The sequence below is a fragment of the Aegilops tauschii genome, chromosome 5, assembly GCF_002575655.3.
Source record: "Aegilops tauschii subsp. strangulata cultivar AL8/78 chromosome 5, Aet v6.0, whole genome shotgun sequence".
Taxonomy (NCBI): domain Eukaryota; kingdom Viridiplantae; phylum Streptophyta; class Magnoliopsida; order Poales; family Poaceae; genus Aegilops; species Aegilops tauschii.
The window spans coordinates 337,819,928-337,892,016 of record NC_053039.3 but is presented as its reverse complement, the minus strand read 5'-3'; the positions used below and the strand labels follow the sequence as shown (position 1 = coordinate 337,892,016).

Genomic DNA, 72,089 nt, shown 5'->3' with positions numbered 1-72,089 from the left:
CATATATGCTTAATGCCTGCTGCAGCTCCACCTCATTACACCATCCTTTCGTATAAGCTTAAATAGGCTTGATCTCGCGGGTGTGAGATTGCTGGGTCCTCGTGACTCACAGATTCTACCAAAACAGTTGCAGGTGCCGACGATGCCAGTGCAGATGACGCAACCGAGCTCAAGTGGGAGTTCGACGAGGAACGTGGTCGTTACTATGTGTCTTTTCCTGATGATCAGTAGTGGAGCCCAGTTGGGACGATCGGGGATCTAGCATTTGGGGTTATCTTATTTTCATTTGGATTAGACCGTAGTCGGTCTATGTGTGGATTTTGTATGATGTATGAATTAATTTATGTATTGTGTGAAGTGGCGATTGTAAGCCAACTCTCGTTATCCCATTCTTGTTCATTACATGAGATTGTGTGAAGATGACCCTTCTTGCGACAATTCCTACAATGCGGTTATGCCTCTAAGTCGTGCCTCGACACGTGGGAGATATAGCCGCATCGTGGGCGTTACAGCAAGGGACGAAGGTGAGGCCTCCTGACGTAGAAGTTTTGACTCTTCTCTCCTCAAATTTCACTAATTTTTTTTAGGATCACGCGGGTATCTTGGAATCGTTCCGATGGTTTTGTGACGAGAACATTGTTCTTGGTGCCTCCTGACATTTAGGGGTTGTGGCAGTGTCCCGGGGAGTTGAGCTCTGAGGTGTTGTCGTCACAATTTTATCGTTGCAGTTCTGGAATACCTGAGTTTCGCCGACATCAAAAATCTCTTTTATGCAGTTGTTGGTGAGATCACCTCGATGCCACCCAGTACTGGGGCGGGAGTTCGGGAGTATTGCCATAACTCGTATAACGGATGCTTTTCGAAGGTTGAGGTACACGATTTCCGAAGGTTTCTTGGTTATGTGTTGACGGATGGATACAGCTGGATCTAGGGATTGCTAGTTTGGGTGATATATTTTGTGTCCCCTGTATCCCCAACACCAGATTGCATAACCAGAAAGTTTCAGGAGTTTATAGGTGGAATTCAAGTAGCTCTTAGCATTTCTTCCCGCAGATATTTGGTTTGTGATTGGGTAATCCTTACCATTTATTTGTTCCAGTCGTACCCTTTTTATTTTATTCATCAATCTCTTATCAAGTGGCTTCTCACCTTATGGAAGTGTGATGATTTACTATGGAGTTCATTCGTTCATCCTCGTTCGAATGTTTATTGTGAAGACTATATGTTGCAATTTCTATCCATTGATTCAACTTGTCTATTTGTCTATCAAGATGCTAACGGATGTCACCCTCTTCAGGATGGCTCTGCCAACGCGTCAGAATCCGGAACACAATGAAGGGAGTCAGGCGAACCCTCCGCCACCACCTCCGCCTCCGGAGGCATGGCAAGCTATCATGGCAGCCACCAACGCCAATGCTCAGATGATTTTGCAACTCTTGCAAGAACGCACCCAAGGGCAAGGAAATCAAGGAAATCAAGGCCAAGGCAACAATCAGCCTCACTTCGCTACCCTCAACCAGTTCCTCGCTAATCAGCCGAAGTCTTTCAGCTGCTGTGCCGAGGCCACAGATGCCGATGATTGGCTCGTGGACATCAACAAGCATTTTGAATGTAGCAATGTCAGGCCTGAGGACTTTGTCAAGTTCGCTTCTTTTCAACTCAAGGATCAAGCTGCCAAGTGGTATCAACAATACAAAGATTCCAGAGGAGGTCGTGTGATTACCTGGGATGATTTCCGCTGAGACTTTAAAGCTCACCACATTCCACAAAGTGTTGTTGAGAGTAAGCGTGAGGAGTTCCGCAATCTCAAGCAAGGCAGCATGTCCGTGTATCAATACAATACTCAGTTTCAGAAACTCGCTCGCTTCGCTAAGCAAGACGTTCCTGATGAAAAGAGCATGATCTATCAATTCAGAGGTGGCCTCAGTGAAGATCTGCAATTACCTCTCGTGCTTTTTGAGCCGACCGAGTATGATGATTTCTACAATATGGCACTGAAGCAAGAGGCTGCTCAGCTCAAGTGTGAGGCTTCTAAGAAGAGAGTCAGGGACGCAGTTCAGTCTTCTTCTTCCTCACTAGTGGCTGCTAAGCAACAGAAGTTCTGGTTGCCTCCTCCTCCTCCGTTTCGTCAGCCTTTCCAGCAGAAGAACAAAGGTGGCCATGGATCTTCCCACCCACCCAACCCTGGCTATCAGAACAAGTCTCAGAATCAAGCTCCAAAGTCGAATGCTCCTTACCATCGTCCACTCTCAGAGGTGACTTGCAACTAGTGTCAGCAGAAAGGTCATTATGCTAACAAGTGCTTCAACCAAAGGCGTCTTCCGCCTCCTCCTCCTATGAGATCTTCCAGCAATGCGGTGGTCAAGCATAATCCCAAGTCTGCAAAGGTGAACATGATGAATGCAGCTCAAGCGGAGGAATCTACTGATGTGATAATGGGTAATCTCTCAGTTAATGATATTCCTGCAAAAGTCTTATTTGATACTGGTGCATCTCTTTCTTTCATTTCAAGACCTTTTGTTGCCAAGCATGAGTTTGTGACGGAAAAGATTCCTATCCCGTTGAAGATTGTGTCCCCGGGTAAGCAAATGACATCTAATAATTGTGTCCTGGATGTTTCCATCAAGATGGGAAACTATAAATTTCTGTCTAAACCAATTGTCCTTGGTGACTCGGATATTGATCTAATTCTCGGGATGGGCTGGCTCTCTAAGCACAAGGCTCAACTTGATTGTGCTGCCAGGGAAATTCAATTGACACACTCTTCTGAGGATGTTATCATCTATGTCGCTCGTGATGAAACCATTCGGTTGTTTTCTCTCAATGAGAAGGGCGAGTTGGATGCTATTTCTCAAATTCCAGTCGTTTGTGAGTACCAAGATGTCTTTCCAGAAGAGCTTCCGGGTATGCCTCCTCACCGGCCAGTTGAGTTCGTTATCGATCTTGAGCCTGGCACTGAACCCGTTTGCAAGTGTCCATACAAGCTTGGACCCAAGGAGCTAAAAGAATTGAAGAATCAGCTTGATGAACAAGAGCATCTGGGTTTGATCAGACCGAGTTCATCTCCATGGGGTTGTGGTGTTCTTTTTGTCCAGAAGAAGGATGGCACGGACCGACTATGTGTCAATTACCGTCCATTGAACAAGAAGACAATCAAGAACAGGTATCCACTTCCCAACATCAATGAGCTATTCGAGCAACTTAAAGGTGCTAAAGTATTCTCCAAGCTTGACCTTCGTATGGGTTATCATCAGATTCGCATTCGTGAAGAAGATATTCCCAAGACAACATTCAGAACAAGTTTTGGTTCTTATGAATATACTGTCATGTCTTTCGGCCTTGTCAATGCTCCTCCAACATTCTCTCGGATGATGAATTTCATCTTCAACCCCTATACCAATGAATTCGTCCTGGTGTATCTCGATGATATCTTGGTCTTCTCCAAGAATAAGAAGGATCATGCCAAACATTTGCGATTGGTGCTCGACAAGCTCAGAGAGTATCAATTCTATGCGAAGTTTTCCAAATGTGAGTTTTGGCTTGATGAAGTTCTTTACCTTGGTCATATCATCTCTGCCAAGGGCATCGCTGTTAATCCCGAGAAGGTGTCCGCAATTGTGAATTGGGAACCTCCTCAGAATGTCAAGCAGCTCCGCAGTTTTCTTGGTCTTGCAAGCTATTGCCGAAGATTCGTTGAGAATTTCTCTAAGATTGCAAAGCCTCTTTCCAACCTCCTCCAGAAGCATGTGAAGTATGTCTGGACTCCTGAGTGTGACGTTGCTTTCAACACTCTCAAAGAGAAACTCGTCATAGCTCCTGTCTTAACTCCTCCTGACGAATCCAAGCCATTTGAAGTTTTCTGTGATGCTTCTCTTCAAGGTCTCGGTGCTGTGTTAATGCAAGAGAAGAAAGTTGTGGCCTATACCTCTGGTCAGTTGAAGCCCAACGAAAAGAACTACCCCACTCACGATCTTGAGTTGGCGGCAGTTGTCCATGCATTAATAACATGGAGACATCTCTTGTTGGGAAGAAAAGTGGACATATTCACCGATCACAAGAGTCTCAAGTACATCTTCACTCAGCCCAACCTCAACCTCAGGCAAACTCGATGGGTTGAAATGATTCAAGAGTACAATCTGAGTATTGAGTATACTCCAGGCAAAGCCAATGTCATTGCAGATGCTTTGAGCAGGAAGGCTTATTGCAACAGCTTAATCCTCAAGCCATTCCAACCGGACCTTTGTGAAGCTTTCCGCAAACTGAATCTCCAAGTTGTTCCTCAAGGCTTTCTTGCCAACCTCATAGTCTCTCCTACTTTGGAAGATCAAATTCGTGAGGCACAACTTCTTGATGCCATGGTGAAGAAGGTGAAACGTGGTATCGACAAGGGTCTTTCCAAATACAAGTGCTATCGCATTGATGATCGAGACATTTTATTCTTCGAGGACCGGATTGTGGTTCCTAAAGGTGATCTAAGGAAAGTCATTATGAATGAGGCACACAATTCTCCTCTTTCCATTCATCCTGGAAGTACGAAGATGTACCATGACCTCAAGCAGTCGTATTGGTGGACTCGAATGAAGCGAGAAATCGCTCAATTCGTGAATGAATGTGATGTCTGTCGAAGGGTGAAAGCAGAACACCAACGACCAGCTGGTCTCCTCCAACCTCTTGCTATCCCAGAATGGAAGTTTGATCATATAGAAATGGACTTCGTGACTGGATTTCCTAAGTCCAAGCGCGGAAATGATGCTATTTCGTTGCCATCGACAAGCTTACAAAAGTGGCTCATTTCCTTCCAATCAAAGAATCTATCACAGCAGTTTAGTTGGCAGAGCTATACACCTCCAGGATTGTCTCCTTGCATGGCATTCCACAATTGATATCTTCAGATCGTGGAAGCATCTTCACTTCTAAGTTCTGGGACTCCTTCCAGAAGGCCATGGGTACCAACATTCGCTTCAGCACAGCTTTCCATCCTCAAACTAGTGGCCAAGTCGAGCGAGTCAATCAAATCCTTGAAGATATGCTCAGGGCTTGCGTCATTTCCTTTGGCATGAAGTGGGAAGATTGTCTTCCATATGCCGAATTCTCCTACAACAACAGCTTCCAAGCGAGTTCGGGCAAGGCCCCATTCGAAATTCTCTATGGCAGAAAGTGTCGTACTCCTCTCAATTGGTCAGAGACTGGTGAACGCCAACTTCTTGGCAATGACTTAATCACAGAGGCTGAAGAAATGTGTAAAGTCATCCGTGAAAATCTCAAAGCCGCGCAATCGCGCCAGAAGAGTTACTATGATAGCAAGCACCGTGACTTGGCTTTCGAGATCAGAGACCATGTCTACCTCTGCGTCTCTCCAATGAAAAGCACTGATCGCTTTGGTATCAAAGGGAAGCTTGCCCCTAGATACGCGGGTCCTTTCAAGATCACTGGCAAAAGAGGCGACCTCGCCTATCAACTTGAGCTTCCCTCCAACTTCGCGAACGTGCACGATGTGTTCCACGTGTCACAGCTTCGCAAGTGCTTCAAGACTCCTGAGCGCACCATCAATTTCGAAGAGATTGACCTCCAAGAAGATCTGTCTTATCACGAGCTCCCCGTTGCTATTCTTGAAGAAACCGAGCGCAAGACTCGCAACAAGTCAATCAAATTCCTGAAAGTGAAGTGGTCACACCATTCCGACCGAGAAGCCACCTGGGAACGCGAGGACCACCTCCGTTCTGAATATCCGGAGTTCTTTCAGTCCTAGATCTCGGGACGAGATCCTCTCGTAGTGGTGGAGTGTTGTAACACCCCGGATGTAACTTTCCATATTTGTAACTCCAACTCTTGCCATTTTTGGCTATGTGTTATGATATTTCCCTTCGTGGTCGGGTTTGTCTTTCGTTTTGCATTTTGTTCATGTCATGCATTTCATATCATGTGCATCTCATTTGCATACGTGTTCGTCTCATGCATCCGAGCATTTTCCCCGTTGTCCGTTTTGCAATCCGACACTCCCACATGCACCGGCGCACCCCTTTTGTTTCTTTTCATGAGCGGGTGTTAAACGTTCTCGGAATGGACCGAGGTTTGTCAAGTGGCCTTGGTATACCACCGGTAGACCACCTGTCAAGTTTCGTTCCATTTGGAGGTCGTTTGATACTCCAATGGTTAACCGGGTAACCGCAAAGTCCTTTTGTGTGTTGCAGCAAACCCCCCTCCAAACAGTCCAATAACCCCTCTAAGTCCCCTCCATGCTCTTGGTCATTCGATCACGATCGTGTGGGCGAAAACAGGACTCCATTTGGAGTCTCCTAGCTCCCTCTACCTATAAATATGTGATCCCTCTTGGATTTCTCGCGCAGATCAAAACCCTAACCCTTCCTCTCTCCGCAGCCGGATGTGTCCGGTCCGGCCGGACGAATCCCGCCGCTGCGCCCGACCAATCGGGGCGTGACACGTGTCCTGCCGCCGCCATCCACCGCTCGCGGCCCGGAGAGCCCGAGTCGGGCCCTCCCGGCCCATCTCCTCGCGCCGCCGCCCGAGCCCGTGTGCGCCTCCGACCGCGACCGCGCCCCGCCGCCTCGCCGTCTTCGCCGCCTCGTCGACCCGCGCCGCCGCCTCCTCTTCTCCCGCCGGCGCCGCCGTTCCCGCGGGCCCGCTCGCCGCCATCCGCCCCGCGCCCGTTCCCCGTCGCCCGGGTCGCCGCCCGCCGCCGCGGATCCCGACCGCCGTCGCCCTCTCCTCCGGCCTCCTCCTCTCCAACTCCGGCCGAACCCCCGGCGAATCTCGGCTTCCGTGCCAGATCCAGATCCAGAGAGGTTGACTTCCCCCCCTCGTTTTCTGCCATCCCGAGGATATTGCATTATTTGCTCATGTTCATCGCATCATATCTCTTTGCATACTGCTCCGTTTCATGCGCATGATATATCGAAATGTTCGTCTCGAGATGCTCTTCATTTTGTTTCATTGTTCCATGCTCGTTTGAGTCCGTATTGATGCCCAAATCTCTGGTGCAAGAGTGCTATATGATGTTTACTGCTGTTACTTATCAGAACTTGGTGTTTTGTTATTTTTGTTGCATTTGATGTGCGTATCTTATGGGCATGAGCTCTACAGGTGTTTTGATCTATGCCATGCCATCTTTACAGAGATGTATGTCATGTATTTTTGTGATCTATGTGGTGACTAGCACAAGCATGCAAACTAGGCTTCGTGATGTTTCTGTTTCCAGGGACTTAGAATTTTGCTGTCTGTTACTGCTGTTATTTTGTTGCCATGTATCCATGTGTCTACATTGAGATCCATGCTTATTTTGAGTATGTTCAGTAAGGATGTTTTGTAGATTTAGTTGTGCTCTATCCATCGATGCCCCTGTTTACAGTTATGGAGTCCCCTAGCATGTCTCAATCTTGCTCTACTTTTGCTATAAAATATTCCTGGCAGATTGTTAACATGATATTCAATTTTGCCAAGGTTGTTGTAGTTGTTTCATACATGCTATGAACTTGCTCTTGCCATGGTTAGCTTCATAAACATGTCATCTTGCTGTAGGTATGCTTTTTTTTGTCATTCATTGCTTTGTGATGAGTGAATCAAGCTCACTAAGATGCCTTCATAAATCTGTTAATGCCATGTTCTGTTTTCTGCCAAGTCTAAAACCTGTTAACGAAACTTGCTATGTTTACATGGGTGCCATCATATATTCTGATCCTTTTTGGTTCATGGTCAGTAAGGGACTTTTGTTCTATGGATTTATTAGATTCATGACATGCGTTGTTTTACTATGTTAATTTCCTGTAGCATATTGATTGCTTGCTTTGAACAATGCTACCTGATGCTGTTTCTGACATGTCCAGTATTTTCTCCAAGTCTGTTAAGCTAATATCTTTTGCACTTTTGCCATGCTTGTTTGAACCTGTTATGATGTGATCTAGCCGTAGCTCAGTGTTCATCTTTTGTCAAGCATCTCCTTTAGATTACTGGCATATGCTTTGTTGCTATGTTGGGGTGCTGTAGCATAGTTACTTGTTGTATTCTAAGTGCTATCATGCTGTTAATCGCAGATTCGTGTCATTCTTGTTTTGCTTGCCATTTGCAAACCGTGCATCCGTTTCCGGTGATCTTTATATCGATTTCGACCGAAATCATCTCATCTTTCCAGTGGCATACTTGGTTTGCCAAGTTACTACCTTGTTCATCCTTTTTCTTCCGGAGCACGCATACGCATTGCATATCATGTCTCGCATATCATGTATGTAGTGCATCATGTTGCTTGTGCATTTCCCGTGATTGATTGTGGTTCCATTGCTTGTATTCCTGTTGTGGGTAGAGCCGGGAGACGAGTTCGTGAATGAGGAACCTGTTGAGTACGCTTACGAGGATCAAGCTTTCGACAACTCTGAGAACCTTGCAGGCAAGATGACCATACCCTCGAAATCACTTCTATTTTTGCTTTGCTAGTTGTTCGTTCTATTGCCATGCTGCTTACCCACCACTTGCTATATCATGCCTCCCATATTGCCATGTCAAGCCTCTAACCATCCTTTCCTAGCAAACCATTGTTTGGCTAAGTTACCGCTTTTGCTCAGCCCTTCTTATAGCGTTGCTAGTTGCAGGTGAAGTTGAAGTTGGTTCCATGTTGGAACATGGATATGTTTTGGAATATCACAATATCTCTTATTTAATTAATGCATATATATATATATATATTTGGTAAAGAGTGGAAGGCTCGGCCTTATGCCTGGTGTTTTGTTCTACTCTTGCCGCCCTAGTTTCCGTCATACCGGGATTATGTTCCTTGAGTTTGCGTTCCTTACGCGGTTGGGTGATTTATGGGACCCCCTTGACAGTTCGCCTTGAATAAAACTCCTCCAGCAAGGCCCAACCTTGGTTTTACCATTTGCCACCTAAGCCTTTTTTTCCCTTGGGTTTTCGCGAGCCCGAGGGTTATCTTTATTTAAACCCCCAGGCCAGTGTTCCTCTGAGTGCTGGTCCAAACTAGAGCCACTTGCAGCGCCACCTCGGGGAAACTTGAGGGCTGGTTTTAGTTGTACGTAGTGTTCATCCGGTGTGCCCTGAGAACGAGATATGTGCAACTCCTATCGGGATTTGTCGGCACATCGGGCGGCTTTGCTGGACTTGTTTTACCATTGTCGAAATGTCTTGTAAACCGGCATTCCGAGACTGACCGGGTCTTCCTGGGAGAAGGTTTATCCTTCGTTGACCGTGAGAGCTTATAATGGGCTAAGTTGGGACACCCCTGCAGGGTATTATCTTTCGAAAGCCGTGCCCGCGTTTATGAGGCAGATGGGAATTTGTTAATGTCCGGTTGTAGAGAACTTGACACTTGACTTAATTAAAATACATCAACCGTGTGTGTAGCCGTGATGGTCTCTTTTCGACGGAGTCCGGGAAGTGAACACGGTTTGAGTTATGCATGAACGTAAGTAGTTTCAGGATCACTTCTTGATCATTTCTAGCTTCGCGACCGTTGCGTTGCTTCTCTTCTCGCTCTCATTTGCGTATGTTAGCCACCATATATGCTTAGTGCCTGCTGCAGCTCCACCTCATTACACCATCCTTTCCTATAAGCTTAAATAGCCTTGATCTCGCGGGTGTGAGATTGCTGAGTCCTCGTGACTCACAGATTCTACCAAAACAGTTGCAGGTGCCGACGATGCCAGTGCAGATGACGCAACCGAGCTCAAGTGGGAGTTCGACGAGGAACGTGGTCGTTACTATGTTTCTTTTCCTGATGATCAGTAGTGGAGCCCAGTTGGGACGATCGGGGATCTAGCATTTGGGGTTATCTTATTTTCATTTGGATTTGACCGTAGTCGGTCTATGTGTGGATTTTGGATGATGTATGAATTAATTTATGTATTGTGTGAAGTGGCGATTGTAAGCCAACTCTCGTTATCCCATTCTTTTTCATTACATGGGGTTGTGTGAAGATGACCCTTCTTGCGACAATTCCTACAATGCGGTTATGCCTCTAAGTCGTGCCTCGACACGTGGGAGATATAGCCGCATCATGGGCGTTACAGCAAGGGACGAAGGCAACCTCACCGGCTTTGTGAGAGAGAACGGCGGGGACCCCTGATCGGGACGTGCCGACAAAGGGGTTTCACTGTCGCTGACGGCGACCGCATCTACACTAAGCATCCACCCCTTCGCCCGGCGGACGTGATCCGTCGGGATGTTAGAGATGTGGCCACAGTCGTTTTGTGCGGGAGAGTGTGAAGAGAGCATCCCCAGCAAGCAACCGTGTAGGCTCGTCCTGCCTATGTATATAGTGGAGCGGTTTCCTTTTCTCTCCATATGAACCTATTTATATTGCGTACGTGCGACTGAAGAAAAAAACTTTATTTATAAATGACGCGGCACCTACTACTCGTTCTCCTATAAACCTTGTGCTTGGCATCTCCAAAATATTAACCTTGCGATTGGCTCTTCGCCTCTTCGGGAAGTCGAGCAATAATAGTACTGCAGTATATATCGTTCTGGCTATATGATACCGTATGAATTGCTGCACGTCCACCACGTGGGCGAGGGTTGAGGGGAGAGGGAGAGTGCGTACTATTACGTCCATTTCAATATGGACTACATACGGAGCAAAATGAGTGAATTTACACTCTAAAATACGTCTATATACATTAGTGTTTGGAGTATGTACTAGTAGTTCATATTGAAATCTACTAAAGGACATATATTAGAAACAATATGATAATCTCTAACCAAGGTAGGGACGACGAGTAAACGGAGGGAGTAGTAAAATTTTCTCCACGTCCTACGAGCCACCGCGCGCGTGGGTGAGGGAGCGGGCGTAAGGCGTAGTACTACTACCTCCGCCCTGGTTTATAGGTCACCTTTGTAGTTTGTGCCAAATTTTACCAAATATTTAGCTAACAAAATGTTAATGCATGTCAACAAAAATTATATCGTTGGATTCGTATTTCAACTTAGTTTTTAATGATATAATTTTTGGTAACATGCACAAACGTTTTGTTAGTTCAAAATATAGTCAAAATTTGACACAATATACAATGGGGACCAATAAACCAATATACAATGAGTACGAGTAGTAAGCAAGCTTCACCTCCTCCTGCGAGCCACCGCGCCCATGGGCGGGGGAAACGGCGTAGTAAGCAAGCTTCTCCTCGTTCTACGAGTTGACTGGACACATCAAAAGTAATACGTACAGAGCATCTTGAGTGTATAGAACCTTGCCTCTAAGGTAGGCCCCCACATGGTTTGCCTCTTTTTTAACATAACGCGTCAAGTCGCCATTTGTTTGTCCACCCATGGTAGACGATCCTCCATCAAGTGGACAACCAGTACACGTGTCAAATTACCACGTGGGCTGCCTTTTCGTACAGAAATGAGCTCCACCGTGTGCCCGCGCGGGTGTGGTTGGGAAAGAGACGGGAGTACGTGCGCCATGCGTGCACCTCTTCTCTTCATGCACGCCCCCACCTACGTGGGTGTGTGTGAGAGAGATACAAACCTAGACAAATGGCGTGTGCGTTCGTGAGCGTTTTTGTTTGGGGGTGTGATTTCGTGAATGTATCTGTGGGAATATGTGTCGATGACATCTCAAACAAAATTTTGCATGCAATGTGTGTGAAATGGAGGCCTATCCATATCATATATAGAGGGGGAGATCCACGAGAAGAGAGGGAGGGGTCATAGAAATTGATAGAGTCGAAGAGAGGATCAAGTGTGTGGGTGCGAGATCGATGAAGAGAGCCATCGAAATTGTGTGTGTGCAAGTCAAAGATATAGGGCGACTGACCTACTGGAACGTCAGAGGGTACATGGCAAGTTTTTGTGTGGCAGGGAGACATGACTAGAGCACTCGATGTATCGGCGTGTGTGTGTGGGGGGGTGAGGGGAGGGGGAGGCAGAGGCCTAACTAGAGAGGTAGAACGACTCGTATATGTGTTGAGAAGGAGAGACCCAGCTATGTCTTGAGGGAGAGAGGTCGACATCCATACATAACTGAAGGACGGGAAATAGGTTGGGACAGAGAGAGAGAGAGAGAGAGAGAGAGAGAGAGAGAGGAGAGAGAGGGAAAGAGAGGGGTAGAGTGCTGGATGGGTGATGGAGTTGCTTCTCGAAGATGGTGGGAGAGGCCTACTAGACAAACTGAGGGTAGAACTGCAATATTATCAATAAGAGTGGCGATGTGTTTCTGTGTGTGCATGTGCGTGATAGATCTGTCGGGACGCATGCATGGATGATGAAGGGGAACCATGTGTTTGCTAAGCAAACCTAACTAGATCGGTAGATCGATTGTTGTTTGTCGGGGGAAGGGAGAGACATAACTAATGAGGTAGATCGATCGACGCGTGGGGAAAATGAGTTATAAGGACCTAGCTAGCTATATGTATAGAGGGAGATCGGTTTGTATACATCCATTTGTTAGAGGCAAATAAGGCCCAGCGAGATGGATAGACAGAGAGAATGGAGCTAGGAGGTGGTGCAAGAGGTCGAGCTACTAGCTAGATAGGGGGAGGAGTGTGCGGTTGTGAGATCGATGAAAAGAGGGGCGAGAGTTTACACGTGTGTGGGGCCGTATGAGAGACACGAGGCATGGACACAGAAAGGAGGAGATGGAAGGTGCGTGTGTATTTTGTAGGCAGACATTGCTGAAGAGGTTTATCGATCAATGTGTGTCGGAAAGGAGTTGTGGAGACTGTGGGAGAACGACCTAAAGAAAAAAAAATGAATGTGCGCGATGGATAGAATGCTGAGGGAGGGGGAGGGTGAGGAGGGCATGTGCGTGCATGAGAGAAAGTTAGTGCTAGCTACAAAGGTTAGAGGATTGTGTGGGTGTAAGAGACTAACAAAGATCATAACTTGATATGAAAGTGGATTCATATATTTGAATAGGAGATTATAGTGTTATAAACATATGCATGCATGAATATAGCGGTGATACGCGTGCTGTGGTTTTGCACATGTTATACCATAATGTGATAATGCATGGCGTTTGCAACTCACAGCTAAATGTCGAACAATCTAAACCATACTATACATCGAACAATCTCGCATTTTATTTGAATTTGTGATAATGTATGGCGTTTGCATCTTACAACTAAATATCGAACAATCTAAACAATACTATATATCGAACAATCTCACAATTTATTTGAATTTGTGGTAATGTGTGGTGTTTGCAACTCACATCTAAAAACTTGTAGGCGTAGGGGGCGGGGCACCAAACATTATGTGATAAACACATTATACATATGAGATATGGTTTAGATTATGACGACCTAGCTAGAGCTTGAAATGTACTGTGATTTGAAAACAACATAAAGTGGATTCAAAAAATCGAGTTCGAGTTCATATAGTACACATAGTTCATATCTAACTCGAGAGTAATCATGTGGTGTGCTGTGAAGATAATACACAAACGATGGTTTAACTTGACAATAATGATGTTTGTAGATCTTATTAAAATAGAGAAACGAATTCAAATGGTTTGACTTCACAACAATCATTATTGTAGATCTTATTCAAATAGAGAAACAAATTCAAATTTAGTTCATATTGAAGCGGTAGTATATACGTTTGGAATGCACTAAAACGTTCATTTGAGTAGCAGGTTGCATGCATTATATACGTAGCGAAATATTTTAATTGAACATAACATGAATTCAAAGTTTTGAATGACATTTGTAGTGCGAATTGATTTGGTACAGTACATGGGTGAAAGGATCGATATAGTTGACTAGAGGGGGGGGGTGAATAGGCAACTCACAATTTTTAGCTTTTCTTTACCAATTTAAACTTTGCATCAAAGTAGGTTGTCTAGATATGCAACTAGGTAAGCAAACTATATGATGCAACAACAACAAGCACACAAGAAAGCAAGGGATATAACACAAATAAGCTTGCATAAGTAAACACTACAAAAAGAAGACACATCCGTGACATTTATGGCCGAACGAATTTTTTCCTGTCATACTTATGACACTTCTATGACGATAATTGTGACAAAACCCGGTATCATCATAGATATGGTGGGCTCCTACTTCTATGACAAAAAATCATGACAGAAAATGGGCTTTTCGTCCTGGGCGGGCCGGAGACGCAGCTGCATGATATTCTTTGGGCCGTTCATGACAGAGAAAACCGTGGTAGAAGCGAGGGCGAGGAAAATATCGAGGGAGTTCCCGGTTATGGTGGGTGGTCGGGGGCCGAGTGATGCGTGTTTCTCTCGTACGTATGCGCGTGTGTGCAAGGCATTGGGCTCTAACTGAACCCGGGCGAGGCGTTGGGCTCTAACTGAACCCGAGCGATTGCACTGCAGGCTACGCGTTACTGAACCCGAGCGATCGATCGATCCCTTGCTGTTAACTGAACCCGATCGAGCGATTCCTTCGCTACTGCTGCTAACTGAAACCGATCGATGCTGCCTCTGGATGAAAAGTGAGCGTTGTTGGGGGGTTTGGATGAACAGTTCCCGGTGGGGGTTGGATGAACAGGAACCCGTGGTAGTAGAGGCCGTCGCCGCTGGATGAACAGTAAGACGATCGATGGAGCCGGTGGATGAACAGGACCCCGTGGAGGGCTGGTTGAACAGTAGCTGGTGGAGGGCTGGTTGAATAGTAGCCGATGGAGGGCTGGATGAACAGTAGCCCGTGGAGGGGTAGTTGAACAGGAGCCGATGGAGGAGCGCGCGGTGGAGGCTAGATGAACAGGAGCCCTTGGATGAACAGTCGCAGGTGGAGGCTGGAGGAGGTCGAGGGTGGATGAACAGTACCCGCGGAGGCTGGAGGAGGTCGACGATGGAGATGAACAGTATCCCGTGGAGTCCCGTATTGCGGTACGCCACACCCCTCCCGATGAACAAGACCCCCATTTCGACTGTAGCGCTCCAACACAAGTCCGTTTCCTCTGTTTTGCGGTACGCCACACCCCTCCCGATCAACAGGACCCCGTTTCGACCGTAGGAGGTCTGTTTCCTCCGTTTTGCGGTACGCCAGACCCCTCCCGATGAACAGGATCCCGTTTCCACCGTGGTCGGTCGAACACAAGGCAGTTTCCTCCATTCTGCGGTACGCCAGGCCTCGTTTCCATCGCCTGTTCCGTCCAAGCCGGTTGGCTCCCGATGAACAGCACGCATTCCGTTGCCTCCCGATGAACACGACACATTCCGTTGACCCAGCCACAGCCATGTACACGAGCCCTGGCCGTACGTATGCGCGAGTAGGTGTTCGAGACCCCGCCCGCATGTACGTACGTGGCCGTATTTACTTTCTTGCACCATGGCCGCTGTACGTACATGTGCGCGCCTCTGCTACCACACGTGCACGCCTCTACATCGACAGTATGTACGTACACGTTCGTGACCAGAATGACAACACTACGTATGCTTCGACCGGGTGGGTCCCGACTGTCAGGCACTTCCTTGCGTGCGAAGATGTAGCTGGTGGGTCCCAGCAGTCAGGGGGGCGAATCATTTTCTTTGCCCGTAATATGGACGCACTTCCTTGCGTGCGAAGATGTAGCTGGTGGGTCCTAGCAGTTAGGGGGAAACGTTTTTTTTTTGCGAAATACGGTGGCCCATCCGGTGGGTCCCTGATGTCAGGTGGAGGAATCATTATTTTCCGCATAGTAAGGAGGCAGTTCCTTGCTGCGGCAGTGGACCCAGCTGTCAGCCTGTCCACGTACAGTACTCTTCCGATGGAAGTCGTTCCTTGACCACGTTGACCATGTTGCGCCGAGAGCACCAGGGCGGTGGACGACGGCAAGGCCTAGGAAGGGGACGACACGGAGCCAGGAAAGACGCGGCAGTGGATGCCCATGCGGAGAGGAGTACGAGGGTTCACTGGTTCGGCAGCGGTGTGAGGCTGCCGTCGCCGCAGGGCCTGGCCAGCGGTGGGAGTAGTAGGGGGCGGTGAGGCTTCCGTGGAAGAACAGCCGGCCATGGGAGGCAGGAGCAGGCGGTCTCGCCGGCGCTAGTTTGGGCGGCTGGTGCAAGAAGAGCAGCGATTGAAGAAGCAGCAGGACCGTTCAATTCAAATCCAACGGTCACCGCTGCTAGAATCGTTTGTTGACTAAGTTGACAAGCCCTGCATACGCGCCAACTTAGTAGGCCCACAGGTCCGCCTCCCAATCGGTGCGCCCCAGATGTCAGTGGGAGGAATCATTTTTTCGCGTAATAAGGAGGCAGTTGATTGCGTGTGGCAAGGCCAGCGGAGGGAGTAGGGTGGGCCGGTGAAGCCTGTGCGGCATCACAGCGGGCCACAAGAGGTGGGAGCAGGCTGTCCCGCCGGCGCTAGTTTAGGCGGCTGGAGCAGGAAGATCAGAGATTGAAGAAGCACGTCGGCCGTTGGATGGACATCCAACAGTCACTGCTGCTAGAATCGTGTGTTGACTGACAAAGCCTTGCGTAAACAACTCAGCCTCAAAATTTGTGGCGTGTACAACCCATTTGCTATTATTTTTATAATTTTTACTCATTTTCTAATTCATATGGAATTTATTGTAGCACATTTTCCATTTTTAGAATTGCTGCCCATTTTCTGGTCAGTACCAGGGTTCCGCCCACTGGGCGAGCTCCTTCTCCTCCGCAGCTGCCGCGACCTCGTCCTCCACACCGCCAGCGCTGCCGGCTTGCCTGGCGAGCTCCGCTCCGCCGCCCTGGCGGCGATATAGTCCAGCTCCGCCTGAGTGGTGTCCCGGATGAGCAGTGGCTCGTTGCGGACGTACACCTCCGCCAAGCCGTCAAAGAACTCCTGCACCTGCTCCTCCGGCGGCGCGGCTCAGTTTTGGACGGGGCCGTGCGCGTTGCAGTCCGGCATCATGGCGATGATGTCGGTCTGGCGCGAGTTGTTGCTCAGCAGGACCACTCCTGCCAGCAACCCAAACAAGGTCCCTTAGACGACCTTGCCGGCCTTCGCAGCCTTGCCGGACCTCTCGGCCCAGCCTTCGCGGTTCACGTCGAGCTAAAAGATCCCCTGGCAGAAGTGAGCGTGCCCCATCACCGTGAAGTTGTGGTAGAGGCCAGGGCGAAGCCTCATGATGTCAACCGCGTTCTGGAAGAGCCAGGCCGGCCTCCCCTTGTTGTGCAGAGGGGCGATTCGGCGGCGGAGGAAATCCGCCCCAATCAACTCCAGGGTAAGCCCAGCAACGGTGAGGCGGTGGATCCTGGTGGTGGCGATCTCGAGCTTGTCGTCCTGGGCGTCGACGTCGCCCCAGTCGTTCCTGCGACCCGGCGGCGCCTGGCGGACCCGGCAGAACTCCTATGGGTCATCCTCCTCAATCCAGCACCACCGGCCCCGCCATTCTTCCCACCTCTCCTTCTAGGCGCCGTCCGGGTACGTCCCTTTGGACCTTGGGATCCAGGTGACGCAACCAGAGATAGCAACACCCTTCTGGATGCGAGGGTAAAAATAATGGTGGAAGAGTGCCGTGTTGGGAAGAACTCCGGCGAAGCCCTCACAGAGATGGGCGAACAGGGCCATGCACGCCACGGCGTTTGGAGTGAAATCCAGGAGGTGGAAGCCAAATGTGTGCATGATATCATTGAAGAAATCGAAAAGGGGGGGCAAAGGCCGCAAGAAAAGTAGTCGACGAAGAACGGGTACCGATTCGGGGCGGTCTCGGCGCAATTGGCGGGGATGACGCGCGTGGCTGGATACCCCGTCGTCTCCCCCCGTCTTACACCCCCATAGGGGCCTGAAGCAATCCCGGAGCTCGAACACGTCGACCGTCGAGGGGAAGTAGGCGAGCTGCGTCCGCCGCGCCGCCGACTCGCTCTCCGGCGGCTCCGACGCCCCGGCGTCCTTAGCCACTCCCTTGCCCTTGGTGGATTTGGGGGCCATGGAGGCTGCGAGAGGCAAGGGACGGAGGACAGCGAAGACGCAGCGGCGGCGAGCAAAGGCGAAAGCTTGGGAAGGAAGGAGAAAGGGGGTAAATGAGCAGCACGCACGCGGTGATTCCTTTTTACAGGGAAGGCGCGGGCCGCCTCTTTTCCTATTAACTATGATGTGACGCATGCGTGCGGAGACCGCCCCACGCATGCCCCCCACGTCACACACGATCCTCCACGCCGCGCGTTCAACGCGGGTCGTGGGGAAGCGCAGCGGACGAAACAGTTACTGCGGTGAAATCCGCCCCACCTGCCCGCGCACCGTTCTGGGCCTGGCCCAACAACGCATCGCGCTTATGTGTGGCCCAGACCCGGGGGCTCCTGTCGGTGTACAAAAGTAGGGGGTCTCCTTTTGACCCCTTTACTTGTGCACGGGCGATTAGAGCCACGCGCCGGGTCCACGCTTAGCAGGGCAGAGGAGGGAAGCCGGAGAGAAGCCGAAGCACAAGACAACCAAGGCAACGCCAAGACCAGGAACACAGGAGGGCAAGAGGGCGAGGTAGGCTCATTCGGCAAGATCCTTGCCGAGGCAGCCTCCGCAGCCCTGGCAAGAGCCTTGCCGGGGCAACCTGCCCGATGCCAGCATAGCAAGCCACCCTTGAGCCTATGGCTCCCAACACCACCAACTACATTGGGACCAAATCTCGGGAGGCGCCTCTGAGGTGGCATGCAGATCTTCATCAAGATCATAAACATGTGAGATCAGGTGAGGACCAGAAGACGGCGACCCTCGGCAGGATCCTGGCCGAGGGAATCCACGAGACCCCCGGCAAGCGCCTTGGCGGGGACGACTGCAACGCCATGGCAAGATCCTTGCCGGGCTCCTGGCAAGACCCTTGCCGAGGTCATCAGCGGGGCCACTGCCAGGCCCGCACCAGTCAAGGCTCCGTCGCCGTTCGCATGCAGCCGCGAGCCCAAACCAACTGAGCAGGCACCTGCGTGGCAACATGCGGCTTCCAGGCCAACTCAGCAAGCACCCGCATGGTGGCATGCAGATCTTCGTGAAGGCCCTGCTATCGCGCCACCTCAGCTGCCTGCCTGCCTACATGGCACCGCACGCATCGCTGGCCTAGGCACGTGTCAAAACGAGGTTGAGCGGCAACGGACGGGACGGGCCTCGTTCCCGTCCCCGATAAAGCTAATGGACACCTAAGTAGCGCATTGAATGTGCTTTGTCCCGTAATGCCGGGTGATAAGCTCGCGCACTGTACAGCTTTCCACTTCCTGTGTGCCACTGTGGCAACCCCTTTTGCCTACAAAAGGAGGCCCGAGGCGACCAGGAGAGGGATTCGGCTCTTTTGGGCAAGTTGCACCCCGTAGCTAGCTCAAGAACACAAGAACACTCAATACACCCACCAAAGCAGGACTAGGGATTTACGCATCTTCGTGGCCCGAACCTGGGTAAATGATCCATGTGCTTCCTGCCAGACCTGCTCTTTGCACAACCTCGCGCCCGCCGACCGTAGAAGGGATCCCAGTGACCCCATAGGTGTCGTTCCCACCGACATCCTTGGCGCGCCAGGTAGGGGAAATGGCGCAGTTGTGAAAATCTGCTCTGATCAAAGCAGCAGCTTCATGGCGGCCGTCGTTCCAAGGAAGAAGACGACCGAGCTTGATGGCACTATCTGCGCGTGCGGTGGACGCCCGTGCGACGACAGAAAAGCTAAGTCATGCGAAACTTTGAGCAACTTCCTTTTTATCTATGAGGTTATTATCCTCGAAGGTCCTGCCCTATGTATGAAAGCATGCATGCAAAGGGGCCCTTCCGCAATTGGCAACGCCCTTGTTTTGTTTCGAGTCCGCTCAACAGCTCAAGCGGCCGTGGCGAGAGTGGCAGGGTAGCCTTCCGCAATTGGCAACACTCTCGATTCTGACTCGAGTCAAGCTCGACAGGAAGCACACATGGCAGACCATTGGGGATCCGTCCTCAAGGTGCCGCCCTGGGTTTACACGCCGGCAAGCCTACCCGTTTAATGTAGGGTGAACATACAAAGGGAAGATCGAACAGGAAGATAACATGCATCATATCAAAAGTGCTGCAGAGTTACATTACATCAATTGTTGCTGCGGTTCTAACTAAAGATAAAAATTGTCTTGGTCATGAACCTGCAGCGGCAGGGGGAGACGGGGTGCCTAATCCCGGTGCTGGCCCTCTATCCTCTGGATTCCGCCGATACGGCTGATGACGGGCTTGATACCCTCCCTGAGCGCCGCGAGGTCCACACCCTCCGGCAAGCTGTCCAACGCGGCGTCGAAGTCGAGGTCGGGGTTCCAGTATGCCATCTTGGTGAGGACCTTGGTCATGGAACCCTGGGAAAGCCTCCGGGCCTCATCGGCCAGCGAGGCCGCCCGATTGGAGTGGAACTGCTCCAGGGCCCCGAGGTCGCCCTCGAAGAAGATGGTCAGCTTGGCGTTGGGGCTCACGTTGCGCTCCGGGGTATACCTCACTTTTGGCATCCCCATGATAGCCAGCTGCGTGGTGATCCTGCCGGCGACGCCTTCGAGGCGCCCGATCCAGCGATTCTCACCCTCCACAAAGTCTTTGTGGTTGGCGGACTCGTTCTTACGCAGCTGCTTCTCGGCCTCCAGGTCCATGGCCAGGGTCCCCTCTCGGGCATGGGCCTCCGACAGCATCCCCTCGAGACCCTCCAGCTTCAGATTGAGGTCTTTGATGGAGTTGTTGGCCTCGGAAAGCTGCCCGGCCCTGCTGACGGCCGCGCTCCGTGCCTCTGTCAGGGCGCCGTTAAGCGTGTCCTTCTCCTTGGACAGCTTCAGGGCCTGGTCCTTCAGCTCGTCCCGCTCCACCTCCAGCTCCTTCACCTTGCCGGCGTGAACTAGAGCCTGGGCATCGAGTGCCTCCTTGTGCCTCTGCTCCAGCTCCTGGGTCCGCTGCGCGACGAACTTCTCCACCTCCTCATCCTTGCCGCGGAGCGTTGCAGCAAGCTTCTCCTCACGCGCGGCAAGGTCCTCCTCCTAAGAGTTCAGCGCCGCCTGGTGCTGGGTTCGGGCGGCCTCGGCTGTGGTGGCCAGGTTCTCCGCCGTCTCCTGGGCCTTCTCGATGTCGGCCCGCTGCATGGTGAGCTCCACCTCACGCTTGGCCAGCTCACCTTGGGCGACCTTCAGCTCTTCACAAGCTTGGAGGAACCAAGTTTGCGCTTCGGCGACGCGTCCCTTGAGGTCCGCCTCCGCCTTGTCCACGGTTGCCATCCTGGACTTGGCCTTGTCCAGGCGGGCGCGATGGAGCGCCTGGAGCTTCCGAAAGTTGGCGCCCATGGCCTGGAGAAGCTCCTCCTCTTGAGAACCATCTCCACCGGTGCTCGGCTCGTCAACAACCTCGAGCCCGGTGGCGGCAAGCACCTCCTCGTCGAACACCTCTCCCTCGGTGGGCGCCCTGGAGCTTGACGCCCCTGGAAGGTGGACGAAAAGGTCGTCGCTCACCCTCAGATAGCTGCCGGAATCAGAGGCAGCGAAGGAGGAAGGCTGGTCATCAACCACCTCCTCCTCAGCAGCGGACCTACCGGCCTCCCCGACAGGCCCCTTGCCGGCCTCCTCGGCAGTAGCCTTGCCGGGCTCCCCGGCAGGCCCCTTGGCAGCATCCTCAGCAGCGCCCTTGGAGGCCTCCTCAGCGGCGATCTTCTCGGCCTCCGCCTCGGCGGCCTTGGCGACATCCTCGATGATGGTGTCTATATCCTCCTGGCTCGCCGACGGAGGATCTGGATATCGAGAAGGGGATAAAGCGAAGCCAAGACCAAGATTCAAAAAGAAGAAGAAAAGACAGGGATAGAAGGCGAACGACGAACCCGTGCTGGGCTGGGAAGAAGTAGCCCCTTTCTCGCCAACATCTGGCGTCGAGGTGGAGCCGCCGGCGCCCAAGTTCCCCTCCTCCTCCTCCGTGTGCATGGGCTCGGTGCTTGACGCCCTTGCCGGGGATGCCCCGAGGGGCGGCGTGGTCGATGGCGGCGGCGCGTCGGAGGTGGCCCTCAGTGGCTCCTCCTACTGCCGTCCTCCTCCTGCGATCTCGGCAAGGTCAGCGCCAATGACTCATACCCCCCAACACACACGTCGATGAGGGGCGAATGGCGAACTTACGTTGGGGGCTGCTCCGGGGGCTGCGGTTTGGGCTACTCACCACCACCAGCGGCACCCTCGAGGTGCCCGCCGAGGGCTGGCCGCCTGCCGAGGACCTGGCCCTCTTCACCCTCTGGGCTAGCATCTCCACATCGCTGCAAAAATGAAAGCAATCTAAGATAAGAGGCACAGTTTGAGGAGTTGGAGATGACAAAAAGGGGGGAGAGAACAAGAAGCTTACTCCTCCTCCTCCACCTCCTCCTCTGCTGCCTTCCTTTTCCTCCTTGGGCTGAGGGACCCGAAATCGAAGACAACCTCCGCGTTGACGTCTGCCGAAGGAGGGGAAGGAGGTGGGGTCTGAGCGCTCTTAGATGAAGAAGAGGCGGATGCTTTCTTCTTCGCAACTGCGACCTTCATCAATTTCTTTGCCGTCGCGACCCTTGTCTGGCGCGCGAACGTCTCCTGGGCTTGCCGCGGTTGCACGGCCCTGCCGGGCCAGACCGGCTCGCCAGAGGTGGCCCGCCGCAGAACTCACCCTCTCCCCGTGGCTGGAGGGTCGACGGCCTCGGCCTCCTCTGACGACGACGACGACTCATCGGGCGCATCTTCGATGAGAGGGGCCCCGGTGCCGGCGTTGCTGGCCTCTCCAGCGGATTCCGCCCACTAGGCGAGCTCCTTCTCCTCCGCAGCTGCCGCGACCTCGTCCTCCACGCCACCAGCACTGCCGGCTTGCCTGGCGAGCTCCGCCTCCGCCGCCCTGGCAGCGATATAGTCCAGCTCCGCCTGAGTGGTGTCCCGGATGAGCAGCGGCTCGTTGCGGACGTACACCTCCGCCAAGCCGTCAAAGAACTCCTGCACCTACTCCTCTGGCGGCACGACCCAGTTTTGGACGGGGCCGTGCGTGTTGTAGTCCGGCATCATGGCGATGATGTCGGTCTGGCGCGAATTGTTGCTAAGCGGGACCACTCCCGCCGGCAACCCAAACAAGGGCCCTTTGACGACCTTGCCGGCCTTCGCAGCCTTGCGGGACCTCTCGGCCCAGCCTTCGCGGTTCACGTCGAGCTGAAAGATCCGCTGGCAGAAGTGAGTGTGCCCCATCACCGTGAAGTTGTGGTAGAGGCCAGGGCGAAGCCTCATGATGTCAGCCGCGTTCTGGAAAGCCAGGCCGGCCTCCCCTTGTTGTGCAGAGGGGTGATTCGGCGGCGGAGGAAATCCGCCCCAATCATCTCCACGGTAAGCCCGGCAATGGTGAGGCGGTGGATCTTGGTGGTAGCGATCTCGAGCTTGTCATCCTGGGTGTCGACGTCGCCCCAGTCGTTCCTGCGAACCGGCGGCGCCTGGCGGACCCGACAGAACTCCTGTGGGTCGTTCTCCTCAATCCAGCACCACCGGCCCCGCCATTCTTCCCACCTCTCCTTCTGGGCGCCGTCCGGGTATGTCCCTTTGGACCTTGGGATCCAGGTGACGCAAGATAGCACCACCCTTCTGGATGCAAGGGTAAAAATAATGGCGGAAGAGCGTCGTGTTGGGAAGAACTCCGGCGAAGCCCTCATAGAGATGGGCAAACAGGGCCATGCACGCCACGGCATTTGGAGTGAAATCCAGGAGGTGGAAGCCAAATGTGTGCATGATATCATTGAAGAAATCGGAGAAAGGGGGCAAAGGCCGCAAGAAAAGTAGTCGACAAAGAACGGGTACCGATTCGGGGCGGTCTCGGCGCAATTGGTGGGGATGACGCGCGTGGCTGGATGCCCCGTCGTCACCCCCCCATCTTGCACCCCCATAGGGGCCTGAAGCAATCCCGGAGCTCGAACACGTCGACCGTCGAGGGGAAGTAGGCGAGCTGCGTCCATTGCGCCGCCGACTAGCTCTCCGGCGGCTCCGACGCCCCGGTGTCCTTAGCCACTCCCTTGCCCTTGGTGGATTTGGGGGCCATGGCGGCTACGAGAGGCAAGGGATGGAGGACAGCGAAGACGCAGCGGCGGCGAGCAAAGGCGAAAGCTTGGGAAGGGAGGAGAAAGGGACTGTGGTTCCGAGACTGGAGAAGGTGCAGGTGGTAAATGAGCAGCGCGCACGCGGTGATTCCTTTTTACGGGGAAGGCGCGGGCCGCCTCTTTTCCCATTAACTGCGATGTGACGCATGCGTGCGGAGACCGCCCCACGCATGCCCCCCACGTCACACACGACCCTCCACGCCGCACGTTCAACGCGGGTCGTGGGGAAGCGCAGCGGACGAAACAGTTACTGTGGTGAAATCCACCCCACCTGCCCACGCACCGTTCTGGGCCTGGCCCAAGAATGCGTCGCGCTTATGTGTGGCCCAGACCCGGAGGCTCCTGTCGATGTACAAAAGTAGGGGCTCTCCTTTTGACCCCTTTACTTGTGCACGGGCAGTTAGAGCCACGCGCCGCGGCCACGCTTAGCAGGGCAGAGGAGGGAAGCCGGAGAGAAGCCGAAGCACAAGAATACCAAGGCAACGCCAAAACCAGGAACACAGGAGGGAAAGAGGGCGAGGTAGGCTCCCTCGGCAAGATCCTTGCCGAGGCAGCCTCCACAGCCCCGGCAAGAGCCTTGCTGGGGCAACCTGCCCGATGCCAGCAGAGCAAGCCACCCTTGAGCCTATGGGTCCCAACACCACCAACTACATTGGGACCAAGGCTCGGGAGGCGCCTCTGAGGTGGCATGCAGATCTTCGTCAAGATCATAAACATGTGAGATCAGATGAGGACTAGAAGACGGCGACCCTCGACAGGATCCTGGCCGAGGGAATCCATGAGACCCCCGGAAGCGCCTTGCCGGGGACGACTGCAACGCCACGGCAAGACCCTTGCCGGGCCCCCGACAAGACCCTTGCCGAGGTCATCAGCGGGACCACTGCCAATCCCACACCAGTCAAGGCTCCGCCGCCGTTCGCATGCAGCTGCCAGCCTAAAGCAACTAAGCAGGCAACTGCGTGGCAACATGCGGCTTCCAGGCCAACTCAGCAAGCACCTGCGTGGTGGCATGCAGATCTTCATGAAGGCCCTGCCACCGCGCCACCTCGGCTGCCTGCCTGCCTACATGGCACCGCATGCATCGCTGGCCCAGGCACGTGTCGAAGCAAGGCAGAGCGGCGACGGACGGGACGGGCCTCGTTCCCGTCCTCGATAAAGGTAATGGACACCTAAGTAGTGCATTGAATGCGCTTTGTCCCGTAATGCCGGGCGATAAGCTCGCGCACTGTACACCTTTCCACCTCCCGTGTGCCACTGTGGCAACCCCTTTTGCCTACAAAAGGAGGCCCGAGGTGACCAGGAGAGGGATTCGGCTCTTTTGGGCAAGTTGCACCTCGTAGCTAGCTCAAGAACACAAGAACACTTAATACACCCACCAAAGCAGGACTAGGGTTTTACGCATCTTCGCAGCCCGAACCTGGGTAAATGATCCGTGTGCTTCCTGTCAGACCTGCTCTTTGCACAACCTCGCGCCCGCCGACCGTAGAAGGGATCCCAGTGACCCCATAGGTGTCATTCCCACCGACAACTGGGCTACCTATTTTCCCAAAGAAAAAACTGCTGGGCTAGTCATGTTGTTAGATGGGCCGCAGAGACCGCACAACCCAGTTTATAGCCTGCTCCTCCAAATTACTATTAAAAAAAGTTGTGCAATTCTGTCGTTAATTGACTATACGTTGAAAATGATTTGGGTCCCAGATATCGGCAGGGTGGATTAGAGTAAAAAACGAGGGGTGCATCTGAGTAGTAAAAGAGGCGCTTGCTTGTGTTCGGGAGTGGACCTGGTGGGTCCGCACTGTCATACTCACAACTACAGTCCTCTCCCGATTCACTATGTTGACTGGGCCGGACGGCGGCGCCGCGGCGTGCGCACCAAGGAAGAGGATAAAGTGTTGTCGCCAATGTGCTGGGCTGGGTTGGACATTCTTATTGAAAAATAAAAATGGACTGGAACTATTTACGACGTTGACTATGATTTTCATGGGTCCGCTGGTTGCAGGGAGAAAATGGTGGGAGAAAGAAGACTAGTCGCTATCTTTGCCTAAGAATAATATTGACTGAATGTAACGACACTATCATAGGAAATAATATCCTCCTGTTAAATCATGAATTTAAAGAACTGGTGCATGAGCATTTAGCTTTGTTTATTTATTTACTTATTTATGTTTAGGGGACCATGAGCATGTACCTGGGCCGGATTCATGTGAGAGCCTCCCTTCCAGATAATTATGGGCTCCTCTATTGGGCCTTCATCAATGGGCTGCATCTTATCAACAAGTGGAAATGTGTTCCGTACCAAAAATAGTATGCGCTACGTACGATACGGGGCACTGAAGGATCAAACCGTGCAACGACTTCCAAAACATTGTGTTTGTCATTCTAACAACACATTTATTCAACCAACAAACGAAATATACTATTGATTGTACATTGAAAACAGCAGCAACAACAACCAGGGTTGGGGGTGCAACAGAAGCAGTAAGTAGGCCAGAAGAGTAAAGACACAACTCTTTCTTCCAAACCAAACATCAGCCATCATTACAAAAGGGCTACCAAAAAAGAACAAGTGTATGCATCAAACTAAATAAAGATCCTACTACACCAAGTGTACGCATCTAACTAACTGGCTCAGTTAGACGTTACTATTTATTAAGCTGTGCAGATTGGCTGACGGCTTGAACCAGATGGGTGCCTGACGGGGGAAACTTGTAACACCCACGAAGCCGTCGGCGGGTGGTGGTGCTCGGGGCTGAGGCGCTCGTGTTGGGGAACGTAGCAGAAATTCAAAATTTTCTACGCATCACCAAGATCAATCTATGGAGTAATCTAGCAACGAGGGGAAGGGGAGTGCATCTACATACCCTTGTAGATCGCGATGCGGAAGCGTTGCAAGAACGTGGATGAGGGAGTCGTACTCGTAGCGATTCAGATCGCGGTTGGTTCCGATCTAAGCACCGATGAACGGTGCCTCCGCGTTCAACACACGTGCAGCCCGGTGACGTCTCCCACGCCTTGATCCAGCAAGGAGAGAGGGAGAGGTTGGGGAAGACTCCATCCAGCAGCAGCACAACGGCGTGGTGGTGATGGAGGAGCGTGGCAATCCCGCAGGGCTTTGCCAAGCACTGCGGGAGAGGAGGAGGAGAGAGAGGGGTAGGGCTGCGCTGAAAGAGAGACGTTCTCATGTGTCTTGGGCAGCCCAAACCTCAACTATATATAGGGGGGAGGGGGCTGCGCCCCCCTCTAGGGTTTCCACCCCAAGGGCTGGCGGCCAGCCCTAGATCCCATCAAGGGGGGCGGCCAAGGGGAGGAGAGGGGGGTGCCCCACTAGATGGGCCCTAAGGCCCATCTGGACCTAGGGTTTGCCCCCTCCCACTCTCCCATGCGCCTTGGGCCTTGGTGGGGGGCGCACCAGCCCACCTGGGGCTGGTCCCCTCCCACACTTGGCCCACGCAGCCTTCTGGGGCTGGTGGCCCCACTTGGTGGACCCCCGGGACCCTCCCGGTGGCCCCCGTACATTACCGATATCACCCGAAACTTTTCCGGTGACCAAAACAGGACTTCCCATATATAAATCTTTACCTCCGGACCATTCCGGAACTCCTCGTGACGTCCGGGATCTCATTCGGGACTCCGAACAACATTCGGTAACCACGTATATCTTTTCCCTATAACCCTAGCGTCATCGAACCTTAAGTGTGCAGACCCTACGGGTTCGGGAACCATGCAGACATGACCGAGACGTTCTCCGGTCAATAACCAACAGCGGGATCTGGATACCCATGTTGGCTCCCACATGTTCCACGATGATCTCATCGGATGAACCACGATGTCGGGGATTCAATCAATCCCGTATACAACTCCCTTTGTCTATCGGTATGTTACTTGCCCGAGATTCGATCGTCGGTATCCCGATACCTTGTTCAATCTCGTTACCGGCAAGTCTCTTTACTCGTTCCGTAACTCACATCATCCCGTGATCAACTCCTTGGTCACATTGTGCACATTATGATGATGTCCTACCGAGTGGGCCCAGAGATACCTCTCCGTTTACACGGAGTGACAAATCCCAGTCTCGATTCGTGCCAACCCAACAGACACTTTCGGAGATACCTGTAGTGCACCTTTATAGCCACCCAGTTACGTTGTGACGTTTGGTACACCCAAAGCATTCCTACGGTATCCGGGAGTTGCACAATCTCATGGTCTAAGGAAATGATACTTGACATTAGAAAAGCTCTGAGCAAACGAACTACACGATCTTGTGCTAGGCTTAGGATTGGGTCTTGTCCATCACATCATTCTCCTAATGATGTGATCCCGTTATCAACGACATCCAATGTCCATGGTCAGGAAACCGTAACCATCTATTGATCAACGAGCTAGTCAACTAGAGGCTTACTAGGGACATGGTGTTGTCTATGTATCCACACATGTATCTGAGTTTCCTGTCAATACAATTCTAGCATCGATAATAAAAGATTATCATGAACAAGGAAATATAATAATAACCTATTTATTATTGCCTCTAGGGCATATTTCCAACAGTCTCCCACTTGCACTAGAGTCAATAATCTAGTCCACATCACCATGTGATTAACACTCATAGGTCACATCACCATGTGACCAACATCCAAAGAGTTTACTAGAGTCAACAATCTAGTTCACATCACTATGTGATTAACACTCAATGAGTTCTGGTTTGATCATGTTATGCTTGTGAGAGATTTATTAGTCAACGGGTCTGAACCTTTCAGATCCGTGTGTGCTTTACGAATATCTATGTCATCTTGTGGATGCTACCACGCGCTATTTGGAGCCATTTCAAATAATTGCTCTACTATACGAACCCGGTTTACTACTCAGAGTCATCCGGATTAGTGTCAAAGTTCGCATCGACGTAACCCTTTACGACGAACTCCTTTTCACCTCCATAATCGAGAAAATTCCTTAGTCCACTAGATACTAAGGATAAATTCGACCGCTGTCATGTGATCCATTCCCGGATCAGTATTGTACCCCTTGACCAACTCATGGCAAGGCACACTCCATGTGTGGTACACAGCATAGCATACTGTAGAGCCTATGTCTGAAGCATAGGGGACGACCTTCGTCCTTTCTCTCTCTTCTGCTGTGGTCAGGTCTTGAGTCTTACTCAATACTCACACCTTGTAACACAGCCAAGAACTCCTTCTTTGCTGATCTATTTTGAAATCTTTCAAAAACATGTCAAGGTGTGCGTTCTTTTAAAGTATCATCGGGCGTCTTGATCTATCTCTATAGATCTTGATGCCCAATATGTAAGCAGCTTTATCCAGGTCTTCCTTTGAAAAACTCCTTTCAAACAACCCTTTATGCTATCCAGAAATTTTTTTACATCATTTCGGATCAACAATATGTCATTCACATATACTTATCAGAAATGTTGTAGCGCTCCCACTCACTTTATTGTAAATACAAGTTTCTAACAAACTTTGTATAAACCCAAAAACTTTGATCGCTCCATCAAAGCTTATATTCTAACTCCGAGATGCTTGCTCTAGTCCATGGATGGATCGCTGGAGCTAGCATACCTTTTAGCATCCTTAGGATCGACAAAACCTTTCTGATTGTATCACATACAACCTTTCCTTACGAGAACTGGTAAGGAAACTTGTTTTGACATCCATCTGCCAGATTTCATAAATGCAGCTAATGCTAACATGATTCCGACGGACTTAAGCATCGCTACGGATGAGAAAATCTCATCGTAGTCAACTCCTTGAACTTGTGAAAATACTCTTTGCCACAAGTCGAGCTTCATAGACGGTAACCTTACCGTCCACGTTCGTCTTCTTCTTAAAGATCCATTTATCTCGGATTTCATGGCTTCTAACCATTTGTCGGAATATGGGCCCACCATCGCTTCTCCATAGCTCATAGGTTCATCGTTGTCCAACAACATGACTTCCAAGACAGGATCACGTACTACTCTGAAGTATTACGCATCCTCGTCGTCCTACGAGGTTTGGTAGTGACTTGATCTGAAGTTTCATGATCACCATCATAAGCTTCCACTTCAATTGGTGTAGCTGCCACAGGAACAACTTCCTGTACCCTGCTACACACTAGTTGAAGTGACGGTTCAATAACCTTATCAAGTCTCCACCATCCTCCCACTCAATTCTTTCGAGAGAAACTTTTCCTCGAGAAAGGACCCGTTTCTAGAAGCAATTACTTTTGCTTCCAGATTTGAAATAGGAGGTATACCCAACTGTTTTGGGTTTTCTATGAAGATGCATTTATCTGCTTTGGGTTCGAGCTTATCAGCCTGAAACTTTTTCACATAAGCATCGCAGCCCCAAACTTTTAAGAAACGACAACTTATGTTTCTCTAAACGGTGTCGTCTCAACGGAATTGCGTGGTGCCCCTTTTAAAGTGAATGCGGTTGTCTCTAATGCCTAACCCATAAACGATAGTGGTAATTCGATAAGAGACATCATGGTATGCACCATATCCAATAGGGTGTAGTTATGATGTTCGGACACACCATCACACTATGGTGTTCCAGGCGGTATTAATTGTGAAACACTTTCCACAATGTCTTAATTGTGTGCCAAAACTCGTAACTCAGATACTCATCTCTATGATCATATCACAGATATTTTATCCTCTTGTTACGACGATCTTCAACTTCACTCTGAAATTACTTGAACCTTTCAATAATTCAGACTTGTGTTTCATCAAGTAAATACACTCAGCATCTACTCAAACCATCTGTGAAATAAGAACATAACGATATCCACTGCATGCCTCAGCACTCATTGGACTGCATACATCAAAATGTATTACTTCCAATAAGTTGCTCTCTTGTTCCATCTTACTGAAAACGAGGCCTTACAGTCATCTTGCCCATGTGGCATGATTTGCATGTCTCAAGTGATTCAAAATCAAGTGAGTCCAAACGATCCATCTGCATGGAGTTTCTTCATGCATATATACCAATAGACATGGTTCGCATGTCTCAATCTTTTCAAAAACGACTGAGTTCAAAGATCCATCTACATGGAGCTTCTTCATGCGTTTTATACCAATATGACTCAAGTGGCAGTGCCACAAGTATATGGTACTATCATTACTATCTTATATCTTTTGGCATGAACATGTGTATCACTACGATCGAGATTCATTTTAGGTGCATGACCATTGAAGGTATTATTCAAATAAACAGAGTAACCATTATTCTCCTTAAATGAATAACCGTATTGCGATAAACATAATCCAATCATGCTCAATGCAAACACCAAATCTCGATAGTAGAGGGAGCATGCGATGCTTGATCACATCAACCTTGGAAACACTTCCAACACACATCGTCATCTCACCTTTAGCCAGTCTCCATTTATTCCGCAACTTTTATTTCGTGTTACTAACACTTAGCAACTGAACCGGTATCTAATACCCTGGTGCTGCTAGGAGTACTAGTAAAGTACACATTCATATAATGTATATCCAATATACTTCTGTCGACCTTGCCTGCCTTCTCATCTACCAAGTATCTAAGGTAGTTCCGCTTCAGTGACCGCTCCTCTCATTACAGAAGCACTTAGTCTCGGGTTTGGGTTCAACCTTGGGATTCTTCACTAGAGCAGCAAACGACTTGCTGTTTCATGAAGTATCCCTTTTGCCCTTGCCCTTCTAGAAACTAGTGGTTTTACTAACCATCAACAATTGATGCTCCTTCTTGATTTCTACTTTCGCGGTGTCAAACATCGCGAGTTGCTCAAGGATCATCATAACTGTCCCTGATATGTTATAGTTCATCACAAAGCTCTACTAGCTTGGTGGCAGTGACTATGGAGAACCATCACTATCTCATCTGGGAGATTAACTCCCACTCGATTCAAGTGATTGTAGTACTCAGACAATCTGAGCACATGCTCAACGATTGAGCTTTTCTCCCTTAGTTTGCAGGCTTAAGAAACTTGTCAGAGGTCTCATACCTCTTGACGTGGGCACTAGTCTGAAATCCTAATTTCAGTCTTCGGAACATCTCATATGTTCTGCGACGTTTCAAACCGTCTTTGGTGCCACAATTCTAAACTGTTAGCATTACTTACTGAACTATCACGTAGTCATCGAAACGTGTATGTCAGATGTTTCGCAACATCTACAGACGACGCTGAGGTTCAGCACACCGAGCGGTGCATTAAGGACATAAGCCTTCTGTGCAGCAATGAGGACAATCCTCAGTTTACGGACCCAGTCCGCATAATTGCTACTACCAACTTTCAACTAAATTTTCTCTAGGAACATATCTTAAACAGTAGAACTAAAGCGTATGACATAATTTGCAAAGACCTTTTTGACTATATTCATGATAATGAAGTTCATCTGATTAATGAACTCCCACTCAGATAGACATCCCTCTAGTCATCTAAGTGATACATGATCCGAGTCAAACTAGGCCGTGTCCGATCATCACGTGAGACGGACTAGTCATCATCGGTGAACATCTCCATGTCGATCGTATCTACTATACGACTCATGTTCGACCTTTCGGTCTCTTGTGTTCCGAGGCCATGTCTGTACATGCTAGGCTCGTCAAGTCAACCTAAGTATTTCGCATGTGTTCCGAGGCCATGTCTGTACATGCTAGGCTCGTCAACACCCGTTGTATTCGAACGTTAGAATCTATCACACCCGATTATCACGTGGTGCTTCGAAACAACGAACCTTCGCAACGGTGCACAGTTAGGGGGAACACGTCTCTTGAAATTTTAGTGAGGGATCATCTTACTTACTACCGTCGTTCTAAGCAAATAAGATGCATAACATGATAAACATCACATGCAATCAAATAGTGACATGATATGGCCAATATCATTTTGCTCCTTTGATCTCCATCTTCGGGGCACCATGATCATCTTTGTCACCGGCATGACACCATGATCTCCATCATTGTGTCTTCATGAAGTTGTCACGCCAACGATTACTTCTACTTCTATGGCTAACGCGCTTAGCAATAAAGTAAAGTAACTTACATGGTGTTATTCAATGACACGCAGGTCATACAAAAATAAAGACAACTCCTATGGCTCCTGCCGGTTGTCATACTCATCGACATGCAAGTCGTGATTCCTATTACAAGAATATGATCAATCTCATACATCACATATATCATTCATCACATCTTCTGGCCATATCACATCACATAGCACATGCTGCAAAAACAAGTTAGACGTCCTCTAATTGTTGTTGCAAGTTTTTACGTGGCTTGTATAGGTTTCTAGCAAGAACGTTTCTTACCTACGTAAAACCACAACGTGATATGCCAATTTCTATTTACCCTTCATAAGGACCCTTTTCATCGAATCCATTTCGACTAAAGTGGGAGAGACAGACACCCGCTAGCCACCTTATGCAACTAGTGCATGTCAGTCGGTGGAACCTATCTCACGTAAGCGTACATGTAAGGTCGGTCCGGGCCGCTTCATCCCACAATGCCGCCGAAACAAGATAAGACTAGTAGCGGCAAGAAGAATTGGCAAAATCGACGCCCACAACTACTTTGTGTTCTACTCGTGCATAGAAACTACGCATAGACCTAGCTCATGATGCCACTGTTGGGGAACGTAGCAGAAATTCAAAATTTTCTACGCATCACCAAGATCAATCTATGGAGTAATCTAGCAACGAGGGGAAGGGGAGTGCATCTACATACCCTTGTAGATCGCGATGCGGAAGCGTTGCAAGAACGCGGATGAGGGAGTCGTACTCGTAGCGATTCAGATCGCGGTTGGTTCCGATCTAAGCACCGAAGAACGGTGCCTCCGCGTTCAACACACGTGCAGCCCGTTGACGTCTCCCACGCCTTGATCCAGCAAGGAGAGAGGGAGAGGTTGGGGAAGACTCCATCCAACAGCAGCACGACGGCGTGGTGGTGATGGAGGAGCGTGGCAATCCCGCAGGGCTTCGCCAAGCACCGCGGGAGAGGAGGAGGAGGGAGAGGGGTAGGGCTGCGCCGAAAGAGAGACGTTCTCATGTGTCTTGGGCAGCCCAAACCTCAACTATATATAGGGGGGAGGGGGCTGCGCCCCCCTCTAGGGTTTCCACCCCAAGGGCTGGCGGCCAGCCCTAGATCCCATCAAGGGGGGCGGCCAAGGGGAGGAGAGGGGGGGCGCCCCACTAGATGGGCCCTAAGGCCCATCTGGACCTAGGGTTTGCCCCCTCCCACTCTTCCATGCGCCTTGGGCCTTGGTGGGGGGCGCACCAGCCCACCTGGGGCTGGTCCCCTCCCACACTTGGCCCACGCAGCCTTCTGGGGCTGGTGGCCCCACTTGGTGGACCCCCGGGACCCTCCCGGTGGCCCCGGTACATTACCGATATCACCAGAAACTTTTCCGGTGACCAAAACATGACTTCCCATATATAAATCTTTACCTCCGGACCATTCCGGAACTCCTCGTGACGTCCGGGATCTCATCCGGGACTCCGAACAACATTCGGTAACCACGTATATCTTTTCCCTATAACCCTAGCGTCATCGAACCTTAAGTGTGTAGACCCTACGGGTTCGGGAACCATGCAGACATGACCGAGACGTTCTCCGGTCAATAACCAACAGCGGGATCTGGATACCCATGTTGGCTCCCACATGTTCCACGATGATCTCATCGGATGAACCACGATGTCGGGGATTCAATCAATCCCGTATACAACTCCCTTTGTCTATCGGTATGTTACTTGCCCGAGATTCGATCGTCGGTATCCCGATACCTTGTTCAATCTCGTTACCGGCAAGTCTCTTTACTCGTTCCGTAACTCACATCATCCCGTGATCAACTCCTTGGTCACATTGTGCACATTATGATGATGTCCTACCGAGTGGGCCCAGAGATACCTCTCCGTTTACACGGAGTGACAAATCCCAGTCTCGATTCGTGCCAACCCAACAGACACTTTCGGAGATACCTGTAGTGCACCTTTATAGCCACCCAGTTACGTTGTGACGTTTGGTACACCCAAAGCATTCCTACGGTATCCGGGAGTTGCACAATCTCATGGTCTAAGGAAATGATACTTGACATTAGAAAAGCTCTGAGCAAACGAACTACACGATCTTGTGCTAGGCTTAGGATTGGGTCTTGTCCATCACATCATTCTCCTAATGATGTGATCCCGTTATCAACGACATCCAATGTCCATGGTCAGGAAACCGTAACCATCTATTGATCAACGAGCTAGTCAACTAGAGGCTTACTAGGGACATGGTGTTGTCTATGTATCCACACATGTATCTGAGTTTCCTGTCAATACAATTCTAGCATGGATAATAAACGATTATCATGAACAAGGAAATATAATAATAACCTATTTATTATTGCCTCTAGGGCATATTTCCAACAGCTCGGGAGGAGGATGTCCAGCATGAAGAGGTCGAGGTAGAACGGCGGCGAGGTAGAACGGCTGCGGGGTTGCTGCAGCTCGGGAAGGAGGAGGTCAGGCTCCTGGCTTGCGGTCGACGGCGGGAGGCGGCATGGATGCAGATCAGCAGCGGCTGGTCTCGAAGAAGCGGGGCAACGGCCATGGTCCTGTTGCTGCTGCTCGCGGGACGGTGGAGGCGAGGGAGATCGGGCGCGAGGGGCCTTGCTCCTTCGGGCGTTGGATTGCAGAGGCTCGGAATCGAGAGGAGGCTTGGGGCTACGGGAGAGCGAGGAGGATCTCCTCTCCTTGGATCGTGCGCGCGAGGTAGAGCGCTTCGGCTCGATAGGGCGAAGGGATCAAGGGAAGGCTTGGGTTGGTTGGTGGATGGATCGGACAGATCCTGAGGAAGAAGGTAGGTAGGTGGTGGCTGGCAGGGGATGGATGGGACATTGCTCATAAAATTTAGGGTTAGGGTCTAGTTTATATAGCAAGGGGATTAGGGTAGGGGTTAATCCGTCCCTCCGATCAAAATCGAACGACCGAGAATAAATAGGTTAGGGGAGCCAAAGAAGAAACCGCAGATATTTTAGGGATGTTTGGGGATGATCCGGACCCATCGGTGACGACTGAGCGGACGGGGTTCCGGGGAGTTTTGGACACGCACGCGAGAGGGTTTGAGTATTGTGTAGAGTGGATCAAACGATCGGGCAACAAAAGAACGGTTGGTCTGAGAAAGGTCAACAATGACGAGGAAGAAGCGGCAACTATCAACGGATGCAAGCTTTATTAAAACATGCGGATGCAATATGCATGATGACATGATGAAATGCAACAACAACAACAAAAATAAAACACACGACGGCAACGAGGAACATGGAAGGCGTCGGGAGCGTCGGTCTCGGGTCGTCACAACACTCCTCCAGTTATAAGAGATCTCGTCCCGAGATCTAAGGATGGCACCGAAGAGAAACAGAAGAGGAAGAGGTAAAACTAAGTTGCTTCTTCGACAAACGAGTGGAACCATGAACCTTGAGAGGTTGAAAAATTGAAAGAAAGAATACAATGGAGATGAACAAGATTGCAAACACTTCGTTGGGCAAGGGGAACAAGGAATATGATGAGAACCAAGAGCTTAGGGGGCAAGATAGATGTTGAAGCCACTCCGATTAAAATTAGCTGGACAAGGAATAAGAATAAAAGAATACGGGCGGCACTCTGGTTGAAAAGAGACGCAAGACTTGATAAGATGAAAGAACTTGAATGAGAGCACAACACTCCGGTTAAATGGGTAAGCATGAAAAGAATATGATCTTGGCAAAACGAGGTGATGGGTGAACAGAGCAACATCACAATGCCTCCAGGACAAAAGAATAGAAGCTAGATTGTTGGAAAGAAAAGAACGGAGAATAAAATGCCAACTTCTGCCACAAATGAACTTGGAAAGCATCCTTGCAAACAGGATTGAACGGAGTTGTTGAAAAAAATCCATAACGAAAAGGGATAAGCTTGTTGTGGGCTTATGGAAAACAACTCAAAATTAAGGTGAAATTCTGCCACCAATGAAAACAATGATTGATTGTGAACAACGAAGAGATGAAAAAACTTCTTTACCGAGAGAATAGGAGGAAACTTGGATAACCGATAGGCACCACAATTAGCACCATTCCTTAGGGAATGCTTTAGGTGAAATCTATACCAAGATGACACCAACAAAGAGATTGATGGATTGCAAAGGATCTTCTGAACGAAGAGACAATGATGGGTTTAAATATCTCATTCTTAACAACTTGTGAACCTTGAACACAAAGGGAAATTGTTGGCATAACACCACCTCAGAAGATAAGAGAGAAAGAATTGCACTTCGGAATGCAAGATGAAGAATGCTTGAACTCCTCAAAACAAGACATGTGTTGAACACCATGTTTTTTTAGAGTATAGCTTGGCGGATCATAACTTCGAGAGAAATCTTGAAGAACAATTGGACAATGAAAAGAATCCTTGGCGAACCACCATGTAGAGCCTCCATGAGGAACTCCGGTAATAAAAGGATGATAAAAAGAAAGAGAAGTTGAAAACACAAGGTGAAGCCTTGCGATGATTTAGATGGAGCTTCACGATGAGATAATGTGGAAAAACTTGGAACTCCGGAAAAGAAAAGATGAAGCATCTCGAACTGAGAAAAATGACATGATGAACAACTCTGGAAAGAAGAAACTAGATCACTTGGATGAAACAAGAATAAGAATGATGTTATGTGTATCCTTCACCAATTTAAATTGATGATAAGCAACGGATTTGGCATACTACTTATTCTTGTAGAAAGGATTAAGAGAGATATAGCGCAAACTTGAGAAGGTCTTCAACGAACCACCGGTAGGATTGAAACAACGAATAAATTACTATGAGAGTGTAGGAAGAGGAATCTTCAACAAACCTCCGTAAGAATTAAAAATGAAAGTAGCAAGGACACAATTCACCGGGAAGAATTGGAAAAACGAGTGAAGATACTTGAGAGGGTTTAGATACATGAGAACGAATAGATCATGAGCTGATTAGAGAATACTGGAATGATGCACCGGTAAGATTTGGAGAATGAGAGCTGAAAGCTGAGAATGAAGAATTATGACATGATGGCCTTCGGAGGAAAGAAATGGAAACAACTCATGAAATGCTCCAGATGGGTATGAAAAGAATTCTCACAATCGAAAATAATTATGAGAGGATGACAACAAGTTAGAACCACGCATCTCTGAGAGAACAGATAAGATTTGGAGGAAAAACTCTTCTTCGGTCTTCAAATGTTGAGAAAGATGATGAGAACCACCATGACAATTGATGTGCCACTCCGGAACAATGAAGAATAGAAATGATGAACCAACGATGACAATGTTTTGAAAGCGATCTTGGAGAAGGAATATGACTAATGATAATTCGTTGTTATGTCAAACTTCGAAAAGAATTTGGGAATAGCTCCGGGAAAAGAAGAGTCAGGTAAGATCCTGGAAAGAGGCCTGTGGGTTAGGGCCCACTAAAAATTAAACACCGTTGAACGATTGCCTAGGAAGAGATAATGCACCGGTTGAACATCTTGAATGAGGTAACAACCTCGAAATAGCTTGAAAGGTATAAGAATGGAAACTTGAATCTTCTGGGATATCTTCCGCACTCCAAATAATATGAATAGCAAGAGGTGGATGATTAAGAGATGCACCGACATGAGAAAGCATTTGAAACGAGGAAAGGAATACGATCAACACTGAAAGCTTGAATTGAATCCACCAGAGAAGAAAAAAGAACGAAGAATAATGAACTTGAAGCTCCATTAGTATCTTCCTGAGAATCACCGGATAAGAACATTGAAAGAAAAGACTGAAGAGACTTCGCATCAATAAAATGGATACTTGAATAAGAAACCTGATTCCTTGAAGAAAAAGGGTGGGAGGGTAGGAAAACAAAGGAAACTTGGGCAGATGGAATAGATACCGTTGAGAAAACTTAGAATTGATCTCGCGGATGGGGAAAATGATGGGATCATCTCGAAGAGAAACGCACCGGTTGGAAATAGAATTGAGATGACAACCTCGATGATCAAGAAGGATTAGTATCCCCGTAGAAATATGAGAACACCGCTTAGAATAAGGTATGGTATCAACACTTGGCAACGAAGCAAGTCGAATACCACAACAAAAACAAAACAAGGATTGGCTTGCAAAATAAGCCGGAAACGAACATATGATAGAGATTTCATCCGAAGTTTTCGTGGTGGGGCCCACACGGGCTCGATCGTACATCACCATCATGTACAAGGCAGTGCACATGACATACGAAGCGTCCCCGAGTCAGCATAGCCAAGGACTCTTTAAGACACAATGAGGCCACTGTAAAACCAACCGTGGATAGGCGGACCACTAGACGTCGAACCCCAATCTCATATCATGCATCTGTCGGAAAGATATCCTAGGAGAAACTTGAATTCCCATGTATAAACTCTCGAAACTTCCTAGTTATGCAATCAGGTGTTGGGGATACAGGGGAAGCATAATATCTCACCCAAACTAACAATCCCTACATCCAGCTGTATCCATCCGTCAACACATAGCCAAGAAACCTTCGGAAATCGTGTACCTCAGCCTTCGGAAAGCGTCCGTTATACGAGTTATGGTAATACTCCCGAACTCCCGCCCTAGTACTAGGTGGCATCGAGGTTATCTCACCACTGGCTGCATAAAAGAGATTTTCGATGTCGGTGAAACTCAAGTATTCCAGAACTGCAACGATAAAATTGTGATGACAACACCTCGGAGCTCAACTCCCCGGGACACTGCCACAACCCCTAAATGTCAGGAGGCACCAAGAACAATGTTCTCATCACAAGAATATCGGAACGATCCCAATATACCCGTGTGATCCTAATTTTTTTTGTGAAATTTGAGGAGAGGAAAGTCAAAACATCTACGTCAGGAGACCTCACCAGAGCGATGAAGGGAGTGAGGAGTAAAAGAATCCTACTCTCCGATATATATAATCCTAAGACTCAAAACATTTTTGTTCTAGACTCAACAACGTCAATGATTCGATCAAGCAGGGGGGTTCTAAGTCGGGGATGGCTCTGATTACCAACTTGTAACACCCACGATGCGGCTATATCTCCCACGTGTCGAGGCACGACTTAGAGGCATAACCGCATGGTAGTTTTGTCGCAAGAAGGGTCATCTTCACACAATCCCATGTAATGAACAAGAAAGGGATAAATAGAGTTGGCATACAATCGCCACTTCACACAATGATCAAATAAATCATACATCACTCAGAGTACACACATAGTCCGACTACGAACAAATCCAAATGAAAAGAAGACAACCCCAAATGCTAGATCCCCGATCGTCCCGATTGGGCTCCACTACTGATCATCAGGAAACGAAACATAGTGACGACCAAGGTCCTCGTCGAACTCCCACTTGAGTTCGGTAGCATCACCTGCACTGGCATCATCGGCACCTGCAACTGTTTTGGTAGTATCCGTGAGTCACGAGGACTCAGCAATCTCACGCCCGCGAGATCAAGACTATTTAAGCTTATGGGTAGGATGTGGTAATGAGGTGGAGTTGCAGCAAGCTCTAAGAAAATATGGTGGCTAACATACGAGTACAAGAGTAAGATGAGAAACTACGCAACGGTCGTGAAGCTATAAGTGATCAAGAAGTGATCCTGAAACTACTTACGTTCATACATAACCCAAACCGTGTTCACTTCCCGGACTCCGCCGAAAAGAGACCATCACGGCTACACACGTGGTTGATGCTTTTTAATTAAGTCAAGTGTCAAGTTCTCTACAACCGGATATTAACAAATTCCCATCTGCCACATAACCGCTGGCACGCATCTCGAAAGTTTATACCCTGTAGGGGTGTCCCGACTTAGCCCATCACAATCTCTCACGATCAACAAAGGATATTCCTTCTCCCGGGAAGACCCGATCAGACTGGGAATCCCGGTTACAAGACGTTTCGACAATGGTAAAACAAGACCAGCAAAGCCGCCCGATGTGCCGACAAATCCCGATAGGAGTCGCATGTATCTCGTTCTCAGGGCACACCGGATGGGCCAGACGATGGGTTGGCATAGACCCTGGTTGCCCAGGGGGCGCCGGACATCACCCGGGTTGGACCAACACTCGGAGGAGCACTGGCCCGGGGGTTTAAAATAAAGATGACCCTTGAGTCTGCAGAACCCAAGGGAAAAAGGCTTAGGTGACAAATGTTAAAACCAAGGTTGGGCCTTGCTGGAGGAGTTTTGTTCAAAGCAAACTGTCAAGGGGGTCCCATAACCCCAACCGTGTAAGGAACGCAAAATCAAGGAACATAACACCGGTATGACAGAAACTAAGGCGGCAAGAGTGGAACAAAACACCAGGCATAAGGCCGAGCCTTCCACCCTTTACCCAGTATATAGATGCATTAATTAAATTAAGAGATATTGTGATATCCGAACATAATCATGTTCCAACATGGATCAATCTTCAACTTCACCTTCAACTAACAATGCTATAAGAGGGGCTGAGCAAAAGCGGTAACATAGCCAAACAACGGTTTGCTAGGAAGGTGCGTTAGAGGCTTGACATGGCAACATGGGAGGCATGATAAACAAGTGGTAGGTAGCACGACATAGCGATAGAACGAACAACTAGCAAGCAAAGATAGAAGTGATATCGAGGGTAATGGTCATCTTGCCTGAGATCCCGCAAGGAAGAAGAACGAGTCCATGAAGAAGACAAACAGACGTAGTCGAACGAATCCTCACAATCGCAACGTAACCGGAACTATCAAGGAGAAGCGCAACCGGAAAGAAGGAAACATCATGGTAAACAACCATCACATAAACATGGCATGATGCACAATCAAGTATGATACATGTCCGGTTTAAATAGGCATGGCATGACAAAGTGCAACAAACAATACTACAAGTTAAGTGGAGCTCAATATGCAACGAGTTGCATATTGAAGAAACACCACATCAATTACTTAGTTTACTCCTGTTTATGTACACATCAATATTAAATATTGCTTAACATGGCAAGAGGTGAAACATAATAAAACTACCTATCTAGGCAAGTTTAAATGTGGCCGGAACAACAAACAACAATTCCGGAAAATCCCCATGTGCATATTTTGGATTTGGTACTGTTCTGCCCTAAACCATATTTTAATATTGTTAAACATCCAAATAAAGTGCACCAAGTTAATCTATGCATTATTTCACCCCATTTACATATAAAGTTTATTAAATTTGGAGCTACGGTTATTTAGTTATGAAATAAATCATTTTAACATGGCATTTATGCAAAATTAAACATACAGCAAGTTTAAACATTTCAAACATGGATGAAAGTAGAATATTATGAAACTAGATGAAATTCTAAGCATTTTGCATATTTCGACATTGACATATGATGCATGGATAATTAGTTATTAGATGCATGAACACTAGGGGTTGTCTGTAAAACAGCTAAACACGGGATGATAGACAAATTCGCTGATAGGAAAAAAACAGAAGCGGGCCGAAAATGGCTGGGCGCTGGGGCGCTCACCATGGGCCAAGCCCAGTCTGTGGAGGTGGGCGGCCGGCTGGGTGAGGAAGCGCTGGGCCTAGTGGGCCTGGCAGCCCACGCAGCCGGCCATCGCGGTCAACGCGCGACTGGACCGGGCGAGCTCCTCTCGCTCGATCTGGACAGCGGAGAGGCACTGAAGCGGGCGCGGTCATCTGCTCGTCAGGAAGCAGAGCAGCGGCGGCGCGGGACGGGAATGCAGCAGCGGGGTCCGGCGAGGCAGGGGACTTCGGCGGGACGGCAGGGATGGAGCGACGCAGGTGGGTCAACGCAGATGGGCCCAGTGGGCGCTGTTCCTGGCGGCGCGCCATGGCTCCTGTGAAGGTTCAGAGAGGGAGAGAACTGCGTGAGAGGGAGAAAAACAGAGGGAGGAAGGAGAAATAAGGGGAGGCGGCGAGGGCCCTGGCCTGATGAAGTGGCGCTGCTCCGGCGAAGCCGTCGGCGGGTGGTGGTGCTCGGGGCCGAGGCGCTCGGGAGGAGGAGGTCCAACTTGAAGAGGTCGAGGTACAGCAGCGGCGAGGTAGAATGGCTGCGGGGTGGCTGCAGCTCGGGAAGGAGGAGGTCGGGCTCCTGGCTTGCGCTCGACGGCGGGAGGCGGCATGGATGCAGATCAGCGGCGCCTGGTCTCGAAGAAGCGGGGCGACGGCCATGGTCCTGTTGCTGCTGCTCGCGGGACGGTGGAGGCGAGGGAGATCGGGCGCGAGGGGCCTTGCTCCTTCGGGCGTTGGATGGCAGAGGCTCGAAAGCGAGAGGAGGCTTGGGGCTACGGGAGAGCGAGGAGGATCTCCTCTCCTTGGATCGTGCGCGCGAGGCAGAGCGCTCCGGCTCGGCTGGGCGAAGGGATCGAGGGAAGGCTTGGGTTGGTTGGTGGATGGATCGGACAGATCCCGAGGAAGAAGGTAGGTAGGTGGCGGCAAATTTGACAATTTTAACCTATAATCGAAAGCAAATCACAGAATGAACTGGTTCCGAAACTATTTCACACCCCTAACCCTTTTGTGTAGCGCCCGCCACGCCGGCGCCACACCCTACGGTGCAGCGCCTAGCTCCGGGGCGTTGCACCACTGTCCACCGTGGCAGCCCACGGGCCCGCACCCAGCCGTGCAACGCCTCCGAGCTAGGCGCTGCACCTGTAATGTGCAGCGCCTAGCCGCTAGGCGTTGCACGTGTAATGTGCAGCGCCTAGCCGCTAGGCGCTGCACTGTGACTTATATGCAAACGCGCCAGCCCTCTCCTCCCCACCCTCCCCATTGGCAGTTACAGAAAAAAGGGCGGCGGCCATCTGCACTCCCCCTCTCAATCCCCTCTCCAAAATCCTTCCGATCCGACGATTTGGTCCGTGCATTTGTTCACCAATCCATCGTAGAAGGTACTCTCCTCCGATCCCCTTCTTTCTATCCATAGAAAATATTATGTTTTGAAGATTTGGGGAACCCTTGTTTGAATCTTGCATGTATTAGATTTGGGCAACTTTTGTTTGAATCTTGCGTATATTAGATTTGGGGAACCTTTGTTAGATTAGAATGTGGTTTGGATAGATAGGTTGACATGTTATTTATATAGTTTGGATACATAGATTGACATGTTTTTTGTATGGAGAAGTAGATTGACATGTTATTTGTATGGAGAAGTAGATTGACATGTTATAGTTTGGATACATAGATTGACATGTTATTTGTATGAAGTAGGCCCAAGTAGGGGGAAGCACCATATGCTTTGGATCTTGCATGTAGTAGGCCTACTTTAGTTTTTTTGAATTGAAAAGATAATCGTGTTGACAAGAATGCTTTGTTGAAATTGTTAGGATAGTTTGGCTTCTCGATGATCACTGGGACCATCAACACCGGTCGTACGCTATGGCGGTGCAGCAGCGGGTAATACTGAAAGTGGCCGGTGTTATGAATTTCGTATGTTTGTTCAAACACAAATGCCCCATATGTAATGTTATGATTTGTTTGTTTGTAGGAGCTTGCACCTCTGAAGCTTCGGTCTCACGGGATCAGCCTTGGAGGGATGAGCTATGATGAGCGGTACACACCTTATGTTAGGGAGGCAGGACTTCTCCCTTTCATTGAGTTGGTCCGCCGGTCGACGCCACCCAACAATGCTGCAGCACTCACCGCGCTTATTGATCATTGGAGGCCGGAGACACACACTTTCCATCTTCGGACTGGGGAGATGACCGTGACGCTGCAGGATATCGCTATGATCACCGGTCTTCCTATCGATGGCAATCCTTTATGTATGAACACCGATTCTGAAGGGTGGCGCGCGCAGATGCAAGCCCTTATCGGTATGGTTCCTCCGGAGCCTCGGGAGCCAGAAAGGGAAGATAAGAAGAAGGAAAGAGTCGCAGCGGGCGCTACTTTCACGTGGATATCATCGCACTTCGCTCATTGCCCCGATGATGCTAATGAGGACATGGTGAAGACTTATGCTCGTGTCTACATGTGGTACGTGGTATCGAGGACAATGTTTGCTGATGGCACCGGCAAGAATGCTCCATGGATGTGGCTGAAGGCGTTGACCGTCTTCGATAGCAAATGGAGTTGGGGTTCGGCGACACTAGCTTACTTGTATCGACAGGTATCAAGTTGTTTCCTTTTCACTTCATTGATACATTATCAATGCGCTCTTGCGGCAAATTTGACCATGTTCTTTTTTATGTGCAGTTGGACGATGCCAGTTGTAGGCACACTGGAGGTATTGGTGGTTGTCTGCTCGCACTTTCCATATAGAGCTGGGAGCGTCTGCTAGTTGGACGACCTAAGACCGTGAAGTACGAGGATTGGGACGATAAAGACGACCCACTACGGCTCCCCACTTGGGCTTACAAGTGGGATGTGTTAAATGAGACGACGGATGATCCCTCTATAATGTACAAGTTGTACAAGAGCGAGCTGGACGCGATCACGCCTGAGCAGGTGAACTGACCTTGCATAAGTGATTATCATGCTTGTATCTTCACTCGATATCAATTTTGCATTCAATCCCATTTTGCAGGTGGAATGGGAGCCGTATGGAAAAGGAGAGAGTTTTGGTAACCCTATAGAGTTCAGGCTTAATCCGATGTGCATTAGGGATAGGGATCTCTGGCATATGCGGTGCCCACTGATATGCAACTGGGCGGTTGAGCTTCACCTGCCACATCGGGTGTTCCGCCAGTTTGGTTTGTTCCAGTCACACCCGCCGGAGTGGGAGGACACGGACAAGTTGCTACACGCGTAAGATATAATTAACCTTGAGCACTTAGCAGCTTCTCGACGGTTTCGATGATGCTAATATCTTGTTTCTAACTTGCAGGTTGGATAGGAAAAAGCAGCGGAAGATCAAGGATTGGGCCAGCCATCACAGGAAGTATGTCGTGCAGTTCGCTCTTAGTGTGGAGCAAGCAAGGGCTGGAAAACGAGCCCAGCTTCGTGAGCACTGCCCGGATGCGTTCAACAACTATCTCACATGGTTTCTTGCAAGTACCCGCGTGGAGGTATGCCAACCGGCGTATGCTGAGGAGATTCTGGAGGAACCCACCGTTTTTGATGAGGTAGCCCAGCACCAGTACAACGCATTAGTCAGGAAAGGCAACTCGGTGATCCCTTCAGCTCCAATGATGAACTTTGTGGTTAGCCCTTTTTGCTTTTCCATTCGCACTTTTCACATCTTCGCTTGCCTAACACTTTGATACCGTTTCTGTTCATAGCGTGCCCAGATCAAGAAAGCAGCTGACGAGACCGAGACTATTCTGGAAACAACCCCGGCTGGCAAAAGCGATGGGGAAGGTGCACTTCGAGAATTCATTAAGGTTCACATCTCCTTCAAACTAGCACTTAACATTTGTTGGTACGTTCCATGTCTCATTCACTTGTACATGTTGCAGCGCCAGGGCCAAAAGTTAAGGCGGCTATCAAACCTTTTCGGTTGTCGTGACCCCGAGTATGTATCACCAGAACGGTCTAGGTCGGCGACACCATCAGATCCCGCTTCGGGGCAGAGCCATGGTGAACCTTTCACGGATGAGGATGTGGGTGGGGTCACCCAAGAGGTATGGCATGACGATATATATCCATTTGTTGATGCATTGCTAACTATATCCTCACACACGGTCTTTCCATATCTTTTGTTGATGCATAGGTTGCTGATGATATGACCTTGGGGACGTACCGGGCTCGGTCTGCATACGAGTTGAAGCCTAGGAGGGGAATCAACAAGTACACACCTGAAGACTTCACCCAAAGAGGCAAAAGGATGGTCGACACCTCGCGGATGGCGGCTTTGGATGACTATTTGGATGACGATGTCGAACCGGTGGCGGAGCCGGAGCCGGAGCGGGTTCCTCTTCCTAGGAAGGTGAAGAAGATAAGCGTCAAGAAGGGGGGAGGACCCAGCAAGCGTGGAAAGCACTAGTCATCTTAGTTTTTTTATAATGTTGAACTTCGAGTGCGATTTGTTATGTCGTTGAACATGGAGTGGTCGTACCTTCTATGTCGTTGAACTTGGAGTGGTGGTAGCTCTATGGTAAACTGGAACTTATTGTGATGGTCATTTCTATGAAATGAAGTCTTTTGTGAACCCTTTGTTTCTTATACTAATTGTTATACTTGGAGAAATGATGTCGTACCTGAATGTTTCTTATACTAGTTGTTGAACTGTGGCTGAAAGAACTGTGGCTGAAAAAGACCCAGTAGAGGGGGGGAGGAGGCACAGTAGGTAGGCCTCTAGTTTCAGGCCAAAAATTGCTAAGTGTTTGTGCAGCGCCTCGCACTCAGGCGCCACACACTGCAGTGCAACGCCTAGCTCGCAGGCGCTGCACTATAGAGTGTGGCGCCTCCGTGCTAGGCGCTGCATATGTCTGTAACTAGCCAAACTTCTGTTGCTTTCTGGATAGCTACAGACATGTGCATCGCCTAGCTTGGAGGCGCCGCATCCCTATAAGCAATGAACACAAGGTAACATTGCTTCCATGAGTACTAATCCATGGATTAACACCGAATACAAACCCTAATATATATATAAAACAACAACCCTAACCCTAACCCTAAACCTAACCCTAACCATAACCCTAGCCCTAAACCTAAACCTAGCACCAACATAAGAACACCCATAAGAATAACCCTAGCATACTAACAAAACCTAATCATAGAAATTGGCAAACAAACATCTCACATCTCCATGCAAATCTCTAGATCCAAACTAAACTAGGGTTTCCCCAAACTACCAACAAATGAGCAATGGGAGAACTTTACTTCGATCAAAACAAGGGGATCGGAGATTATTACCTTGAGGGAGGGTTTGACTTCGAAATCCACGGACAAATTCTTCAAATTTGCAAGATTTGGAAGAAGATTTGAGAGGGGGGGAGAGTGGGAGAGGGGGCAAAGCTCGGGGAGAGAGTGAGAGAGTGTGTGGTGGGGGGGTGTGGGGGAGGGGGAGGGGGGCCTAGCCAAGTGGCTGGATAAGTCACAGTGCAGCGCCTAGCGGCTAGGCGCTGCACATTACACGTGCAACGCCTAGCGGCTAGGCGCTGCACCTGCGCCTAGCTCGGAGGCGTTGCACGGCTGGGTGCAGGCCCGTGGGATGCCACGGTGGACAGTGGTGCAACGCCCCGGAGCTAGGCGCTGCACCGTAGGGTGTGGCGCCGGCGTGGCGGGCGCTACACAAAAGGGTTAGGGGTGTGAAATAGTTTCAGAACCAGTTCATTCTGTGATTTGCTTTCGATTATAGGTCAAAATTGTCAAATTTGCCGTAGGTGGCGGCGGGCAGGGGATGGATGGACATTGCTCCTAAAATTTAGGGTTAGGGTCTTGTTTATATAGCAAGGGGATTAGGGTAGGGGTTAATCCGTCCCTCCGATCGAAATCAAACGGCAGAGAATAAATAGGTTAGGGGAGCCAAAGAAGAAACCGAAGATATTTTAGGGATGTTTGGGGATGATCCGGACCCATCGGTGACGACTGAGTGGATCGGGTTCGGGGGAGTTTCGGACGCGCACGCGAGGGGGTTTGAGTATTGTGTAGAGAGGATCAAATGGTCGGGCAACAAAAGAACGGTTGGTCTGAGAAAGGTCAACAGAGACGAGAAAGAAGCAGCAACTATCAACGGATGCAAGGTTTATCAAAACATGCGGATACAATATGCATGATGACATGATGAAATGCAACAACAACAAAAATAAAACACACGACGGCAACGAAGAACATGGATGGCGTTTGGAGCGTCGGTCTCGGGTTGTCACAAAACTCCAGCCAGCAGGTCGAAGTCTGATACTTGCGGCTCTCTCTCCTACTTTGGGTTGCAGAGCGTGGCGGCACATATCAGGGTATGGTGCATGTAGAGATGCATGGTACGCTGTGTACACACAGTTTTGCCTGATGAACGAAACCGCGCTGCCATCATGATCCTTGCCGTCGGTTATCTCCTGGTTAATCAGATAATTCAATCCGAGAAATAGAGAGCGTGTACCAAGGCTATTTACCAGCCTCGAGTCAAAAATTCCTGAAGGCTCAGAGAAGCTGGGATCCTGCTCAAAGACCTTGCAGTGACTGTGATTGTATTCCGTGAAACAACACGTCTGGTACGTGCGAACGATCATCAACCGTTCGCCATCGTCTGATCGAGCCAGGAACCACCTGCAACTACCATGCCACTTTTCTTTGAAAGGTTCTGGGATTAGGAAGGGTAGGGATACCAGGCGGCCTACAACATCATATCAAGTTGGAGTCGAATAAAAAAGGGCTCTTAATGTAGTCAATCTTAAGAACATCTTGTTATGAGCATGAATATTTCTTCAGTAAATGTTGACAGTAATATAAGCAAGCCATCATGATATCATAGGAAAGTAACATACTGCTGTAACAGCCGTTTGTAGCGATGACTGGAGTAGGCCAGCAATACGTCCAGCCATAGAAGGAGTCGACAGCGTAAATAAAGCCCTTGTGTTCAATGGCATCAGAGAACCATGGAGGATGTATGATCCTGCGATGGACGCGCAGATTTATCCACTTACCGCAGTGACCTGTCAGATAGGCGAGACCGCGGTTGAAGAATGCAATTAGCCTGGAGTCTTTATAATTCGCAGATCATGTGGGCACTTGGCAGATTACAACCTTGAGCAAATCAAACTTGGTATCATGTTGGCTACTGTAAGATTCCGAGTATTCTGGGCCGCGGTGCCAAAGCAGTGCAGTGTTAATCGAAGGAAGGGGGATTAATCGCCGGGTGTAGACATCCACGAGCATCCAGCTGCCGCGACCATCGACGAGCACCATCTAAGATGTGTTCATGCCGACCCAGTACATACCGTTAATGTAGTTGAGGGTGACGGGGATCGGATCGCAGTCAAGGGGGTTGATGCTCGCCACCCTACGATCGTTATGTTGCGTGACACGCCGTTTCTGAAGATTAGGCGGCATCAACAAGCAAGGAGCTGGCTTAAAAAGCTCCAGCCTGAGGGCTTTGAGTAAACGGTACAACCCCGACGAGCACGCGGCGAGCGGCATGGTACTGAGACTGTCCACACGTGAAACAATGAGCTTGATTACCTCTGTGGGGAGCGAATTCCAGCCACTCTTTCAGCGGACGCTGCTCGGTTCTGCCATTATTAGTGCTTGGGTTTCGGACGAGGGGGGGGAGGCGCCTTAGCGGGGATGGAAGATTGGACGAGATTATGTGCGAACAAACATGGAGAAGTGAATATGTGCTGCGGGAAGTGGACAGGTGATGATGACTACAGCACGCCGCTTGACTTACGAGACACATACCAGGAGCGTAGGGTCATATCGATGCCAGACAACTTGCTTGAGTGATCACAGTACTGGTACTCCCTACAATACCTACTACTATGCCCTAACTTGCTTGAGTAGAGTAGTAGTGGAGTAGGACTGGAGGAGTAGTATATTCTAATCTAAAAATAGTTACAAAGTTCAATGCCCGAGCGTGGAACGACTACGAACCGCCATCGGTGCTAACTCCAATCCCCAGCAAACGTTCGCTCGGAGACATGGCAGTTGCAAACGCCCGCGACGTAGTTACAGTACGTGTGTAAGGGTGGCGGTTTTGTCAAATACTATGGCTTAAAAATAGGCCACCGTCGGATGGAAATCTGACGGTTACGTGGGATTCGCCAGGATTGAGCTCGTGGCAAACAATCGCCAGATATCATTACTAACAAAAGGTTAAAACACCCAGGGCTATAACTTGCACCGGCTGACCACTAACAATGATACTAACATAGTTGTAAAATGGTCAAAGACCGTGTCTACGTGGTGTTTGGAATTATATGCAAAAAATTAGCAAGATGCCCATGCATTGCACGGAACATCAAGATGCATTTTTTTACAAAACACCTGTTGTGATTGACCCATGCAGGAGTAATCCCATGTGTAAAAACTAATGATATCTTGAGAATTTTATCGGAAAATGGTATGTCGACCATTTCATCGAAAAAATGATATCTCGAGAAAGATGATAAAGGTGAGGAGGAGTGGGGCGTGGTGGTGACTGGTGGTCGGACTGGGCGGAGGCATGGGGATGGACGGCGCCGGCAGCGGCCACCATGCCAGATTATTCCAGAGACTTCCCTTTTTAATTGCTCAGCAATGAGGTTGTGGGAGATAAGGATGAACGAGGCAAGGCCTTATATGTAAATGTGGAGAGAGGTGCGGGTATATTTTGTAAAATTGTCATAGTTTGCTTTCTATCCATGAGATATAGATCGGACAGTCTATATTATAAGATGGCAGGCACACCATCATCACCAACTCGGTTTTTTCTCTACTCGTACTCCTGTAAAAGACTCAGTTGATGATGATGGTGTGTCTGCCATCCGCCATTTCTGACCATTAGATCTGCATCTAACGGCTATGATGTAAGTTGTGGCCTTTTGCAACAATTCCCACTTCTCTGCTCGAGTTTACACAGAACCCCTTAGTATCTTGAAACCAACCACATTCCTCCCTTACTTCATCAAAACAGCCCAAAGAATATATTTGGAGTGAAACATAAGATATTTTTAGTGATATGTATATCAAAAGTAAACTGTTTTCTTTCAAATTTGTGAATATGTATTATTCTACTTTGGATCCGTTGCAACGGACGGGCTCATTGTTATAAAGGTTTATCTCTTGCATTCTTCGCAACCAACACCCAGTTTACTGGTCCGGGCTGGATGCTCGCAGCGCGATGACCTGAGTTCGAATTCTGTCCTAAACTTTAGCTTTTTATTTTTTTAATATATACTTCTTTCGCTACTGTACTGGTAGTGGAACCCACAAAGTACTTAGAATACAAGATTAAAGATGGATTTGTTTCTTTTTAACTTTCTGTACGAATCTGTAGCCAACCTGCAAGTCATGTACACTGTACTGACAGTGGAACCCACAGAGTACTTAGAATACAAGATTAAGGGTGCAATTAACTTTGTATAGAGGGAGAGTCATACACGCAATTAACTCAAATGGATTGGACGTGACTATTATTCTCCAATGGCAACCGGCAAATTTCCTCCCGCGGGTCAGAGTAGGTTTCTCGGTTTGCATGCGGGTTTAACGGAGGGGTTTGATGGAGGCGAGGAGGCGTGTTCAGCCGGGCGTGCAACTAGTATATTATAAAAAAAGAAGAGTAGTAGAGATAGAGATAAGAATAGAGACTAGGGAGGAGCACCATCTACTTCTTCGTGGGCTACTCCCGCGCTCCATTCGGCGGCCGCAACGTCCCCTATAGCCACTCCCTCCTGCGCTCCATTCAGCGGGCGCTGTTGATATTTGGGGAGCGCACTCTCACGACTGCTGGCAGCGATGACTTCACCGACGACGACTTCTTCACCGACCTCGACAACCTCTTCCTCAACGACATGGGCGACAACCTCAACGCCAACGATGTTGCTCCCGTTGCACCATATGTGTTTCTGTCCTTCCTGTTCGAAATCGTGGTAGAATTAATGTTTCTAGTTTGTGTCCTAGATTCTATATGTTCATCTACTATGCTAGTCCACATGATTAGTTAAATCTCTGTTATAGCCATCATGATTTATTTTGTGCTTATTCGGACTAAATCTCGTAGTAACATGCTCATATATTCAACTGGCAGAATGTCCCCTACAGCCACTCCCGTTTCATGGACGGCTTGGTCGATGGCTCCAAGGAGCCCTTCGTCTACTGCTATGAGTGCCTGATGCCATTTTGGGGCTCGTCGGCGGACATCGTGCATCACCTCATGCAGGCGTGCGGCGATCACTACTGGCCCTTGGCAGAGAACTTCAAGTACGAGACGTGCTACCCGTTCACCGTGCCAGAGTCGCTGGACGATCACCGCCGCCTGCTAGTCTCGGAGGAGGATGGCAGCGTCTTCCTCTTGATCGTGGGCACCGGCGAGGCCCACCAGGCCACCGCCCCATCTCTGTAGTGTGCGTCAGGGGCGACGCCGCTGACGCTGACACTGACACGAGGCCGATGTACGGGTGCGTGCTCACTATTACTACCCCTCGGAGGTACGTGGGCGGCGACACTGGCTACGTCAAGCTGACTTGGACTCTGCTGAGCTGGGACCTTCCTGCCGATGTGGACATGGAAGATGCATGGTATTATTTGACCCCCAACAATGTGCACGGGGACTCCAAGGAGGTTCACCTGGACATCTGCATTACCAAGTTAAATGTTGATCATTAGTCTTCGCTCAATGTAATCCGCTGTCTAAGCATGTGGAGACTTCCATGCATGATCTTGCTCTATTGGAGTATCGCGCATGAATAAAAGTGTATCCATTTATGGTTTAGTCTAGAATCTTCCATGTATGAATTTTTACTATAGTACTGGTGAAAGACTTATGATGAACCATTTCTTACATCTCCTCTGCCCCCTTCCAAGTCATCCTGATTTAATCCCTCCGTCTAGGTGTATAAGGGCATGGTTAATACTTAAATAGTATAGCCAGCTGTTGACTATAAGAAAGTGCCATGTCATCTGTAGCCAACATGTATAACAATGGATACTCAAAAACTAATTCTTGAAGATCATTTCTTGCAAAGCACAATAAGTGTTATTTCTTCACAAGTTTTGGATGCAGGTTGAACAGTTGAACGCTTTTGTTTGCAAAAGATACTTTTTATCTATTTCACCGGATGTTTGTGAGCTCTAGAGATGAAATAATATCCGAAGAAACCTATCGATACCCGTTACACATGAGATGGCCCCCACATCCTTTGTAAAAATAAACAACTCCCCGATCAATGCATTTCACTCTTCCGTGCAACGCTCGGGCACCTTACTATAGATTAGTACGACCAAAAATTGAACTAACATTATATATAGTACGATAAATGCTGATGCATGTCACCTAAAATTATATCATTGAAAACTATGTTCGAATATGAATCCAACGATATTGTTTTTGTTGACATGCACTAACATTTTGTCAGTTAAATCTTTAGTCAAATTCAATGGGGGATAAACCACGACCGATGTAGTATTAGTGTAGAGGGCGGCGTTGCACGGGAGTCTCACCCCGCTCGTGGCATGGCAGTAAAGCCGTCATATCACAAAACCCAACCACTACCGGTAATAAGTGGCCTGGTAAAATAAACGGACAAGCAACCATCACATCCCTCCGTCTTTTTTGCATTTCATCTCTCTGCATTTACTTTCTCTGGTTCATCTCGCGCACTCGATCCCTAGGTACTACTCCTAGTATCCCTAGCTACTGCTAGGGCCAGTTCTTTTAGTACCAAGGTTAATAGGAGAGGCAGCAGCCGGCTCTATAGTCAAGTCCGTGTCATCTATAGTCTTCATACAGCCAACACCATATAATTGGACAGCTATAGGTTGGCTGTTGGGTTGGATTTAAGTATTAATCTTTGCATGCTGGGATTGGGAAGAATGGCAAAGCGCTGGTTTACAGGCAGCAGCCCGGGCTGCAAGCCAGCTATTGCGCCTCGTAATGTGCGTATAGGCGAGCGACTAGTGAAGAGCCGGCTCTGCTCTCTATCCTCACTTCTCTCTCTTCCATGTTGGATTTTTATGACGTGGCAAGTCTTGTAGCCTGCTGAGTAGGACTTATTATACTTGCTCCAAGACTAGTCACTTCCCCAGCTTTTCCCATAAGACTAGTCACAGTGGAGAGTAACATTAAGGCGCCTCACTCATTTATTTGGGCTTCTAAACTACTAGTAATACCTCCGTCCTGGTTTATTCGTCACCATTGCAATTTGTGCTAAATTTTGACCAAAGATTTAACTGATAAAATGTTAGTGCATGTGACATGCACTAACATTTCATTAGTTAAATTTATGATCAAAATTTGACACAAATTACAATGGGGACCAATAAACCAGGACAGAGGTAGTAGTTATGGGATTACTAATCTAGAAGCCTAAAATAACTGGCCCCTGGTACTCCTACTAGTAGTAGTACTCAAGTTGGAATTCCAATTGCACGACACAACTTGTTAGGCAAAAAATTCGATACAAGGTGTAGGAAGCGGTTTGGGAATTTGCATGCCTTTCCGACCAGTGAGATACTCCGTACAAAGTACGACAGAGAAATAACCACAAAGCAGGAAGCTAAAAGTAAACAATCAAACGAGCATTTTTGCAATTGTTTTGCATTGAATCGTTTCACAAGCTTGACTAGTGCTATTTTTCTACTTTTACAAAAACCACGTCATAATGTTAAAACGTGCATTTGCACGTACATAAGTAATAGTAGTACTCCCTCCGTCTAGGTGTATAAGTTTTCCCTCCTTCTTGGTCACGGTGCACAACCAAAGATGACTTATTCACCTGGACGGAGGGAGTAGCACAGTTTGCAAGCATAAATAGAGAGAGACGTGTAGTGCGATAGTATATAGTAAAGTTTGTGCTATATGCACGTACTTACAAAATGCGTACGGATACACAAGGTTTCCAAACTTTTCCTTTTACATACTTAATTAAGGACGCTAATAATTGCTGAACGTTCGAGATTTATCATTTGCGTCCCAAAACTAATGAGATCGCCTTACGAAACTAAATTATACTCCTACTAAAACCCAGGGTGCTCGCAGGAACGCTTGCGGCGCGCCACGAGTGCCCTGGTGCGCGGCCGTTTCCCAGCGCGCCGACACAACGCCTCTTCCTCAGCCTCGCAACTCGCGAGGTCCTGATTGGCGGCTTGCCGGCGGGCGAGTACGATCTCACCGGTGTGGTGATCCGGCGCCAACAGGTACTCCTCGCTGGAAGCGTGCACCTAGTTCACGTACCGCCAAGCGTAGATGAGGCGCTTGGGCCCGGCTGCACTCAAGGCTTTGGCACGGGCGTCCTCCGCCACCCTCACGACCCTCGCACGAGCCTTCTGCCAAAGAGCCAATTGCTTGACTCTCTCGGACGCGACATATGCCTGCCAGGCAGCTTGTCCCGCGGCGCGCTTCTCTTCCCCGGCCTTCTTCTCCGCCTCTATTTTGGCGCGCTCTACCAGAGGCAAAGCCTCCCACAACGCGGCATCCCTTTCTTCCCAAAGCTCCTCAAGGCTGGGGGGGTGGGGGCTCGGCGGGCGGCGCGGCGTTCCCTCGTAGCGGGGAGCCGACGCGTCCTCCGACGCGCATGCTGGCGAGATTGGGAACGCCGACGCATCCACCTCGACGCGTCGCGGCGAGGAGCGGAACGCCGACGCGTCCTCCTCGACTAGTGGCGGCGAGGAACAGAACGGCGACATGTGACCGTCCGCGCGGTGCAGCGAGGGGCGCCTAGGGCTTGGGAGGGGCGATGCCATGGTGGTCGACGTGAGAGGGAGGGGGAGGAGATAGCGATGAACGTGAGTGTTCTCCCGAATGTCGTGGGAGGCGCAGTATTTATAGCGAGCAATGGCACACCTACGTAAGATATGGACTGAGCTGCACTGACTTAACTGCAGGTCCAGTTGCGTCACTGACATGTGGGCCAGACCCCTGTTGGGCCCATATGTCAGTGACCCAATGCACCTGCAGTTAAGTAACTGAAGCAGCGTCCCGTAAGATATGTTGCGTGATTAACGTAACAACTACGTGGGCATATTTGTTGGAGTAAATTATGGGGGAGGGAAGGGGTGAAAATATTGCTGGTCACAACGGATTGGACGAGCGCGGGGGGAGGAGAGTCATGCATGCAGATTTTTTCCACACGGGGTGGAGTGGTGGGACCGTCGGAGGGAGAAGGAGAGTCAAGCAGGCATATTGTTTTCACACATGGAGAGGAAAAGATTTGGAGACGAACGGGCTTCCTGCAGGTATGGGGAATGGTGCATAATAAGTCATCTTGCATGCCGGGCTAGGTATAGTCTCAAGTCATTAAAAACATACACGCCCCACACATGTTCATATTTCAAGGTGCACTAAATTATTGCATGCGATGATTAAGGCTGGCCATAATGGTGGTATCTTAGCTGGTATCATGCACACGGGAATAGCAAACATGCTGATGTGGCAAAGAATTAAAGAAGAGAGGGGGGTTAGAGTAACTAGTGTTCATGCATGCATGCAATGCGATAATGCATTGGTAAACACATTTTTTATGAAGAACAACAACATTAGTTGAGTACTTTTGCATACTACAAAAATTATTCCACCGCCTCTATCTTGTCTTGGTAAGAGTAGGTGAAAATTTTGAATCGGGCCCTTTAAAGTAGAAGGGAGGTAGTAGTAACTAGTGTTCATGCATGCATACAATGCGATAACTAGTGTTCATGCATGCATGCAATGCGATAATGCATTGGTAAACACATTTTTTTGTGAAGAACGACAACATTAGTTGAGTACTTTGACCAAACTTATAGAAAAAAGTATCAACATTCACAATGTCAAATCAATATTTTTATACTCATTATGAAACGTAGTTCTTATAATCATTATAATCAGTATTGTAAATATAGATATTTTTTGTATAAAGTTGGTCAAAGACTTTGCAAACGGTTGACAGAAGTAAACAAGACCAGAGGGAGTATGATGCATGCGGACTAGGCAAAAAAATTACTCATTTATAGCTGGTCGAAGTCTCAAAGGGCGCGACCGCGCGAGGGAGGCGAAGGTCGTGGGAGGCGCGACGGTTGACGGAATTAAGTGAAGTTACATCCACGTGCTAGCATGGCGTGCAAACAGGCAGAAGCTATACCGTCAGGCCTACGATATGGGTCTAGTAGACATGACATCTAGTGGGTCCCGCATAATACTCGAGAACTCTTTTGGGGCTTGCAGGTTGCAGCCGTTTATCCACCGGGCAAGCCAATAACCCCACGTTGTTCGCACGCCCTACTTGTCCCCGTCTTCTACTAGTACTACTCCTTACAACAGTTCACTCCCCGTCGTCCCGTCCTTTCACATTACACCAGTTCAACTTCTCCTAACCCTCCTCCAAAATCCATGGCCTCCCAAATCTCCATGGTCGCCGCTGAGTACTAGGTTAGAGCCATCACCGGCGATGAGTTCATCGTCATCTACGCACATGGATCCGCGACGGTGAAAGCATGCCTTGCTCGCTTCCTACGCATGTTCAACAGTTCAAAGGATGAGTGGGTCGCTGGGCTAGATGTTGAGTACACCACAGTCCTTGAAAGAGAGAAGATTCTAAAGGAGGCAGAGAAGAAGAAGCCCGCCGTGATCCAGGTTTGCATACATAACATGTGCTTGGTCTACCACATATGCCATGCCGACGTTGAGTGCCAGGATTTTAAGAACTTCCTCAAGGACGAAAGAGTGAAATTCGTTACTGTAGACTTTAGGAACGACAGGGATGTCCTGGGTCGTATAGGCCTCGTTGTAGGCCAGCCCTTCGATTTCCAAAAGGCAAGCCTGGTGTCCTCCTCTCAGCCTTCAATGCTGACCCTGGAAGCAGCCATGATTGATCCTTCGTACGCTAAACTGAAGAAACCTCACCATGAGTTTCATCATGCATGGGAGTCGAAGACATTAGATGAAGATCACATCCTGTACGCAGCAATGGATACCTACCTTTGTTTAAATATCTACAAGGGTTGGATGAAGAAGCAGAGCCCAGTGTCCGGTTCAAGCAAAGAAGCGTTGGCAAAGAGGAAGAGGAAGAGGGACGAGGACGAAGTCGAGGACGTGGACTCAGACTCGGACTCCGAGAAAGGTGGCAGTGCTGTCGCTCATGCTGGTTCTACTGCAGTGTCAAGCGGACTAGTTGCTTAGTTTTATTTCAGGGGTGTGTTGTGCTGAGCCCCCAGCAGGACTATGTTTATGTTTTTTCTCGTTATTTGAACTTTGTGTTCTTTCTCGTTATTTGAACTCTTTAGTACGTACAGTAGTACTAGTACTATGTCTTACTATTGTTCTTCTTGCAGTTGGTACTACCGCTCGTATCTTCGTGTTCCTACTGTACTTAATACGTTCGTACTAGTAGTATAATTTGGGTAAGTCGATTTGTGAAAGAAGTTCGACGGAGCGAAGGAACAAGACGACAGAGAAGCTATCCCTGTATCTATATTAGGGTGGCAGGGTGCCCATGATCTATCTTATTAGTGTTGGGTGTGGAATGCAATTCGCCGGAAAAAATGGCTCGTGCCTGGGGTTAAACGGATGGCGGGGGTGGGGGAAGCATGGCGGTGGCAGGCAGTTCAGGGGAGGGCGGGGCGGCGGCGGCTGGCGGCTAGGCGTGTGGCGGGCTGAGAAGATGAACAGTGCATCAGTTTGGTAGGTTGAAGAAGCCCTTCTAGCCATCCATGTTGCATCCAACGGCTCACAAGAGTCGACTAACTCAAATTGCTCCTTCAGATTGTAGGAGCCACGTGGCATTCAAGGTCTCGAAGGTAGATTCCACGTCCGCACCCGGTTTGTGGGCTCGGCGCGGGCGCGACCGCCTTCCGCCGTGACAGCCACCATGCACGCCTCCTCCGCGCGAGCGGAGACGAAAATGACACGCTAGTTCCTCCTCGCTGGCGTGCTGGAGCACGCGCTCGTCCTCCTCCTTGTATGCTACATGCATAGACGCGGCTCCACCAGCTGCTCGCGTGCTTGGCAGCGCGGTGGCATCGCGAGGAGGGACTGCAGACGGCATGAGCAGGTGAGCCTTCGGCTTCATGGCACAGGGATGGCGGTGACACGGCGGTGGTGGGCGAGAAATTGTTTGCCGGAGCAGGCGGGCGCCGGCATGCGCAACGGCGGCGGCGGCATATTGATGAGTGCGCGTATGGGAGCTTAGTTTAGTTTTATATAGGGTTGGTCAAACTTAAAAGAAAACCGTACTAAACATTAGACTCAGGCAGCGCTTATATTCGTTACCACAGCCATGATACGGAATCCTGTGCAAGCGCGTGAACCGCGACCGCGCGGTCGATCGAACGGTGCGTCACCGTGTCGCGCTCGAAGGACATCCACCAAACCTTTTTGTGTGTGTGTGAAAACAATCCCCGAATATTACTCAACTTTTTTTTCCTGGAAAACTTCTTGACACTACAATATTTCCATATATTTGAATTTAGCTCCAATTCGTGTTTATTTGGATTTGGACGTTTTAGGTGCACCCTAGTTTTTTTAATACTGATTTTGTGTGTGTGACTGAGAGAGACCGTGTGTATGTGCCCATATGTGTGTTGTGGCGGAAGGTCAATGTGGAGACGGTGTGCGTGTGATAGAGACATGGAGAGGTGTGAATGTGCAAATGATCATGCATGAGTGAGACATAGACATGCCGATACGTTGTGTATACATGAGAGAACGGTCTTCTATTTTACTTGTGTGTGTGTGTGTGAGAGAGAGAGAGGGGGGGGAGCATCCGTAACACAACAACCATCTCTCTCGATTCGTCCGTCCCTCGCACTATCGCATGTAACACATGCATCAACGCACACATTTTGACACCCTCACCCGGCCCCTCCCACCTCAAGGCCCGCACATCGCTCTCTATCTCGCACGCACAATCTCTTCGTGAAAACCCTATTTAGCATGTAGCTTTCCGTCACATACACACACATTTCTCTCCATAGGTTTGATTTCTCTCAATATCTGACACACACACACGCGCGCGCACACACACACACACCGCACACACACACACCCTCCCCCGAGCTCACAATTCATCCCCATCCAAGGTTATATGGCGTCCACTCTCGCTTGTGCTTCTCTGCACCCCCACCATGCACAACACCTCAATCTTCAAAGAGGGCATCAACGAGATCGAAGACGACGACCACACTGCACTAGCGAATGCAGAGCCATTAGGAAGCAGGATGATGTGACGATGGCTGACTGACTCCTCCCCCCTCTCTCTCCCGCACAAAATTACCAATCACTACAAAAAAATACACTTCCGTGATGATACGTGTTTGTCACAGTAGGTCACGTTTTCTGTCATGCATGTACATCCATGACGATTTTATGACAGAATCAAGATAGTCATACCTGTGATGTCGTAGAAGTGTTCCATGACATTACTAAATTTATCATCACAGAAGTGTCCACTTCCATGACGATAAATCACGCGTCACAGAAGTGCTTTCGTCAAGGGTGACCGACACGTGGCATCCACCGTAACGGAACGCCGTTAAGCTATCGGGTCCGGTTTTGGATCCGATAACCCGTTAACAACCCCGACCAATGGGGATTTTCCACGTGTAAAATCATCATTGGCTGGAGGAAACACGTGTCGGTTCACCATTGGGACAGATGTCATCCACTCATTGGACCCAAAGCGCCTATGATACGTCGACACGTGGCACGGCCCAACAGAGGCCTATTCCTTTGAAAAGGCCGGCCTGTTTGACTTGGTCAAAAGGTGGCGGGCCGGCCAACGGAAGCCTGTTAACGACCTGTTCACATATAGCCTATTTATAGCCTGCTAACCCAGGGCCCGTTTACGGCCTATCCGAATTAGGCCCAGTGGCGTCATCTGGGCCGTCCAATATAATTCCAGCTCGTTTTAACTTCCGGCCCATGTATGGCCCATGACGTCTTTCAGCCCATATGAGGCCCTTTGTAACTCTCGGCCCATTAACGGCCCGTGGTAAAACTGGCCCGTAATGAACACTGTATCACTTTATACCCATTAACGACACGTGGTGAAACTGGCCCGTAATGAAGAGTGTATCACTTTATACCCATTAACGACCCATTATTCCGTTGGGCCGTTTCCAGCCCATGTTATCTTTTGGCCTTCTCAGGGCCCATTTATTCTTGGGCTCATTTCCAGCATTCGTTTACTTACGGCCCGTTACTGTCATTTTCTGCTTGTGGGCCAAATTCAGCCATGGTTACAGTCGGCCCGTTTGTGGCCCGTTAATACGTTGGGCCGTTTTCATAGCATCATCAAATACGGCCGATTAACGATGGCCCGTTATGGTCGGCCCATGAACGGACTCTAGCCCATTTACGACCATAATGTGGTCTGTTATTGGCCCATGTTTGGCCAACTGATCATACGACCCGTAAAAGGCCCATTGATGATACGGCCCGTAGAAGGCCCATTGTGACTACAGCCCGTATAAGGCCCATTGTTTCTACACCCCGTAGAAGGCCCATTGTTTCTACGGCCCGTAGGAGGCCCATGTTAACTACGGTAAATATGTAGCCCATGGTTATGGTGGCCTAGTTTTAAAAAATAGGTTATTGCAGCCACTAGCAAACCGCGAAAAAAGAACTGCACTGACTACAAGAAAACAAATAAACAAGACAATAAGGAAATAAATTGGCAAGCAACTTACGCTAGGCTATCACGGCTATTACACATATTACATCCACTAGGCATCAAAGTTCGCCACCAGTGCAAATATAGGGAACAAAGCAGCATATAAACGCCGCAGCAAAACAAGTCCAGAATTGAAACCACTTCAGAAGAGCTCAAGAAACAATATCCTGGGTACCCATAATGTTGGCAAGATGCTTAGCAAGCTTATTAACTTTATCTTGTTTGGCGCTTAAATCCTCCAGCACTTGCTATTGCACCAGAAAGTATGCATCTGAATTCTGCAGGGACTTCCTCAGTCCTTCGGCTTCCTGTCGCATAACATCTGATCGATGTCTTTTAACTTGAAGTTGAGACTCAAGAAGCCGAACTGATTCAGGCAGCGAGTTCGAAGAGCTGGTGCTAGCAGCAGTAGCCAGTAACTTGAACACTACATCAAGACAGGACTTTGGGGTTGTCTCAGTGTCTTCAATATAGTTTTTATCAGCTTTCTTGGAGACCAACAGGGATGTCTCACTATCTTGAACCTTATCTGCATTACTTACTTTACCATTGCATAACGGGGTACTCTTCTCCAATATTTTATCCGCGTTCTAAAAGAGAAACAAACAAATACATCACAGGTTTACAATGTAGTATATGAAACTCATTTTGGTAAACCAGTTCAGTAGCAAGGTGAACAGGATAACAGCATGAAACAAACATATATCTATGTAGTATGGTCACTGTATGGTCTATATCATTCTAGTTTATGTTGCCAAATCAAGATAGATACAGTTCGAATCATATATATTTAAGACAAAGCAGCATAGACAGAATATAAGTGTGGGAAACTACACAGCAATAACAACACTTGTAATGTGCATGGCATGAGAACATAATTGTTTATTCAATTGAAACTGAAATCAACATAGAGCAAGTTACAACAGCAAACACGTTAAAGAAACAGGTTTAAAACATACCTGTTGCGCCATTGGAGTTTCAATTGCATCCTTCAAATTTGAAATTAGTTAGTATGAGTAAATACAATGATGCAAGAGCAAAGTAGTATGAACCATAGCTACGGAACCTGACCTGAGAACAATTCTTCTTCTGCTTTAAGCATTGACTTGGGGTTCGGAGTGGTGGTCCTCGTGCTTTGGGATGGCAGTTGCCTTACTAACTGCTCGTGTTTGGGTGCTCTGTGGTGGAGACGGTGCTGTGTCAATGGGAACTGGGTTACTATCTGCTGGGGTTGGGGTTAGAAGGGGTGTAGCTGGTTCTCTCTCCAACTGGGTAGGGGTACAATCTACGTGAGTCTGGGTTATGTGTGGTGGGGCTGGTTCTTGGGCAAGTACAACCATGGTTCTATCTCCATCGACAGGTAGCATGATCTTTTCTGAAGACCGTGTTTTTACTCCCACAGATATTGCCATCACCCCCTCCAATTGAAATGGCTGATAAACAAGAAAAGTAATTGAATGTACAGACATTGTAAGATAGACAGGTGCAATGGATAGTAGGGAAGAAAACAGGGCATGAAATAATTCACATTTATGTGGTCTAACCAAACAGAATAGCAGGACATAATTTCACATATATGATGGCTAATTAAACAGGATAGCATGACACAATTTCACATGTATGATGGCTAACTAAACAGGATAGAATGACATACTTCAAAATATGATGACGATGTAAACGGGATGACATGATATAACTATACGATGTGTCTATTAAAGTGGTTGGCATGCCATAAATCACAAACATGTCATCGATGGAAACATGATGGCATGATATAATTCACGGATAGAATGACATAATTCAAAATATGATGACTATGTAAACATGATGAGATGATATAACTATATTATGTCTTTAGAAAATGGGTTGGCATGCCATAATTCAGATACATGTTGTCTATGTAAACGTCATGGCATGATATAATTCAAATATATGATTTATATACTAAGGAAGTGAGCAGAGGGTAATCGCATATATGATGTGTCAACTAAGGAGATGGCATTCAATATCATGTATATGATGTAAAAACTAAGCATTGCAATACAACATATGCATGATATGAGTAATATAACCCTGCCAAGTTTGAGCATACACCTCAGGGGGATAATAGGACTGGTCATCTGCCTCTGAATCCTCCTCTGAAGAGTTATCTGTAACCAGCAAGATATCTGCTTCAGCAGGTAGCATTGTCTGATCTGAAGACCTTGTTTTCACTCCAGATTTCTCCATCACCAATCCAAATGGCTAATGCACAGGAAGAGTAGTTGAATATACAAACATTGTCGACAAAAGCAATGAGAAATACAAAAAAAGGACGGCATGATATAATTCACATATATGACACTTTTCTAAACAGCATGGCATTGCATAATTCACATATATAATGCCTTGCAACAAGATAGGATTACATAATTCACATATATAATGTCTTGCAACAAGATGGCATTGCATAATTCACATATATGGTAATTAGACACTAAACAGGTGGCATTCACACAAATCATGTCTAAACTAAGCAAATGACATAGCAATGCAAGATACCATACACACGATATGAGCAACATAACCCTGCCAAGTTAGAGCATGCACCTCGGGGGGGGGGGGGGATAGGACTGGTCATCTGTCTCTGAATCCTCCTCTGAGGAGCTATCTGTAACCAGCAAGACATGCGCTTCGTTAGATAGCATTGTCTGCTCTGAAGACCTTGTTTCCACTCCAGATTTTTCCATGACCGTGCCAAATGGCTGCTGCATAGGAAGAGAAACTGAATGTAGTAAAATTGTTGACAAATTTAACACGTAATAAAAAATGATGTCATGATATAATTCACATATAAGATGACTGGCTAACCAGGGTGGCATTGCAAAATTCACATATATGATGCCTGGCTAAACAAGATGGCATTGCATGATTCACATATACGATAAAGAAACTAAACAGATGGCATTGAGTCAAAGCATGTCTAAACTAAGCAGATGACATCTCTTTGATGTATACAGTAAGCAATGCAAGGCACCATATGCATGATATTACCAACATCAGCATGCCAAGTAAGAGCGAAGACCTCATGGGGTAAATAGGAGTGGTCTTCTGCTTCTGAATCCCCCTCAGAATAGTTATCTTCCTCTTGATTACGATCCGAAATGGGTGGAGGGGGGCTGCCTTTGCGCCCACCATGGAGCGACGTCTGCATGAAATTTTATTGCCACGCAAGGCTCGTCTCTTTTGCTCTACGTGTTCAGTTCCATTGTGTACAATAACTGACATGCATAGGAATAAAACATAGTGAGATTATGTATGGAGTGCATGCACAAATCCAGAGTGATGGTAGCAAACTGTGGATAGACCCAAAACCAATGATAGTAGGCAGATAATAGCTTTAGTTAAAAAATACAGATAATGGCTCCTTTAATGTTTGTTTGCACACAACATGAAACTCATAGTAGACACCCGAGATTAAACAGATAGTAGACAGATAGTACTGATTGCTGCCCCAATATGTACCCCACAACCATTTAAAAACTCAAGTTACAACATAAGTTTGGACCTGACTCAGAGTCTAATAGGTGAACACGACGATAAAGTAGCATGTCATCATATTAAGCGATGCATAATGTAAGTAGACACGGAAGAGTGCGACCTCTCTTGCGGACCCGTCTAGTCCTCAAGGTCATCTGCTCAGTTGATGATGGTAATGCAGTTGTCATGGCTGCCGGCGGTGGGGAAGAAGATCTGAGGTGGCGAAAGACAGTCTGGAGAGCGGATCCCTGCTGTGGTGAACCCTTCCGTCATTGGAGCAGCTGAGCTGGGGTGGAACACAACACCGCAGGAGCAGGACAAACCACACAAGGTTTTCTTTGACACATATCTGTAACAGAAGTAATTGTGTAAGGGCTTGTTTGAATTTGAGGATTCTAACAATGCAGGGATAGGAAATAGATAGGAATAGGATAGGAATGCACGTGCAAAACAGAGAATTTAAAAACACAGGATTTCTACCAATCTGGGTGTTTGGTTCACAAGAATTGGAAGATCACAGGATGCAAAGAAGAATGGTGAGATTAAGTCAAACCACAAGAAAATGTACGGTTATAATGCTATTATGATACTATCTCTTAGTCTTGTGCTTCATGAATAGGAATTTGAAAAGGTGGACAAGTGGAAATTAAAATTCCTACAGTTTTTCTTTCAAGGAGACACTAAAGAAACAAATCCTACAGTTTTCCTTTGCTCCATTCCTTTGCACCAAATTCATGAAAAGTAGTACCATAGGAAACTTTCCAATTCCTATGTTTTTCATTCACTTTTCCTTTCAAGCACTGGCGATTCTAGTAGGCAGGCTTGAGCAAGGAAAATCCTACACTAAAAAAATGTTCTTGTGCTACTTCTATTACTTTGGACCCAGGCCACTGCCCTACGAGCTCAGCTCCCAGGACCATCGACAAATGCACAGCTCAAACACGCAAAGATAAATAATGATGACATTCAAGAGAGTCCATCACGGATAGCTAAGTTGCCTAGTACCTCACTGCTTGTCATATAGTAGGATAAAATAATCGTATTTCCTGTTACTCCGTGTGCTCAGTGGAAAATATATATAACATGTAGAGTAAAAAAGAGATGCAACAAGTGTACAACCTCTTTGGAAGCCATGTCGATCTCAGCGTGATTGGGTTGGCCGATGAGGATGCTCCGTCTGACTTGGCTATCGGAGGAGGGGAAGAAGATCTTAGGCATCTGGAGATGGAGCCCGAGGTACTGCTCCGCTATGATGGAGGGTTTCGTCGTTGGAGCAGCTCCGGTGAGTTGTACGACGCCGAGGCTGAAGCAGGACAAGAGAGACAACGTTAACCTGAGTCGAATTCTAATAGCATCTCCAATAGATGACGTAAAATACATAACCACAAAGTGCTAGATGTAAAATACATCAGCCGCTCATCTTTGAACTTAACTGTCAAAACTGAATTTAACTGTCGAAACTGAACTTAACTGTCGAAACTGAATTTTGCTGTCGAAACTGAATTTTACTGTCGAAACTGAACGCACTAGAGGTGAGGCTACACGTCAGTCGACTGACTTTTTCATCTCTGGTCAGTCGATTTTGCAGCCGTTGGATACGAAATCAAGGGCCTGCAGTTCATCTTCAACCTCCACCCCCCTGAGCCGGCAGCCACCACCGGCCAAACAGCCGCCCCGCGCCGCCCCGCCCGCCCCGAAAACACTCCCCACCGCTGGTCCGCCGCCGCCCCGGCCATCCCTCTAGCCCCCCCCATGCCAAGCTTTTTCTCCGGCGATCCCCACGCCACCACCCCACCACCGCCGTCGACCACCACCCCCACCCTGAACCCTAAGATAGACAGTGGTGTACCTCTCCGGCGAGCCCCCCTCCCTGCTGCGGCTGGTTCTTCCTTAACTCTGGCGAGCCCCCCACCCCCTGAAAATCAACTGACCCAAAAGTCGATTCAGTCGACTGAAGTGTAGCTAAATCAGAGCAGCATCGCAACCAAGAGCAAGAGCGAGAGCAGCAGCACGAGCAAGAGCAAGGGCAAGAGCAGACAAGGCAGGGGACCGAGAGCAAGAGCAGAGCAGCAGCACGAGAGCTAAAGCAGCAGCAACTCCTACTAATGTGGATGTCGCCGCCAAGGGAGCGACGCCGTGGAGGAAGTGGCTGGCGACGCCGCCGTGGATGGAGCCGCGCCGTGTCGGCTCGGGACCGAGCACCGGCAGCACCATGATATCGAATCAAGAAGAAAATGCAGCGATTATTGTACAACCTCTTTGGTGGCGCCGATTAGGCCGCAGCTTCATCCGAGGAAACGGTGATGATGATGCTCTTCCGGTGGTGCAGGTGAAGACGGCGGTGTGGGAACGGAGGTGGCGCGAAAGACGAGGGGAACGTTGGGGCAGCTCCTTGGAGGTGGAGGACGGGGTGGCTGAACCGGCGGGACGACCAGATCGACGACGGATCCTCATCTGGTACGGTGGATGAGGGACGTCGAGATGTTGCTGTGGACGATGTCGTCAGGGAAGAGGCTCCGGCTGGGTGGCGGATGGAGGAGGGTGTGGGGCTTCGCGGGTTTCCCGGCCTCGGTGTATGAATGGGTGGTCGGATGGGATGGGTGTGGGGAACCATGGCTTAGGGACGCGCTTGTCCGAAATGTGGGGTAAGTTACAAAAGTACCCCCACCGATTTGAGGCGGTTCTTTCGGTTCAGGGGTATCACGGGCATTTCGCGTGTCGGGATTTCACAGGAGGTGGGAGTTTTCGCGCGCGTTGTAATTTTGGAATAGCAAGGCGCGGGTTGAGATGGAGGGTGTTGTCGGAGCACAACGAGACAAAGATATATCTTAAATATTTCGGGCTCACAAGGCGCGGGTTGAAATTTCCGGACAAGCCTAACGTGTACTGTACCAAATCAATTCGCACTACAAATGTCATTCAAAACTTTGAATTCATGTTATGTTCAATTAAAATATTTCGCTACGTGTATAATGCATGCAACCTACTACTCAAATGAACGTTTTAGTGCATTCCAAACGTATATACTATCGCTTCAATATGAACTAAATTTGAACTCGTTTATCTATTTGAATAAGATCTACAATAATGATTGTTGTGAAGTCAAAGCATTTGAATTCATGTCTATGTTTTAATAAGATCTACAATCATCATTATTGTCAAGTTAAACCATCGTTTGTGTATTCTCTTCACATCACACCACATGATTAGTCTTGAGTTACATATGAACTATGTGTACTATATGAACTCGAACTCAATTTTTTGAATCCACTTTATGTTGATTTCAAATCACAGTACATTTCAAGCTCTAGCTAGATCTTCATAATCTAAACCATGTCTCATATGTATAATGTGTTTATCACATTATGTATGGTGCCCCGCCCCCTATGCCTACAAGTATTTAGATGTGAGTTGCAAACACCACACATTACCACAAATTCAAATAAAATGTGAGAATGTTCGATATATAGTATTGTTTAGATTGTTCGACATTTAGTTGTAAGCTGCAAACGCCACACATTATCACAAATTCAAATAAAATGTGAGATTGTTCGATGTAGAGTATGGTTTAGATTGTTCGACATTTAGCTGTGAGTTGCAAACGCCATGCATTATCACATTATGGTATAACATGTGCAAAACCACAACACGCGTATCACCGCTATATTCATGCATGCATATGTTTAAAACACCATGATCTCCTATTCAAATATATGAATCCACTTTCATATCAAATTATGATCTTTGTTAGTCTCTTACACGCACACAATCCTCTAACCTTTGTAGCTACCACTAACTTTCTCTCGTGCATGCACACGCCCTCCTCGCCCTCGCCATCCCTCAGCATTCTATCCATCGCGCACATTCATTTTTTTCTTTAGGTCGTTCTCCCACAGTCTCCGCAACTCCTTTCCGACACACACCGATCGATAAACCTCTCCAGCGATGTCTACCTACAACATACACACGCACCTTCAATCTCCTCCTTTATGTATCATTGCCTCATGTCTCTCATACGGTCCCACACACGTGTAAACTTTCGCCCCTCTTTTCATCGATCTCACAACCGCACACTCCTCCCTCTATCTAGCTAGTAGCTGGGCCTCTCGCACCACCTCCTAGCTCCATTCTCTCTGTCTATCCGTCTCGCCGGGCCTTATTTGCCTCTAACAAATGGACGTACACCGACCGATCTCCCGCTATAGATATAGCTAGCTAGGTCCTTATAACTCGTTTTTCCCCACGCGTCGACCGATCTACCTCATTAGTTATGTCTCTCCCTTCCTCTGACAAACAATAATTGATCTACCAATCTAGTTAGGTTTGCTTACCAAACACATGGTTCCCCTTCAACATCCATGGATGCGTCCCGACAGATCTATCACGCACAGGCACACACAGAAACACATCCCCACTCTTATTGATAATATTGCAGTTCCACCCTGAGTTTGTCTAGTAGGCCTCTCCCACCATCTTCGAGAAGCAACTCCACCACCCATCCAGCACTCTACCCCTCTCCCTCCCTCCCTCTCTCTCCTCTCTCTCTGTCCCATCCTATTTCCCGTCCTTCAGTTATGTATGGATGTCGACCGATCTCCCTCAAGACATAGCTGGGTCCCTCCTTCTCAACACATATACGAGTCATTCTACCTCTATAGTCAGGCCTCTGCCTACCCCTCCCCCCACCCCCCTCCCACACACACACACCGATACATCGAGCGCTCTAGTCATGTCTCCCTACCACACACAAACTTGACCTGTGCCCTCTAACGTTCCGGTAGGTCAGTCGCCCTATATCTTTGACTTGCACACACACACAGTTTCGATGGCCGTCTTCATCGATCTCGCACCCACCCACTTGATCCTCTCTTCGACTCTATCGATATCTATGACCCCTCCCTCTCTTCTCGTGGATCGCCTGGCCCTCTATATATGATATGGATAGGCCTCCATTTCACGCACATTGCATGCAAAATTTTGTTTGAGATGTCATCGGCACATATTCCCACAAATACATTCACGAAATCAACCTCCCCCCAAAACAAAAAGCACTCACGAATGCACAAGCCATTTGTCTAGGTTTGTATCTCTCTCACACACCGACATAGGTGGGGGACGTGCACGAAGAGAAGAGGTGCACACACGGCGCACGTACTCCCGTTTCTTTCCCAACCACACCCGCGCGGTTACACGGTGGAGCTCATTTCTGTACGAAAAGGCAGCCCACGTGGTAATTTGACACATGTACTGGTTGTCCACTTGATGGAGGGAGGATCGTCTATCACGGGTGAACAAACAAATTGCGACTTGACGCGTTATGTTAAAAAAGAGGCAAACCATGTAGGGCCTACCTTAGAGGCAAGGCTCTATACACTGGAGTACTGTTGATGTGTCCCGTCAACTCGCAGAACGAGGAGAAGCTTGCTTAGTATGCCATCTCCCCCGCCCACGGGCATGGTGGCTCGCAGGATGAGGTGAAGGTCGCTTACTAGTAGTAGTATTGTACGCCTTACACCCGCTCCCTTGCCCACGCGCGCGGTGGCTCGCAGGACGAGGAGAAAATTTTACTACTCCCTCCGTTTACTCCTCGTCCCTACTACCTTGGTTAGAGAGATTATCATATTGTTTGAAAAATATGTCCTTTAGTAGATTTCAATATGAACTACTAGTACATACTCCAAACACTGATGTATATAGATGTATTTTAGAGTGTAGATTCACTCATTTTGCTCCGTATGTAGTCCATATTGAGGCCCTTTTGGTTCATAAGAGCTAGGACCTTTTCTAGTCCCAACTAAAAAGTCCCTACTCCCTAAAAAGTCCCCCCCTGTTTGTTTTCAGCGACTAAAAAGTCCCTAGTCCCTCCCTAGAGGTTATTGAATGACCATGTTACCCCCAGTATACAGAAAAATAACAACCAAACAACACCATGGGGCGGCGGGGCAATGGGTGCAGGGAGGGGCATTGTTGGAAAAAGTCCCAAAAAAGACTCTCCTTGAGAGTCTTCTTCATTAAGTCCCCAAAAGCAAGTTTTAGTCCCTAGTAGTCCCTCCTGTTTGGTTAAAAAGTCTCTAAGAGGGACTTTTTCTAGTTCCTACACTAAAAAGACCCTGGAAACAAACACCCCGTGCATAAAGTTGAGACACTTATTCTGGAACGAAGGGAGGACATATTTGCTATGATCTGTCAATCATTGAGATGCAATAGCATGCATGTTAGTCTCCTTTGTATTTGATGAAATGTTGCAACGGGCAACCTTGGACGCAAGATACATGTAACAGAAGCTGGAAGCTTCATAGCATTGTACTATCTCGCTGATAAATTACAGTACGTACTATACTAGTACTTCCTCCGTTCCTAAATATAAGTCTTTGTAGAGATTTCACCATGAACCACATACGGATGTATATAGATGCATTTTAAGTGTAGATTCATTCATTTTGTTCCGTATGTAGTCCACCTAGTGGAATCTCTACAAAGACTTATATTTAGGA

General features: G+C 48.6%; 3 long non-coding RNA genes across 3 annotated transcripts; 2 read left to right on the top strand and 1 right to left on the bottom strand.

The window, feature by feature from the left end:
• Positions 1-40,088: 40,088 nt before the first annotated feature.
• On the bottom strand, positions 40,089-43,332 carry LOC141023413 (uncharacterized). Its single transcript, XR_012184813.1, has 3 exons — positions 42,426-43,332; positions 41,569-41,657; positions 40,089-40,342 (listed from the first exon to the last, which is right to left on the bottom strand). It is a non-coding gene; the product is annotated as an uncharacterized lncRNA (long non-coding RNA).
• Positions 43,333-43,767: 435 nt separating this feature from the next.
• LOC141022382 (uncharacterized) lies at positions 43,768-44,926 on the top strand. Its single transcript, XR_012183676.1, has 2 exons — positions 43,768-44,317; positions 44,409-44,926. It is a non-coding gene; the product is annotated as an uncharacterized lncRNA (long non-coding RNA).
• A 508-nt stretch (positions 44,927-45,434) lies between these two features.
• Positions 45,435-46,684, top strand: LOC141022381 (uncharacterized). Its single transcript, XR_012183675.1, has 3 exons — positions 45,435-46,242; positions 46,318-46,482; positions 46,572-46,684. It is a non-coding gene; the product is annotated as an uncharacterized lncRNA (long non-coding RNA).
• The last annotated feature ends 25,405 nt before the right edge of the window (positions 46,685-72,089 follow it).